This window comes from Gigantopelta aegis, unplaced genomic scaffold, assembly GCF_016097555.1.
Source record: "Gigantopelta aegis isolate Gae_Host unplaced genomic scaffold, Gae_host_genome ctg3536_pilon_pilon:::debris, whole genome shotgun sequence".
NCBI lineage: Eukaryota > Metazoa > Mollusca > Gastropoda > Neomphalida > Peltospiridae > Gigantopelta > Gigantopelta aegis.
Window position 1 is genome coordinate 222 of NW_024533391.1, and position 72,089 is coordinate 72,310.

At 32.6% G+C, this 72,089-nt stretch overlaps 2 protein-coding genes, 1 non-coding gene and 3 pseudogenes across 3 annotated transcripts; 3 read left to right on the plus strand and 3 right to left on the minus strand.

Moving 5' to 3' along the window:
* Positions 1 to 5,838: 5,838 nt before the first annotated feature.
* Positions 5,839 to 6,443, minus strand: LOC121392221 (bis(5'-adenosyl)-triphosphatase-like). The gene is given in 5 exon segments (XM_041523546.1): positions 5,839 to 5,940; positions 5,983 to 6,081; positions 6,130 to 6,275; positions 6,342 to 6,410; positions 6,413 to 6,443. Coding segments are annotated over 5 exon segments (447 nt in total).
* Positions 6,444 to 6,555: 112 nt separating this feature from the next.
* On the minus strand, positions 6,556 to 13,093 carry LOC121392217 (annotated as a pseudogene).
* Positions 13,094 to 29,061: 15,968 nt separating this feature from the next.
* Positions 29,062 to 31,201, plus strand: LOC121392218 (putative cystathionine gamma-lyase 2). Its single transcript, XM_041523545.1, is given in 15 exon segments — positions 29,062 to 29,170; positions 29,173 to 29,198; positions 29,250 to 29,334; positions 29,384 to 29,592; positions 29,642 to 29,722; positions 29,769 to 29,816; positions 29,869 to 29,926; positions 29,968 to 29,990; positions 29,993 to 30,047; positions 30,095 to 30,247; positions 30,303 to 30,424; positions 30,469 to 30,521; positions 30,568 to 30,634; positions 30,698 to 30,763; positions 31,085 to 31,201. Coding segments are annotated over 15 exon segments (1,272 nt in total).
* Positions 31,202 to 38,980: 7,779 nt separating this feature from the next.
* On the minus strand, positions 38,981 to 39,065 carry Trnastop-uca. The gene has a single exon. It is a non-coding gene; the product is annotated as a tRNA-Sec (tRNA).
* A 2,267-nt stretch (positions 39,066 to 41,332) lies between these two features.
* LOC121392219 lies at positions 41,333 to 42,496 on the plus strand (annotated as a pseudogene).
* Positions 42,497 to 50,229: 7,733 nt separating this feature from the next.
* LOC121392220 lies at positions 50,230 to 57,372 on the plus strand (annotated as a pseudogene).
* Positions 57,373 to 72,089: the final 14,717 nt, after the last annotated feature.

Genomic DNA, 72,089 nt, shown 5'->3' on the forward strand with positions numbered 1-72,089 from the left:
ACAGAGCCATCTTCTGTATGCAATACGACATACCTGTGAATTATCCTGGAGATTTTTTATGGGGATTTGCTAACAACACAGATGTGGGGGGTGGGTACACTGCAGTGATCAGTAAATACGTTATCAATGGGTTATGATGGCTATTATCGCACTGGTCTTAATACTCTCATTTGTAATAGTAATGGAAAATGGCGTAGTAACGGTCCTCCCGTATGTTATACCATTAAAATGTAGTTGACCCTGGGTAACCAGAAATGGTCAACGTTTTTCATACTAACTTTTTATTTGGATCTATAGTCAAATATTCTTGTAATGTCCGTTACAACATGAGTGGGTAATGATACTATCATATGTTCAGAAAATGGTCAATGGAACATGTACAATACCAATATGTTTATCAGATGAGAGTACTTTGGAGACATCCACTTCAACAGCAAAACTGTTATCAAAACAATGTAACCAGTTAATACCCGACCACCAAACTAAGACCAAGTAATTCAATATTCATCTTCAAAACATATCAACTACAATATGAACCACTTGGATCTCCCTAACAAACAAGATTAACAGACTTTGAATCTAATTTACTCTCTACTTCACCTGTTGATAAATAGAGCGTACCCATATAGCAGCATTATTACAACAGTTACTATACTACTAACACTATTACTAATTTTGTAAGTCTCTTTATATTATTATGTGCTTTTATTAGAAAAAAAAGAAAAAAGAATACAAAATGCTACAAGTAAGGATATTAATTTCAGAAATATTTAATGATGGTTGTCTTTATTTAGCTTATGATGTTGTTAGTTAGTAATCTTGATAATAAATCCTACTAAATAGTCCATAATTAATATTAAACTTATGCCACAACAGTAAGTATGGCCACCTCATGACTTTATCATTAATTATTATAATAATTATAGGGTCTAACTAACTCAACACAACAATATGATAAGGTAGTTGATATAGTTAATATATGTTTTAACATTATATTATCAATAGGTTGCTCCTTATGAAATACCTGCTAAAAGAAGGACAAGACTATATGTACAACTTAATCTATTCAAGTTAAATTTATTTCATTAGGAGAACTAAAGTAACTTTTATAACTAACATATTAAAACTATTACTACTTATAATTACAGGGGGTCTTGGTTTATTTGGGAGCTGGTAATTTTGGCAATTTCATCAAGCTTACTAAATGAAGATCTGTCGCTATTAAAACATTACAATCACGAAGCAACTGAGAAATGGGAAAAAATCAGGTTCTTACAGAGGCAGCCATTATGGGTCAATTTCTTCATCCCTAATGTCATACAACTGTATGGTGTAGTCAGTGGGAGATAACTAGTAGGTAATTGTCACATGGACTGTCACATGACTTATTAATAGATGTTAGTAGTGGAACTAGATGCCCACCAGGGCGGTAATCTTCAACATTTTCTGTTACACATTAAGACCAAAGTAAGACCTATTCTATAATAATATTTTATATCTCATAATAGTTTACGGCAGACATAACATCTTTGTCAATATGCCAAAATACATTGCTAACATTGTCAACAAATTTGCGAAGGAAATGATTTATTTATCTCAACGAGGATTGTGTCATCGAGATCTTGGCTGCTGAGAAATATTTATTAACAGAAAACTACCAATGCACAGTACTGTCAATATAATTATAAATCTACCCTCAATTAAATTTATTAGATTGCGACTTTGGTATGTCAAAGAATCTTGAGATGAAGATTATTTACGTTGCTAAAAAGGGCAGTATATTCCAGTCAAATGGACGCTCCAGAGGCTCTGAAATATCGTTAATATTCCACTGCTAGTGATGTATGGGAGCTTTGGATGTGTCCTTTATGAGATATGGGAGTCTAGGACATAAACCCATTTGAAAGCTACTGCTAATAAAGAGTTAAGTATTTATTACAACTAATGTTATGTTATTAAGTTTAATTATACAAGGTGATAAGTAAAAGTAGAAAAAGGATATCGTCCTTCCACCACTCCAGGTTGTTCTAAAACACTCTATCATATAATCCTTCAGTGTTGGTATGTTTATATTGACATAATACTCGATAGAATATTTGGTATAGGAATTCAGATCCCAAAGAACGACCTGGATTTAATGACATCATGTCAGTATTACTACAAAATGATCAGAGTCTTCTTGAATATACCAGAGGAAGATCTCTTAATCTCATCACAAGCTGGAATACTTGGAGCTAGTCTAGAAGCGGAGAGAACATGTATAAAACACTACAAAACATGACATGTATTATTTTATATTGTCACAATAACTAACCACTTTGTTTATCCATTGAGCCACAATTAGTTGGCACATACTTTTGCAGGCTACTTGCCAATAATGTTTGTATGGTACACATACTTCATCAAAAAATGTCATTGTTATACAATTTTAAAATTTATTAAGTGACAACTATGATATCATATAAAATATGAACACTACGTCATTATTTCACTCCCACTATTAACACTGTGTTTGATGTACAAGTTGTCATAACAACCACATGATTATGTATATAAGCGACTAAGCTGCTAAATGAAGAGAGAGACTTATGATGATATTCTTGCTAATAAGTAATAAATGATATTTATAGATTGTTATTTTATTATCTTCTGTTGTAGAGTGTGCTCAATGTTTACTGTTGGTGTTCCTGAAGAAAACAACTTCACATAATTGAATATATATGATCAAGGAGTCCTACTTGGGCCTTGAAAAGTCTGCCATTTGGGGATGGTATCTGAGAAACTTCACTTACTGTTACTTGAGTACACGAAGGAATGCTACTGTATAGCCAACACTTGGTAGATTATCACTATGGCAACCAACTGATCATTCTAACCGATATGAGAAGGTATTATAGTTGATTTGAAATTATTGTTAGAATAAAGTTTCTAGATAAAACAGTCAGAAAATATCAATTGATGTTACCCCTCTACCACCCAGTAAGTCTTCTATATAATAATGTTTTTACACTATATATCAATAGATAACTGTGATGCAAGTCATCAAGTTCCATTTACTCAAACTATTAGTGAGCAACAGGCAGTAATCCAGCAAGACGACTTTTCATGTCGTTGGTATTGTTTTAACACATCCATTCTTATATTGCCTGGTAGTGTAATGGGAATTATCTATCCAAGTATAAAATAATGTAGAGATCAAATGTTAGCTCAAAACACACTACAAACTAATGGAATATGTCTTGGTCAAATATTTCAATAGTTTAAAGGAATTCCTAATGAAGTAACATGTTCTCCAATAAATAATAATAATTCAATAACATTATTAGCTGGAGCTAGTATTGGTAAGTCGATAATTAAATAATAAAATTATTTAATTTATATTCAGAACCATTAAATTGTGGGCAACCTCTTGTACCAAAGAATGGCCAGTCGATCAAACTCATCTGATCAGTTATGGAAACACTGTTCGTTATTCTTGTCAAAATGGGTTTCTTATTAAGTGGGATTGCTTACCAACTTGTGAAAGTATGGTCAATGGAGTGGCAACATACCGTATTGTATGTACTGAACTGCACAGATCCTGGTATTCCACTTAATGGATATCGCATTGGAACATCTTTTCTTAATGGATCTATTATCCATTTTACATGTACTGAAGGCTATGAATTAAATGGAGAAAAGTCTATACAATTGTTTTAGAGGGGAAACTGGTCTTTTCCAACACCAATTTGTGAGCAAGATGCTTTTCTGTATTGTTAGAATCATAGAGAATGGTTTTATAGTTGATGATGATGAGTCACTCATTATATAATGTTGGAGATGTAATATGTTATCAATGTCTAGACAATTCTACAATAGTAGGAAATAAATGCCTTCAATTTATGGCTACAGGACAATGGAACAGTACAGTACCACAATGTACTGATACATCTACTAGTGATAAGTTGATTACACACAGTTCTATCATTACTGACAGCAATATTAGTAGTAGCTATTATATAATACTTTTCATAGTAACATGTATACTGCTGATACTGCTAGCTTATAGGAAATCTCGTCAGCAGCCCCCAGTGGAACAATCAATTGTATATTCATCTTGTAAGTGAATTAAATGTAATTTATATTATATGTATATTAATATGTTAATAGTGAAGAGACCTCTATTAGATGAAGATTTGAATGGCCAGCTGCAGAGTATGAAAAGTGAAATCAGTCCTTATTCAGTTATTCATATGAGACAGGTAATCATGTGACAATACTATATTTTATTATTATTACTTTATAGGCAAGACCCAATACTGAAGTTATTGATATTAATGCCTCATCAGTTCACTATGGACATCATCGCTATATGATGTTAGTGTTGGTAATACAAAACTTTTATATCTAACATTGCTTAGGAAACTTTGGAAGAGTCTGAAAGATTTACAGATGGACCATATTGGCAACCTGCGGAAATTGAAGAAGAACTTTATTTGCAGTTAGATAGTATTCGAGTGAAAAGAATTCCAAGAACAGATCTTGAGTAAAAAAATTTATTTGTGACATTATTTTTAACATAATTTTTAATAGGTTTGTAGAGCAGTTAGGAGCTGGTCAATTTGCATTAGTAAAAAAAGCAAGATGGCATAAACTGGAAGGACCTCAAACTGTTGCTGTTAAAATATTACATCATGAAAGCAAACGAGACAGAAAAAGTTAAGTTCTTACAAGAGGCAGCCATTATGGGTCAATTCTGTCATACCAATGTCATACAATTGTATGGTGTGGTTACTGATGATCCTACCACCGTAAGTTAACAAGTTTGAACAAGTTTAACACTATATTGAGCACAATATAATAGCTAATGTTAGTGGTTGAATTGATGGAAATTGATCTTCATAATTGGCTAATAAACAAGAGACAACAGTTAGTCAATGCATTATATGTTTCTCTGTTTGAAAAGTTGTAATTTTAGATCAACAGATTCTAATGTATCTGATACTTTATTGAACTGTAGTCGACAATCTCTCTTGGTATGACCTACCTTTCTTCTAAAGGTTTTATACATCGAGACTTAGCTGCTAGAAATTTCTCATCACCAGTGATGCCATATGCAAGGTCAACATCATCATCATCGTCATCATACTACTTTTATTATTATTATTATTATTATTTTTTATTATTATATCATTATCATTTTATTTACAGCAGTTTTTAATTGCTTTCCTTTCATAATAGATTGCTGACTTTGGCATGTCTCATAATCTGTTTGATGATACTTATTACTTAGCACAAGAAGGAGGATTAGTTCCAGTCAAATGGACAGCTCCAGAGGCTCTCAAATATCGTAGATATTCCACTGCTAGTGATGTATGGAGCTTTGGATGTGTCCTTTATGAGATATGGAGTTTAGGACATAAACCATTTGAAGGAACAACTAATAATGAGGTATATTATTGTTATAGATATTGTAACATTGTTGGTTAGGCTATTAGAGTAGTTTCTTCTGGAAAACGGCTATCATCTCCTGCAGGATGTCCTAAACTAATTTATGAGTTAATGATGAATGCTGGTAAGAATATGACACTTTGTATTATGATGTTTGGTAGGCATCCAGATCCTAAGAAACGACCTGGATTTAATGATATCATGTTAACGTTACTACAAAATGATCAGTGTCTTCTTGATATACCAGAGGAAGATCGCTCATCTCATCCACAAGCTGGAATACTTGGAGCTAGTCTAGAAGCTGGAGAGAACATGTATAGAACACTACAAAACATGTACAATATGTAGACCACAAACAAAAATGCAATATAATTGTAATGTATAAAAACAACATTGTATACTATGTATCTATTCTGTCTTGTTAATAAATAGTTTTTCTAATAAACTTGCTTCTTTAGCCATTTCCTCTTCAGTTCGAAACTTATCTTCAACTTTATCATGTGTCTCAAGCTAAAGAAATCAATATTATATACTAAATGACAAATCTATTACTTTTTCATAAATTTCATCATTGCGTTGAAAGTCTCCAGGTTTTCTTGGAAGTACATGTACATGTACATGTTCTACAGTCTGTCCAGCATCTTTACCATCCTATTAGATGATATATTAGTCAATATTGATATAATGTATATTGGTGACCTGAATAGCAATAGTCAGACTAGTAGCATTATATTGCTGCTGTAATAAAGGGGCAATACAATGAACACAATTAAATAAATCAGACACTTCTTCAGATGACAGTTCATGAAAACGAGACACAATTCGATATGAAGTAACAAGAATATCTGAATATAATTAAAGATTATAACAGGGCTATACTCTCAGTAACCATGGCAATCAGTACAGGATACGACCTGGTACAACAGGTTTTCTATTAACAAATGCAAAACTCAGAGAACTCTTATAAAATACAACATTTGAGAGAGAAAATATCTGCCAAATTTGAAAGCCATTATTTGTTGTCTCCGCCTACAAAATTATTAATTAAGTTCAAAAATTATATTCCTTTTTGATGTTTATGTTTGCGTTTGTGTTTGTGTTTTTTTCTTTAATTTATGTTCCACTTTATGTTTTTTTGGTCTTGGAGAAAACATCATCTCCAGAATTGGGTGTGACATCACGACTAACTGACGGTGAGTGTAGTTTGAGTTTGACTGGCATTAGTTTAGAGATGACTGCTGAAGAGGAGGTGATGGAACTGTAGTCTCTCCAGATGTAGTTAAAGTAATACGCAAGGGATGTGGAAATGGTTGCCTAGCAACAAACAATGCATCTTCTGTTGCACAATATACAATATTACATACTGGTTGTATGTTGATATTGTTTCCATCTCAACAATAGGATCTTCTGGTTGAGGACTCTATATCACATGATCATCACATGATCATCATATGATCACTTTTATACTTACTACAACAGGTATACTTGATCGAGCAACTCGTCCTTTTAGGTCAATGACCACACCCAACTAAGAAAATTTAATAACTAGTAATTAACTTTTTATACACAACCCCTTGAGATAGACAGGTTGGTGTTAATCATTTTTGTTTCCATAAAGAGCTTCATATAAATCAATAGCTGATTGACGTAACCGAACATCAGATGAGAACTTTGAACTATTAAGAAATATAATAGTGGTGGAGTTGACCACACCTACCTAATTAAAGTCCATAGTCTTTCAACTAATGATGTTGTATTAATTGCTGACTCAGATTTTCTAGTAAATGGCGGTTTACTTGCAAGACTTTGTAAAACACTCAATCTATTAACATACTAATTATAACAACATATTATAAGGGTCTTACTTAATATGAGGTAGTTCATTTGTATCTTCAACAATGTCTAATAAATAATTTAATTCAGAGTCATTTTGATCAGCTAATAATAGGGGTTAACTCATTATGACATCATTATAATGTACCTTGTACAATATCTGCAATAATTTGTATTGCTTCAATTCTAACATCAATATATATATCAGACCTATTATATACAAGTAATAAATATTAATAGTTATTATTAAATTATACTTGTTATATTCTTTAAATAATGCACTATTGCTTGGAATGTGTCCCATACGTTGAAGGACTCGTATAGCTTCAAACAACTATTAATGACAAAAATAGGAACAGATCTATGACCACACCCACTCACTTTATTGTTACAAAACTTGTAAGATGATAGAACTTTTTCAATATTTAAACATTTGACAATTTCTTGTAGAACAGACTAAATAAATAGAAATTTATATATTTACTGTATCACATTATCAATCCATTTGTGACGTTTTGCTATTTACTATACAATTTTTATTTAAAAGTACTAATATTTTATTGATGTGCTAGATGTGATCACAACAGATTCAAGTGATACAAAATGTAATAATATTACATTTAATTCTAACAACTACATTCTGATTATAACAGTAACTATTAATACCTTAAAACAAATACCTTTATATCTTGTTGTAATAACAATAGAGAGAATTCTGATCTATAATATTTATAATTATAATAATAACTAAAATAGTACAAACTTACTCTGTAGATTGTAGTACAGCGACAGGAGGTGTTACATAAGTTGATAAAGCTGTTATTAGACTTGCACGATAATAGCTATCTGAATACTAACAAGTTTTATAAACCTGTTTAAAAACCAGTTTTATTACCTCATTTGTTTGGTTGTCACTGTATTTTATAATATCCAATAAAAAGAGTTAATATCTCACGTGGACAGTGGGCATGGCTATTTCTAACACTAGCGATATGAACCAGAAGAGACTACAAAGAATTGGTCAAACTAGTATCTAAAACTAGTTTTACCTGATGTAATAAATAGTTGGCAATATCACTGAAGTCATGTGATTTTAACTAGTGTCATTTGTGGATATTGTGACACACAATAGAGTTGACGATATAATCGTATCAATACATCTGGGGAAGGGAGATCACCTGATGAGATCAACTCACTAACCACCTATAAAAGTGGGTGTGGTCAACATCTATACACAAAATACATACTCACATGAGCTAAATATTCAGAAGCTTTTATTCTAACACGATAATAATAGCCAGTATTCAGAACAGCATCTTTTAAAGCATTTAATGAGGACTGAGATGGAAACTGTTTTTAATGCTTCAACAGCCTACCATTATAAACAATATTAATATTAATAACATTGTCTTACTTGTAATTGTCCTATAGCATCTCGTTCAAATTGTAATAAATTAATCCATGTTGTATCTGATTGTATTGGATTTAGTTGACGTAACCATTGCATTTCAGGATCAACACGTACCCACATAACTGGGGACTTCAGCACTATATTAAATATGACATAATCATTACATCATAATAGATAACTCACTCTAAACTAGAGACATTAATTTCTATCTCTTCTCCGTGTGATAATGTCATTTTTTTTCTTTTTTTAGCTCTAGTATCAAATTCAATAAAACATATAGAAAGTAAAGACTATTTACTTGCGTATTTTAGAATGACAAGGTAGTTCATAACATAGTTATTGTCTCTTCAACTTGTATGGCATGTGTGAAACAACCATCAAATTCTTGTACTACAACATTCATTGGACCCTATATAATATAATATAATTATATATTAATTAATTATTTCACTTACCACAAATTTATTCAAACCTCGAGGTGGATCTTGAGATAAACGAAGTTTCTAACATGTTCTTTTTACGAACATAATTTGTGATACATTAAAAACAGCAATACCACTGTGTCCAACCCATTGCTCCAAGAAATGTGTCAAATCTTTACCAGATACTGTTAAAACTAACTTTAAAAACTATACAAATTATAATTAATGTTAATAATATAGGGAACATACTCCTGCAGTTGAGAGCAATAAATTATGCCATTGACTATAGTCTGTACTAGTACTACAACTGATGCTAATGTTAAGAGTTTATTAAATACCTAAAAGAGTTATGAAAGGGTTAAATATAAGATAATACATACCTGTACTAGTAAATCATGTCCAATTTTTAATTGCAACATTCTATAACAAGGTGTCCTTTTGATGCCAATATTGAAAGTACTTCTTCACTACAAAGATGTGGATTAAATGATGTCATTGGACTTTCTATAAATAAAATCATTACTACATATTATATAACATTATAGTAACCTTGGTCACTCTCTGTTAAGACTTCACATAGTGGAGGAAGAGAATTATTGCACTCGTATTTACATACTCTCTTTGTTCCTAATACAACAATGATTTTGTTTAAAGACCACACCCACTTACTGTCATAATCCAATATTGATATTCCGTACTACCAAACATTTTACGACCAAACAATCCGAAATAAAATGAGATATCCCAACAGGTAACCACCAGTCACTCCTAAACATAATTAGATATGGAGACACTCCTATTAATTAATTTAATTATTACCATGATTGAGGTAGAAGATAACATTGAAAATATTGTTGAGCAATAGAGAGTGCTATTATTTTTCTTGTAATAGGAACTTGATCAATAATACGATGAGAATGAAGTAATGTTGTATTATATATGTAAGACCAGCATAATTCTGACTGTCTTGATAAGTATCACTAACAAACACTAACTTATAACTGGAATGTGGAAATCCAGTACTTAATAATTCTTCATAGAAACCAAATACCTAATAATAAGTCACATGACACATCACATGATACACCACACATACCTCTGGAACAAATTGGACAGTATTTTTTAATATTGGTAGTAATTGTGGCAGACAAAAATAAGTCACTTCAGGCATAACAGGATCAGATAGATATCAAAATGTCTACAATACATTATTATAATAATTAGTTATTATTAGTTATAACATACCCAATAGCAAATCCAATTAAAGGAGCAGATGTAGGGACTTTGACATTATAATGAAATATCTTTTTACGACCATCAGCTGAAATGATCTTTAATTTGATAAAATTAATTTTAATATATTATGTTCTTACTTGATCACTGAGGTCACCACAACTTATAGCTATCATAGATACTGGTATTGTATAGCTAAGACTCAATGACATAACTCATTATAGGAGTCAACACAGGGAAACCATAACCTGTTACCATGGAAACAAGAATCAGAAAAATGATGATTAAACTGACCTAGCGGAATTGATCCAACCGTAAGAATAGACATGAGTATGAGGCTATAGGAATAAAAATGAAAACATGAGGTTAAACACAAAACTATAGAATGTATATAATTAACCGAATTGTCTGGTGTGGTCTGAACAAACTGGACTCCGCCCACAGGTTGTTCCAAGGAGAATTCAATTAATACTTTAATAGGAGTAGGATCTATTTTACACGACATTTGTAACATAATAGTGGGAGGAGTTACATAATATAATAGTGGAGGAGTTACTTACCAAAACTAGCTATTGCATCATATGCATCACGAGGTACTTTAATAACTAGTTCTCCGCCATTGTGGTCATAGTCACATGACTTGACAGCATCTGATAAAACAACTACTATAGTACTCCAAATTACGTCTAAAATATGGTCACACCCACAATGACGTTACAATGATGTCATAGACTTACTTTTTAGTGTCTGGAGGACATACACAAAGTGTAGGATCAACATAATTGAAATTAGCTGGTTTACGTGATCCATTAATTGTAACTTTGTAATATTCCTGTCATTAATTAAGGAGCTCTAATAAATTATCCTCATAACAAATTAAAACTATGATAAAAGGATACGACATTGTTTGCAATTTAGTGGGATCTTCCACAATTTATTAGTAGGTGTGGTTGGCAATATTGTTAGCTCAGTATTACCCTATGTGCTAAGATGAATTACTAGTCAAACCAGTTTAACTTACTCGTATAACCTTTTTTTGAAGTTGATGTCAGTAATAACCAAAGATTGATGTAACGTGCTAGATGATAAACTACATAATTACACATATAAAATAAAATTATAACTTATAATTTAAAATTTCTGCCGTTATTTGAAAGCCTCTTGATCTTAGCACTCATCTCTTCATATATCAAGTTATCAACACAGTGGGCAATAATTAGAATAGACCCACATGTTTATTATAGATTCATTTAGTAGATTATTGACATTAGCATATCCTAGTCCTACACATGACAATAAAACAGTTTCTCTAACAATATCATTGTCTTTCTCTTCATCTTTAGATTCAAGTTTATATACCACATTAAAGAAATCAGCCATATGACGAAGAAATTGAATACTATATAAAATACATATGATATTATTACATCATTATATAATAAAATATTTACGTGTATGGAGTGAGTGATCCACATTTTATTTTCGATACATCACGATGTGTAAGAGCCATATATAATAGTGGTATACATTGTGCACCACTGTCTATTACTCCACCCTATTATTAAGTTATTAATTAATGCTTTAATTAATGAGTTGTTTACTTTGACAATTTCTTCTATTAACTTTAATGCTGTATCTCGCCCATATCTTCAGGAAGACAAGGCTGGGAACCAGTCTCTGAATGAGATCCAGTCTGACACCCTTCCACAGCATGAGTTATACCATTTAAACTTTCAGATACCAACACGAGTCCATATCCTGAAGAACTAAAACACAGTTATAATATATAATTAGACCACACCCACCAATTAGCACCTTTAGAACTGCAGTCAGTATAAATGTAAACATCTGGTAAGTATTTATTTAATACAATTCGAGCAGAATCCACCATCCTATTAGCCATTCCAGGATTAACTTTAACACAATATCTATTACCTTGTATTAAGGACATTAATATAATACATTACATATTACATGTAGTAAGGATACGCTAAACCTCTAATTCTCTTGACTTTACTCTCTTCATCCATCCAGAGAGGAGGAATCCTACGAACAATTGGACAACTAAAAATACACTTCACCTCGTCCTTCAGGCCACACCCCTCGTTGGTGAACCTACCAGTATAGCAATATCATAATAATACATACTAGATGTAAATACCTTTAAATCTAAACTCATCTCCTGGTAATATCTTCTTTAATAAAGGTAGAAACACATAATCTATAATAATCAGCCTATGACAAATATACATCCATTAATGTTTTATTTGTCCATTTTATAAGACCTTACGATGGATCATCTGGTCCACTAGTAACACCTTTTAATGTTATTTTTAAAGGATATTTAGCAAATGGTGCTAACATAATAATAGATTCTAAATAATACCCAATACTACGTTGTTGACTACAATCATGATCAATAGTACCACCTTCTAACAATCCTGGTTTATAATATATACTAGTACCTACATTATTAATAGATAGAGTTATATATTGTCTTATACTGACTGACCAGTAACATTTACTTGTATCTTTGATCCATTAGTTAACTTGTCCAATAATCGTATAAAACTTGCTTCAAACTCTAAAACAAATATAATATATTACAATTTATTATTTTATTACCTCTGAGGCCTGGCTCTTCTTCATCTTCTCTGATCTTTAATATTTCAATAGATCTGTTACTAAGTGTTGCTAATACTAGTCGTTGTCGTAAGAAATTACATCCTTCATATCGCAGAAGGCTTGAGTGTGAAGAAGACATCCTAAATCACCACGTGGGTTATAAATATACGAACGTATACGGAAACGTTTAGATATTTCTGCCACAAATGAAACGTAGGATAAATATAATATCTCCGTATACTACAAAGGTGCCACGCCTTCCCACGTGTAGCATTTACAAGAGAATGATCAGGTTTGGAGTAAGATTACTTACTCAGGTACTCTGTTATGACAATATATTACGTATAAATGAGATATTTGTGTTGTAGAATAAGTCAAGAAGGTGTTCTGTTAGTCAAGGATGGATTCTTGTCCGTACATTTCTGGGCGGAGCTGATGATGATGATTTAGATGATTGGAGTAGACAAAGAACAAGAAAGTTTAACAAAAAATTAAATGGATTAATTAGGTGAGTGGGCGACCTATAACTCATCATAATTTGTTCTTTTAGTACTGCACAATATAATAAAGCAGTTCTGATATGGAAAGAATATCGAGCCAATCTTAACCACACCCTTTCAGTGCTAGTACATATCATCTTCTGTTACGTCTCAGTCACTTATTGGGCAGTTGGGAGGCTGTAGAAGCTGTCCGTCAAGACATGTCGACAGTGGGTGTGGTCATGGACACGAAGGACTGGACTTGCGTATGTCAAGGTATTGCTAGAGTTGGAAAAATTAGAAACAATTCTTGAATTTATTGAGCAAGATCTTCTATTGAGAGTAAGTTATATATTTTTATATTTATCATATGATATTATTATAGGCTAATGGATCATTTATAAGTAATACTGTAGACTTACTAACTAATGCTGGATATGCTGCATATGGACTTAAAGTATATGAGCTATATAATAGTGAGGGAGATAGTGAAGATGTAATATGTGCTCGACTACGAGCACTAACTTGTAAAGGTCAAGATGATTTAGCTATGAATTGTTATCAGAGGTATGTCCTAATTAATGGGTGTGGCCTTTACTATTCGTAGATCTACCCAGATATATCTTGTGCGCCATTAACAATTATAGCTGATATATTTAGTTTAACAAACAAACCAGAAAAAGCATATGATGTTTTATCATGTAGTGATCAGTCTATAACATTACAAAGTATGGAACTATTAATGGAAGCTACTTTAAAGAAGAAAGATGTAAAAAAATGGCTGCTCTAGTGTTTAATAAATTTTGGGAGTTAGTTTCTATCTCAAGCAGTAGATCATACTGATATTAGTATTGATGCTGATATCAGCAGAAATCATTTAGTAAATGTAATAAATTCAGTTATAAATTTACAAAGTATTGGACGGTTGCTAAAGTAAGTGTTAATTAATTGTGGGTGTGGTCATATTTTCCATCAGAATGCAGTCTGAAGATACACGCCTTTTTTTATCATATAATTTCTACAATGATTTTAGAAAATTCAGTTTACTACCTAACCAATCAACTATGAAGTAAGTGGAGATGACCATATATGGACATTGTAAATGATATAAATTTTAGGCTCTTATGTCACTAGCATGTACTCAACCAATAGCTACAAAGTGGGCGGGGACTATTTTAAAAATTATGCTCAAAAAAAGATTGCCATTTTCATCAAGTGCCTGCACTTCCTGGACTTCAAACTGTACAAATTATGTCCAACATTAAGTTTAAATGTAAGTTATTAATACAAGTTAATATGTGGTTTATTTTAATATTATTAATAGTTATTAGTTACAATGAGACAACATGTAGATATGGCTGAGATTAGACTGAATCTATCACAATATCGTCAATTACTAGACTTCAATTTGAAGGCACTAACACAAAGGATGCTATCAGATGTATTAAACTAATTGAAAAGGTATATTATATAATTGACCTGTAATTATTTCTTATAATTAATAGATGATGAAAAAAGCTGGTTTATTAACTAGTACAGATACTATTAACTATGTCCTTTCAGCTTATAGTGATATTGATGATATGGGACCAATGTTTACTTATTTTCTCTGATCTAAGACAGTCTCAGTTACCAGTCCACTTATCAACATATAATATACTAATAGACACTGCTTTACGTCACCCTACACATCGTAATACTCGTGATATTATCTACAGAACATGGAGATTATTTCTACGAGAGACCCCTGCAATTACTCCTGATATATTACTAATTAATAAATTAATTCAATGTTGTCGTCATTGTGGAGATACTGATCGAGCATTCTATTTTATGAATGTCATTGAACATTATAATCTACACAACCTAATTTGGAAACTTTTAAAGAACTTCGTACAGTAAGGGACTGTTGCCATGGTTACAGTGAACTATTGTATATTGTCTAGGTTTGTTTTGGAGTCAGGACAATATGACAGATTATCTCAAATTAATACCAATACTGGGGCAACTTGTTAACATTAACACAATCATTACGTGACAGCCTTCATTAAGAATAATATAATATAAATTAAAACACATAACGATATAATGGACAAGTACTCTTTGCACTGGTATTGAACCATTTGTACTAGAAATAATATTAATAAATAAATGAAGTGTGTATCTAGTTAGAGTTGAGACTGGATTATTTCATTGTTAATTTCATATTCAATTATGATGTTCCTTGCATGCTACCTAGGACACTTTATAAATATTACATTTGTCCTAGATTCACTAGCTCAGACATTTTATTACTTTTTTAGCAAAAAAAGTGTAGCTGTGTTGCTCATATAGGATTACCATCTCTATTGTAATCACTTCCTAAATTTTTCTTACTAAGTATTCCTTAATTAATACTTTCAAAACAGATTTATAAAAGATAATTAAATACAGTTTATTTATAATAATTAAATAGAATTATTTTTAAAAGACATGTTGTGTTGCCCATACGAGGGTTACTGACTGACCAGGATTCACAACCCTGCTAGCTAGCACTACCATTAGGCATAGTAATGACATTTGTATTGGTCTGAAGGCAAGTTAATATTAACTATGGATAATGAAAGTCATTTGTCAGTAGAACCAAGTGACTTCAAGTTGACACCAAACTCCATTGTATTTTTAAAATCGTGTCTTAATTTTTAAAATTAGATTCTCAATATCAGACTGACCAGTTTTACTGACAATCCTTCCAGTAAGATTTATAAAATTAAAAAACAAAAACAAAAAAACCCTTGTGTTGCCCAAACGATTCCTACTCGCTCACCCACTCAGGCTTCCACTTAGGCTCCAGGATTCCCTGCTATTGCTAGCTGGGACCCGCCACCTGGCTTGGTAACCCTCGTCTTCGCGAGGTAATCCTGGCTGGAGCGTCGCCCTAACTTAAAACCAGCCGTACGGGATTCCAGCTCTTAGGGAATGTCGCATTCAGGAACCGGGAACCACAAATACACCAGCCTCTTCTCGTTTAAAGGGAGACTACCAGCCCTATCCTAGTCGGCCTTTCGGATACTCCGTAGAGTATGCTGGTAACCATCTCAGAGGTCTGATGCATTGCAGAACGCTGGCCCACAACACACTGGCACTCATGACTGTTCAAGTTCCTTTTTATATGTACTGCTGATTTTGTCTTCATGCTCTTGTGGGGCGCGGACCATGTCGCTTATGAATATCATTACCGACACAGCCTCGGTGAGCTACATTGAACGATTGCCAAAGTTGTGGCTGTGGTCATATTTCCTATCCTCCGAACGCAGTCTGAAGATACACACCTTTTTTATCATATAATTTCTACGATGATTTAGAAAATTCAGTTTACTACCTAACCAATCAACTTGTGAAGTAAGCGGAGATGACCATATATGGACATTGTAATGTTTCAGGCTCTTATGTCAGTAGCATGTACTCAACCGATAGCTACTACTAATTAATAAATTAATTCAATGTTGTCGTTATTGTGGAGAGCATTCTATTTATGAATGTCATTGAACATCATAATCTACAACTGAATTTTGAGACTTTTAAAGAACTTCATACAGTAAGGGACTGTTGCCATGGTTACAGTGAACTATTGTATATTGTCTAGGTTTGTTTGGAGTCAGGACAATATGACAGATTATCTCAAATTAATACCAATACTGGGGACAACTTGTTAACATTAACACAATCATTACGTGACAGCCTTCATTAAGAATAATATAATATAAATTAAAACACATTACGACATAATGGACAAGTACTCTTTGCACTGGTATTGAACCATTTGTACTAGAAAATAATATTATTAATAAATATAATTATTATAATATAATATATTATAATATTATTAATAAATTATTATAGTTATTTGACTTACTAAATTAACGATGAGTGACTTACTAAACAGGATGAGTGAAATCTCTTCTTGCAAGTTCTACAAGTTATTTTAGGCAAAGAATAATTTGATCCATGAATAATACTGAAACAGATCATACAATCTTCTAAACCAGAAAAATGTTTGTCTAAGTTACTCTTCCATAATAAGAGACCTTCTAAAATAGATCCATTCTATAATCAACAATAATTTTAATATAATTTATGACAACATGATACCTGGTTAGCAACAAAGGCACTTAATTGTAATAGCCACTTTCTCCACAATGATAAATCTACTTTAGCTCGACGACCTTCTTTAATAGTTGGTGCTAATAATGGATAATTATCAGGGACACAGATTGTTAATTCAATACTGAATTCATCAAGTTTATAAACAACAATTATTTCACTCACTCCAGCACATATTCTAACCTATTGACAAAATACATTAATATATCAGCTAATAATAGTACCTCCATGTTCCCAAACTTCATATTAACATTATCCATTCGTTGTATCTCTTGTTGCCATAGTTTTGTACTAATACATTTTGATGTAAAACTATAATATATACTATACTTGGTGTTTGGTTAATAGAAAAGAACTAACCTGCTTACAAGAGAAGATGTCTGTCTGTCTAATGTCACATACCATTGTCTCAGCAATGGAGGTAAGTGTTGTGCTATATCATAGTATAGAGAGCCAGCTAGTTGTCTCAATGTAGGAGATAATGTTACTATATTAGAGAGATCAGATCAGAGAGATATGTATTATTATAGTACCTTGTAGAGCATCAGAATAGTCTTGATGTGTTGACATAGTACAATACTTAAATATATTCTGTAAAAGATGATGTAATTGACCACGCCCCTTTAACCAATCAATCATTATCACTCGAACCTACAAAATAGAAATTATTTCTAAATATATAACCAGCTATACATCTATTAGAGCTAAGAATGCATCCATTTACCTCTAACTGACACTTCCCAATACATTTTGTGATCAGTAACCATAGCAACATATACCCAACAGTGTGACAATCACTAACAACAGCTACTCTCTCCTTTCCTTGATCAACAAAGACAGAGTCCAGATCCAATTGGTCTGAGGCTGAGTCCAGACATGCCTGAACTGATGTCACACTACAATAGATAGATTGTTATCAGTTAATAATTACATAATCTTTATATACCTCATTTGAACAGAAGGGTCTTTGAAATCTTCATCTGTGACAATAGTCACTGTTGATATAATCCTATAATAATTAATATGGGTGGAGTACTAATTATAAAAAGTTTCTTTAATTTATGTATGCACTTAACAAGGACCTATAATCCTAAACCTCAGAAAAAAAATTTTGAATGACTATGAATCAAAAAAGAGCTCATATCTTCCCTAAAAACTTTGAAAAATCATATTAAACTTTATAATCAAACTATTAAATTAAATTGATCGATTTAAAAATCATTAGATAATCTGATATTAATTTTTAATTCTAATCAATTACAAATAAATACAACAAATCTAATATTATTACTGCACTATATCTAATATTAATTACTACACTATATCTAATATTAATTACTGCACTATATCTAATATTAATTACTACACTATATCTAATATTAATTACTGCACTATATCTAATATTATTACTGCACTATATCTAATATTAATTACTACATTATATCTAATATTAATTACTGCACTATATCTAATATTAATTACTGCACTATATCTATATTAATTACTGCACTATATCTAATATAATTACTGCACTATATCTAATATTAATTACTGCACTATATCTAATATTAATTACTGCACTATATCTAATATTAATTACTGCACTATATCTAATATTAATTACTACACTATATCTAATATTAATTACTGCACATATCTAATATTAATTACTACATTATATCTGCTCACCTTGTTGCTAATTGTAGGCAGTTAATTGTTCTGGTACAGGCTACATCCTGTTACCATAGCAACAAGTCCCTCCCATTGTGATATGGGTAGGTTTGTAACTAGTTGATCAACTAGACAGCAGATATGATATCGGAGTATAGCTGTGCTATAATTAATGGGCGTGGTCTGTGGGTTATAGCTCCTCAAAAATACTGGCATAATTAAGTCAATTATTGTATGAACAAAAAAACTCCTCCCACTCTGTACGCTCATTGGATAAGTGGGCAGGAGACATTGTTAAGGAAGTGTGAAGTAAGTTTGCAGTGGAGAGACCTCGACACAATAAAACAATAGCATTTACAGTGAGAGGTTCCATTGAATCAGCCAACATCTAATAAAAACATAATTATACTAGTGGTGTGGCCAATGTACCTGTATTATAGTGACGAGGGTACAGGAGACAAAGTCCCAATTTTCTGATGACAATCTTTCTGATTTTATTAAATGTGTGAAATAATTTAATACACAGAATGTCAATGAATTTTCACTTGAACTCTCCAAACTATAATAGAAAAACTTTTAATAATTATTATTATATTTATTACATACTTATCAAATAAATTGATCTCCCTATTACTATGTTGTTGAATGACTCCTGTCATTAAAGTACTAATTGCATCATTAATACATCGTCTTCAGGTAATAGCCATGCTAAACTGACTAATGTACTGTGATCTATATAAACCAATAGTATCAACTCTATGTAGTACAATATCTCTATAGACCTTGTAATCTATTAGTAGGTACTGCAATATTGTTAACATTTTGTAATGCAATTTGTATACATGGACCACTTCCAGTATCCAGTATAACTTGAGATATCATTGGTAGTAAACTTGACTGACTAGTTTGACAGGATAATAACAATTGACGCAAACACAATGACCAGAACATATGACTTGATCTGTAAAATAATAAACAATAATTAATAATTAAATAATTAATTTAATTAAAATTCACTAATTAATAATTAAATAACTATAATACCTTGAAAGGAAAATAATGGACGATATTAATGATCCATTTATTAGATACATTTTGTAATAACTGATGTACTGAAGATTGAGCAATTAAAAATAAAGTCTGCTCCTAAAGATGATGTTATAATGATGTCATAATAATGACATCATCAACTAACCAGATCATTTTTCATTTTCAATTCACTATGTTATGTGTACTTGTATACACACATACAACAATACTAATGACCACACCCATCTGCCAAAGCTCCTCATCACCCTCAATAAGTATAGTAGCACTTTCCTTTGGTAACCATGGCAACACATTCTCCAAGACAGGGAGATTGCTATTATGTAATACTGAACAAATCACATGACAAGAGGACACAGAAAAGAGAACGAAAATAATGAGTGTGAAGAGAAGGAGTTATCTTTAGTGATGAAGGAGAATATAACAATACTCCAGAAGCACAATCTCGTAAAACATCAGGTGTGATACTATAAAACTGAAGAGTGTTATATATATGTATATGTGGGGAGATAAATTCACCTCGTCTTTTAGTGCCTCAATTAAAACAGATTTGAAAGGGTTAATAAAAGATGTCATTGCAATGTGAGAATGTAGGCAACGAAAATAAACACACTTTTAACAATAACACTATAAATTAAGGAAAGTAAGAAATGAAGAACAGTTAGTGACATACTCTGATAATAAAATTGGAGATGATTCAGAGAACAAGTTTATAACAAGAGCAGCTGCAGTCATCATGTAATTGTCAGGATCAGGAAGACATTGGACAAGATGAAGATAACATTGAACAATATCTTCCATATTTACAAGAGCACCTATCATTAATACATTATTATAATAAATACATTATATTGAAGTATATACTAGTAGTCATAATCCATGATAGAATATCACATAGCAATGTCATCCAGTGTTCAGTTGAGACCTGTACTAATATAATGTATTATATAATGAACGTTATACTAACCATTATAATACCAATTTTAATTTGTGATAATAATTGAAGAATTTTCAATTTTTCATTGCTCTCTCCAGTCAATAATTTAGGAAGTGAGGAACATAATATTTCAATTATTTCACAACTCAAACTTGTTTCATGAAGTAATGACTTTTGGAAATGACATTTTAACAGAGCTTCTAAAAACTTCCAGTAATACAAATTATTGTATTGTAGTGTAGATGGTAACAGCATATGTTAAGATGCTTTGCCAAATAAAGTAATACTTGATGATGATCATGTTGTGATAACTAGAGTTGAGAGAAGACATTTATGTAAACAGTATCATGTGATGAGGAAGTGACTGAGTTATAAGTGAGAGATAGCATTGAAGATAAAAATCAAGATATGAAATCTACTTGTTTTCAAAACTGCCATTTTCCAGTAATTCGTGGTGTTGTACAATCAAAGAAAGCTACTTTAGTTCTATTGTGGAGTACAACAGTCCATTTTTATTATATTCTCTCATTTGTGAATCCATTAGATATACCTTATGTTTATATCTATTCTAGTGTTATATTTGGCATACTTCTTCTACTTTATCCATTCTCAGGATGGTTGGCTGATGTCTATTTAACTCGATATCGAGCTATGTTTATTGGACTATGTTTTGTAATAACTGGTTCATTCATATCTACAATAGTGAGGTTTCCATATCATCAAATTGAGTTACTAGGATTTATAATAGCAGCAATAGGACAAGCTTTCTTTGAAGTTAATGCTATTCAGTTTGGACTAGACCAGTTAGAAACTTATTCAACTGAAAATCACAAAGCATTTATATATTGGTTTTATTGGACAATTGAAATTGGCCATTTTCTCTATGGACTAACTGTCTGTAGCACTAGACAATATTACAGTCATGAACTAGGGATCAAAATATCAACAACAATATTTTCTATTATACAAATTATAGGTCTTATTGCTATTGGAATACAAGTATGCTTGTGGAGAAATAAATTTAATCAACACCAAACTGGATTTCATCCATTTAAAACTGATAATTCAAATACTCAATTATACTCGTAAAAAAAGAGTCTCCAAACATTACAGTGCTTTTCAATATACTGATAATGAAGTAGCTTCGTGTCTTGATCGAGCTAAATTTAAATATGGAGGTCCTTTCTCAACAGAACAAGTCGAAGATGTTAAAGTTTTCTTTTATTTGCTGTTTATTTTACTGCCACTATCAGTATTATATATTATACTGATGAGTTATATACTGTGTCCAAGCAATTTGAGTCACTATCGTTAAATGATACTGTAAGTTATGGTAAGTGTTTATTAACTGAAGTTCCTAACTGGATCAGAAGTACATTAGCAGTTGATGTCATTACCAATTTATATCTTGTTTATTAGTCCAGCTCTCAATAAAATCACGCATCACTCTTGGTTGCTATGGCGACTTGGTATTGGCCTATCATTTACTTTTGTTGCAATTATTGCCTTATTTGGTATTCAACTTTACATCACATTAGAATCAATATCAAATAACACTTACATTACAAGCTATGATGGCAGTAGCTGTTATGTAGGAGATAAAGTCGACTTTAATTGGCTTATTATTCCTGAATTTTTCAACAGTCTTAGTTATGTTATAGTATTCAGTACAACATTAGAATTTATATGTGCACAGTCTCCTTACAGTGTTAAAGGATTTCTCATTGGAATCTGGTTTGCTTTTCAAGGCTTTGATATAATATTACTTAGTATTCAAGAAACATTTTATTTAGACTGTTATTTTGGTTATTATATTGGCAAAGGACTTATTACGACTGGATTTATTATACTATATATATATGCTGCTAAACAATATCGTTATAGACAGAGACAAGATAGAGATGTGCGTGCAATACTTGAAGATTATTACACTATTAAAGATGAAAGATCTCCGTCTCTGAAGTCAATAATACTAATAATATTACTGATGATGAAATGACTTATAATACAATACAAAATTATGAAATATTAAATTATTAATTTAAATATTGTGTGTTAATACTAACCTTGAGAATTATTAATGGAAGTAATTGTTCATTGTTCTGTAAAGAGTTATATATAATTATTTTATTAATATAACTTACATTATATACCTTAGCTATCTCAGTTAATATATGAAGTACTTTATCATCAGAGAGTATTCCAGTATATAATATATTAATATAGCAATCCATTAAAAGTTCAATATCATCCAATGACCCTCCTTTCATCTTTAATGAGTGCAACTATCTGATTTGAAAGAGCAACACACTTTTCTTCCACATTATCAGTAGACAATGTCACTGATAATTTTGGTAGTAGATCACATGTCATAGTGATCCATTTTGGACTGTATTTACTAGCACTGAGTACTAGTTTCTGTAACACTGGTAACTGAAGATTGCTGCCATGTGACTGGTACTCTAGTACACAGTGAGATATGATTCCACATACTACAGGTAGTATGTAGTCAATACAAGAACTAATAACAGGATGCTTGTATTGAAGATGACTCGATAACTTTGGTGCGTAAATATAAATGCTATTAATAGATCAGAGACACGACAAGAAATCTAAAAAATATTAGAAATATATAACTCATTTATATATTATTAGTAACTCACTTTACTATCTTGTTTTCCTGTTAATTTATCCACTAATAATTGTTGTAACCTATTTCTCAATTGTTCAATACATTGAGAGTAATCATTGGTATGAGACCAGTGGACAATGATCTCCACAGTTCTAGCGATACAATAACATATCCCATCACATTGTACTTCAGGAGATGAGAACACATCGTCCACTAAACTCAATATCTAATAACATAATAGTATTAATAATATATCAAGTACTACTGACTAGCTCTAATAGCTGAGGTAAATAAGGTTCTTCATCTTTCATTAGTCCCACACTATAATTCACACATTCTAATAAAAGCTGTGACAATATTGTTTGTTTCAACAAAAGAACTCGCAGCATGATCATCATGAATCCTATAAATGCAATAATTTAACAAATATTTCTCAATTTACTTACCATTCTTCATTCTTCCAATAAAATTAAGGGCCATACCCACATCATTTGAATGAACTTTTAACAATTGACTTAGCAATGGCAGCAAACATGGATACACACTTTTGTATTACCATATCCTCCATTACCCAATAGTGTCCATATACCAGGTAACATTGCTTTCTGAATATTAATATGATCATACCACATCTGTGTATGAAAATATAGTGATCATTCAAATATGTATTTATTTATGCATCCATTTAAATAGCTATGTATCTATTTAAAAGGCATATCACATACTGGTATGTTTGATAGTAAACAATAAAGCCGAGTCCCATAATGGTTGAACTACTAATGGATCACTCTCTCCTAAGTTACTCAACACAAGAGGACAGAATTGTTGAGGATGATCAGTAATATAACTTGTTTGTTTAATAAGAGTTATAATTACTGAATAAATACTGCCACGAATCTATTAAAATTAATGACATTATTATTACAAAATATTAGTCACTTACTAAAGGATTACTGTGTTTTAGTAATTTCCAGACCCTGTTTTCTTTTAAAAAAGGTTGCCAAATATCAGATATCTCTACTTCGCTGAGATACTCTTTGTCTAATTGTTGAAGGGTATGGCCGAATCCTAATGTTGCCATGACAACTGCTCTTTCGTATCGTTGGATACGTTCATCTTCTGGTACAACTCTAAAGGTAAGATAATACAGTATATAAAGGGTTAAAATATATGTACTTTGGATCTGAAAAAGTATCGGGAGTTTCTTTGAGAACTATATCTCTAGTATACTAAAGAAATATATAATATAATATAATGTATTATATAACTCTTACAGTTATAATAGATTTTAATCCAAATTTATACGCCTCTGTTTGTTTATTTGAAGGAAATGCAACAAAAAATGCATTTTGAGCAGCCAGTGCACTTGATCGATAAGGATCACACATTCCAGCTACCCAAGGACCAATTAAACTTCGAACATGAGGACCAAGATTTTTTCTTGACTTTCTCAGCACAAGTTTTAAGAGCTTGATGACTACCTTCACGTACTCTGTGATCATTATCCTATAAAATATTAGAGATATACTATACCAGTAGTTAACATACACACTGACCATGCTAAGTTTTGAGTACATTAATGGCCATAACTGTAAACTTGATGTCACTATTTCCACTGGTTCCTGTTCACATAATGTAATATATTCCTGTAGGGCCTAGAACAGACAAAATATAATTAAAATTAATAATTATTATTGCAAAATACTTTTAATTTTGTAGTAGTGTCTCGTTTCCCTAATTGCTTTAAAACAACTTGAAAACTGGTATCAACTCGTAACAAAAATATCATCAGACACATTGCTAGCACCTCCTACCAATCATCAAATTAATATCATTTACATTATAACATTACCTTCAGAACTAACTCCTGATACAGCATCAAATCCAATAAAACCAATGGCTTCACTACCTAACAGCTCACTCATACGACCACTGCTAGCAGCCTATACAGTATTATGATATTAACTATAAAAATACTATTGAAATTACTTTAACATTTCCTTTGATTCTCTGATCAGTTCCTTTCTTTCCTTTCTTAGGCATTTTCAGGTGCTTATTAGGTTGTGGGTGGAGCTAGCGTGATAGGTGTGTTGGTTAATAATGGCAGCTAAGTTTGGTACTCTTGCAATACATGCTGGACAGAGTGCAGATCAATGGAAATGCAAGGCTGTTATACCCCCTATTATAACTTCAACTACTTATAAAACAAATAGAGCCAGGACAACCAGTAAGTGTAGCTGTCATGGAGTGTCATATCTTCATTATATGTGCAGGTTCAGTATGCGTATATTGGTGATGGCAATTCTACTAGAAACGTTTTGGAGAACAAATTAACTGCACTTCGAAGGAGCAGATTATGGTAATTCAAAATATTTCTATTTTATTTAATTGTCTTTATAGCATTTGTCAGTAATTCTGGTTCTACTGCAACTACACTGATCTTTCAAGCCATATTGCGGCCAGGAGATGAGCTTTTAACATCTGATGATGTTTATTATGGTAATTACAATAATTATAATATATCATAACATATTATTGTTGGTAGGGTCTTATACTTTGTTCAAGAAAGTAGCCAGTAATTTTGGAGTGACTACATCATTTGTTAATGTACTTGATATTAATAGTTTGGAAACTGCTATTAAAGATAATACTAAGGTCTGTTAATAATATTAATAATTATTATAGTTTGATGTCACTTTAGATGGTCTGGTTAGACTGCCCTAGTAATCCACTATTAAATATAATAGATATTAAGAAAACAGCTGATATAGTACACTCAAAAGTTAGTACAAAATACAATATATAAAAAAATTATTATATTAATATTAATGTAGAATTGTTTCCTAATAGTTGATAGTACATTTAGTACACCGTATTTTCAGGTATATTTTATTGTTAATATAATCAGTTTTATAACTAGTAGCGTCCACTGTTATTTGGAGCTGATATTGTAATTCACTCAGCAACAAAGTTCATTAATGGTGGGACCTGTCTATTGGAATATATCATTGTATTTTGTACAGGACATGATGACGTCTTGATGGGTATAATATGTACTAGTAATACTGGTATTGCCAACAAGATTAAACCAGTTACAAACCAGTCAGTCAACTAATTACACATATGTCAATTCTATTATCTCATCCTGTTAGCTGTTGGTGCTGTCCCTAGTCCTTTTGATTGTTATCTTGCTAATAGAGGTATCAGAACACTTCATGTTAGAATGAAACAACATGCCCATAATGCTATGACAATAGCTCAATATTTAGAGTCTTCACCACTAGTAGAACAGACAATATATCCTGGTATTATAACTTATGTATTATATATAGATTATATATACTATACTATATATATATAGGACTACCATCTCATCCACAATATGATATTGTTAAAAAACAATGCACTGGTTTTGGAGGAATGGTTTCATTTAAAATATTAGGAACAATTGAAAATGCAAAGAAATTTATAAATAGTCTGAAAGTACATCATTTAATTAGTATTAATTAATATAATTATTACTAATTGTTAGATATATTTCAACCTGCAGTAAGTCTAGGAGGTTTAGAAAGTTTAGCAGAAATCTGGTATGTTCTATCATGATATCATTATGACATCATAGCTACATTATTAGTACGATAATGACTCGTAAAGACATGTCTCCTGAAGGCAAAGCAAAAATTGGTATTACAGAAAATTTAGTAAGTGAATTAAATTATAATTATTTATTTATTAGTTATTTAATAGATAAGATTATCTGTTGGATTAGAAGATGAGGGGAGACTTAATAAATGATTTGTCTCAAGCTTTAAAAGTAATTTTATAATAACTTCATTATTTAACTAATCTTTTCTGCTATAGGCTTCACAGGAACTATAGTCCTTTGATAAACAATAAAATAATTATTATAATAAATAATTTCATTAGTAAAATCACCACAATTTGTCACAGTGTCTCCAGTCTTAGTTAATTTCAGTAGTAGAGTCATGATACTTATCATTTGTGATTTAAAGATCACAAAACATCCATAAATGTTAGATGATATTTAGAATGTTCTTTTTGAAACCATTATAAGTGATAGCATATCATGTGAACTAATATAAACATCCAATTAACTATGTGTGGCTTAAAAGAATTCAACTTACTGTTTACAAGATTGTTTATATTATTAGTAGTATTATTTTAGTTTGCTTAAACGGGACTAGTTCTATTCTTGGTCCTTAAAATACAGCTTTTAAGTTACAGACAATAGCCTTTTTAGCTCACCGAGGCTTTGTCGGTAATGATATTCATAAGTGACATGTCCGCGCCCCACAAGAGCATGAAGACAAAATCAGCAGTACATATAAAAAGAAACTTGAACAGTCCTGAGTGCCAGTGTGTTGTGGGCCAGCGTTCTGCAATGCATCAGACCTCTGAGATGGTTACCAGCATACTCTACGGAGTATCCGAAAGGCCGACTAGGATAGGGCTGGTAGTCCTCCCTTTAAACGAGATGAGGCTGGTGTATTTGTGGTTCCCGGTTCCTGAATGCGACATTCCCTAAGAGCTGGAATCCCGTACGGCTGGTTTTAAGTTAGGGCGACGCTCCAGCCAGGATTACCTCGCGAAGACGAGGGTTACCAAGCCAGGTGGCGGTCCCAGCTAGCAATAGCAGGGAATCCTGGAGCCTAAGTGGAAGCCTGAGTGGGTGAGCGAGTAGGAATCGTTTGGGCAACACACAAGGGTTTTTTTAATTTTATAAATTTACTGGAAGGATTGTCATAAAACTGGTCAGTATGATATTGAGAATCTAATTTTAAAAATTAATTAATATAAAGTGTCTACAAGGAACACCATAATTGAACATGAAATTAACAATGATAACCAGTCTCAACTCTAGAATAGAAATACACTTCATTTTGTATAGAATACATACAGATTCAATAATAACTATATTATATTAATTATTAATTTTATAACAATAATCTGACAAAATAGGGAATACAAATGTCATATTATATTCTGATGACCTAGTATATAAAAACTATAGGCTATAGGCTCCAAGATCATTTGATGGTTGTGAATTCTTTTTTAAAATCTGTCTCCCAATCATCAACCCTCCAATAATGAGCTCACTAATAGCACAAAATCAATTTACACAAACTAATAAATTCATTAATAAGATTACCACACCCGCTTACTTATTATTTAAGACAATGGCAGTAGCACCCTTCCCTCATTTTGGTACTAAAGCTATCCACACTGGACAGGAACCAGAACAGTGGGAATGTAAAGCATTAGTACCACCTATTTTCACTGCTACCACTTAAAACAAGATGAGCCAGGAAAGCCAGTAAGTTCCTAAGCAGTCATGTGATGATCATATGATCTCAACATATTACAGGTTATGCATGATTACATTCGAGATGGTAATCCTACACGAACTTCACTTGAGAAAGCACTAGCAGCTTGTGAAGATGCTAAATATGGTAGATGTCATTCATTATAAAATAGTATATTATATCTCTCTTTTTTTAGCATATGTGTATAGCTCTGGTATGGCAGCAGTGTCTACTGTAATTCAGTGTTTGTTAAAGTCAGGGGATCACATTGTGTCAGTTAATGATGTCTATGGTGGAGTGAATCGTTATTTTCGTAAAGTTGCCTCTAATTTTGGCATCACAGCCACTCTAGTTGATGCTACTGTTGCTAGTAATGTTGAGAATGCTATAAAAGAAAACACTAAAGTGCATAAACTACTTCAATGAATTAAACCATACATTAATCTCTCTTTAGATATTGTGGATGGAGTCACCAACTAACCCAACATTGACAGTCATAGATCTCCAACTAATGGCAGATATTGCTCATAAAAAGGTTTTTATATTAAATATATATATAAACAATAACTTCGTAATTATAGGGATGTACTCTTGTTGTTGATAATACATTTTTCTCACCTTATTTTCAAGTAAATAAATATCTTAGTTTCTCTATATGCACATATTCACTTGTTGCCATAGCGACCATTATCCCTAGGTGCTGATATTGTTCTGCATTCCTTAACAAAATATCTAAACGGTAACTAAAATCCCTTAAAGTTTGTGTTTCATACATGTTAGGTCACTGTGATGTCCTAATGGGTGCTTGTGTGTACTAATAATGATGATTTCTCTGAAAAAAATGAAGTTCCAACAACTTGGTATGTAACAATGATATCTCATCAATTCTATTATCTCATCCTGTTAGCTGTTGGTGCTGTCCCTAGTCCTTTTGATTGTTATCTTGCTAATAGAGGTATCAGAACACTTCATGTTAGAATGAAACAACATGCTCATAATGCTATGACAATAGCTCAATATTTAGAGTCTTCACCACTAGTAGAACAGACAATATATCCTGGTATTATAACTTATATATTATATATAGATTATATATACTATCTATATATATATAGGACTACCATCTCATCCACAATATGATATTGTTAAAAAACAATGTACTGGTTTTGGAGGAATGGTCTCATTTCGTTTGAAAGGAAACAGTGATACTGCCAAAAAATTTATTAAAAATATCAAAGTAGGCAACCTAGTCATGTGATAGTCATGTGATTATAATTGAAGATATTTACATTGGCTGAGAGTCTTGGAGGAGTAGAGAGTTTAGCAGAAATACCGTTAGTATGTATATAATTAGTATATCAAATTTTATTTTAATTATAGGAGTTTAATGACTCATACCTCTGTACCAGAGGATGAACGAGCTAAACTTGGTATCACTGATACATTGGTTAGTAGATATTATATATATATAGTCTTTATTAATTAGTTACCCACCCACTCACATGATTAGATCCGTTTATCAGTGGGTCTTGAAGATGTAGAGGATCTTGTACAGGACTTAGATCAAGCCTTGAAAGTATAATATATTATTATAAGTAAAATTTAATAATAATGATTTCCTTCTTACAGGCTGCTCAGTAATGTTGAAAATTAGGGACTAAGTCTATACTATTATAACTTATTCCATTATTGATTCTAATTAATATTGGGTGTGGTTGATATGTTATGAATAATTATTATTAAGATAATGTCGTGGTGGAGACAAATTCTAAGAAGTTTTATTAGAGGGAGTGATGTTCTCAAAGGAACTGATATGAATGGCAACCAATACTTTGAAAAAATTACAAGAAGTTAGTTTTATAAAACCTGTTTTGACTGGTTTTATAATTTTGTACAGCTGGTCAGTGAGACGCAGTGTAAAAATAAGGAGAAAGGTGATCAACCTGTGCATTATTCTCAACATTTAGTGCCTCCAGAATGGGACAGTAAGACTTTATTAATAAAGTGGGCGTGACTAATTACTGTATTTTAGGATGGTTACGTAAAACTACAACAAGATCCACCCACGCTCAAAGTGAGCTAATAATGATGTTAATAATGACATCTTAATGACATCATTAGGAACAACAAAGGCGCGTCATAGGAAAATGAAATAACTAAAGAGAAAAGTGAACGAGTTGGTGAAAGTAATCAGGTAGTGTGGTCTTTGTTCATCAGTTATTGTAATTATTGATTTCAGGAACCAATAATTAAGCAAGGTAATTATTTTAATTAATGGATATTATATTAAAAGCTGTTTCTATAGCACAGACCATGCCTCTGCTCCTTCATTTAAGGGAGAACACGAGCCATCTGATAATCCAACCAGTACTGGCAATACCTTCCAACCAGGATCATGGAAACCACCGATTAACCAATAAAGTCAGTCACAGACTACAATACATATAACCACATGACTAGATAATAACAGTTTTATATAAAATGATTCAAGTCACATGACTATAATATAGTCACATGATATGCAAGTGATACATATAACATTATTTTGCAACAGCTTTATTTTCTTTAATTAAAGTTTTGTACAAATATTTTTTTGTTGGGATCAAGTAACTTGACAAGACTCCGCCCACTTGGAGCCACACCACAGAAGAAACAAAAGAAACCTTTTTCTAAAACTAACTCTTGAAAATGTGCACAAGTTGATTCATCCCAATCAACCCCACCCACAGGAGAGACCCCTATAATTAAAATTCCTAAATGTAAATTTAATCCCTTGTTAACTCACCATCCAGGATTACTAAATTGGCTTGCCCAGGCAGTATGTAATGGTTGGGTTGTAACTGTCTCACATTGGCCACACCCACTATTTCTGTGTTCCCATAGTCCAAAAATAACAGACACTTCCTATTACATATTATAATGTAATAATGACATCATTGACATCACCTACCTCGTGTATGACATCATTCTCTTTCCTTAGAGTTACTGTATCCAATAGTCGTCCACGATACCAATTACCATCACTTGATAACGCAAGACATGGTAATCCAGGTTGATATAACTCTATGGTAGGGGCGTGGTCTCCGTATGACTGTAATTCTTCATATAATTCATTATATTGTTCTAAATTATCACATGTTTGAACCTGTATATTAATGAGGAGATAACCCTTTAATATCGCTAGTTAATTAACTTACTGCAAAGTCCGTATGGAGAGACAGCATGAGATACTATGACATACTGAGGCTCTGTTTTAATAACAATGCTATGAAGTAAATAATTATCTGCCACTAATTGAGGAGATATCCTGCCTGATGATATACTAGATGGGGGTGTGGCTAAAGAAAAGAGGTCTGCCTCATTGAGCATTTTTATCATTCAAGCATTCTTCTCATAATACAACAGACAATGTGTTTCTGATACCATCTATAATAATGACTTATTACAACACTAATTAGTATGGATTACCTCTAATTTCAACTCTGTATCCACTAATTACATAACCAAGATGTCGCTGCCTCATTCCAGAACACTGCAAAATACATTGGTCATTTTATACAATACATATCTCATTACTTGTGGGGGTGGTATTCTATCTAGCCGACAAGAAATAGCTTGCGGTGGAATAATTGGAATAATTATGAGGAACAGGACATCGTAAACTACTTGTATGAACATCTTCAATATTACCATAATCAATGAATCGTATTACAGCCTGTTACCATGGTAACACATGTAATAGGGTGTGGTTTAGATACCTTGTCATCCTTAATAGCCTCTATTTGTACACGATACCATTCATTATCATATTCTCCACAACATTTAACACCTTCCTTTACTATGAACTCATTATTAGATGACGTCTAAATAGCATCTGACCACACCCACTTATATTAATAATTAATTACCTCTTTGTTGTGGTATTCATTAATTAAAACCACTTAGTTCATTTAATTTCTTTTGTTCCTACTCCTTGAACATGAACAGTAATTACCCCTGGAGCCTCAATGCTAAATCTCGTAAGACCACACTTACTGCTTCGCTACCAGGCTAGGAATATTGTTAGCTCACCCATTAATTAAAGGTCTTACCTGAGGTAGTGTTGGCTTCAAAGTTTCTATTGGGTTTAAGATATTCTCAATTTTACTTCATTAACATTTTCATTATCTGATAATAACTCGATATTATAACATCATCTGATCTATCATGTGATAGGAAGTTAGTCATGTGATATTATAATTGAGGTTGTCAATAAAAACTATCAGTAAGTTTCATGTGAACCACACTATGAGGTCATGTGACACTATAGTATATCTGTGATAATGTACCTTTCTTTAACAAAAGCAGCACAAGGTTTTTCAAATGCTATTTCTTCAAATTTATCAGTAGCATCTTCTGTTGTACTATAATGTTAAACAAACTACATCGAACAGCCTACATTATTATATTAATAATAACAATAATAAGAATATAATAATAATGGGAGCATTACCTGAAATGGAACGTTTATAAAAATTGGATGAGCAATAGTCGCAATTGAGATTTTTCAATATATTCCTGGTTACCATAATCAGGATGAGATTACTAATAGCTTTTTCTGCAGAATCATTCAAGATCTTTGTGCGACACCAAGTATACCATCTTCCCAACTACTGCATTACAATCTATCAGGCTTCTATATTAGGGTGGAAGCTAGGGTGTGGTTTAAAGATGAACATTTCTAAGATGTAACTTACAAATTGGTTTTTGTCTAAAGTATGTTTCCATATTATCACATAATTCTTGTATTGGTTGTGTTGATAATTCATCTGATAAATGTTGTACATAAAAAGGATAAGGTGAATATATCATGGATACAACTAAAACGTCAATCCATTTTAACTCTGGAAGTTGTATTGTAGCTAAATTAGTGGGTTGGATTCAACAATAATATCATTCTAGTTACCTGGTAGTGGTAAAATATCGTTCTCTTTATTGTCCTTCTTTAAATATAATATTGGATTTCCATCTGCAATTCTCTAATGACACAACTTTATTATTAATAGCATCATGGTACTATTGGTAGTAACAAAGATGATGTCATACTTATACTCCTCTGATTTAATAAACGGAAATTCCCTGATAGTTGTCAAGAAGTCCTTGGGTTCACTGTTAATGTGTCCTTGATACATTTTTAAGGCTACACCGAGCCAGAGTCCGTTTTCTTTGCCTTTACGGATATCTTTTAGCCACACCCCTAAATCAGGACACATTGAATCTATACAATTGATAATAAGTCACATGAAGTCCCATGACATAACTACCCAGATTTAGGGTGATGATTGTGGAAGACTGTGATGTTGGTGGCTATTGTAGATAGTAAAATTCCTAATAATTAGGAATATTATTGTCTTACTGATACTTCTGCTACTTCTCTGGAACCTTTAAATGCTATATGATGTCATTATGACATCATATACATGTTTATACAGTAATACCTGTTATTTTAAGCGAAGACATAGGGGGTGTGGTCTCTCTAATCTCTTATAATAAAGTGCTCTCATTGAATGACAATATTCTCCTTTACTCTTCCAATAACGATATTCTACTGTACCCCCAAATCTTTACCTAATTCACCTTGAGAAAGTAACGGTTTTAGGATCTGGATATTTCTACAAATACAGAAAGGTAAAGTATATGATAATATGATCTACTGATACATACCCATTCTCTGTCTGTAAAGAAACCATTAAGTATTGGATCATTGATACGTCGTTTTTTCTCTAATTGTAGCTATCATATAACCAATATACGAAACTCATTGGGATATTGTGTGATTCGGTCATGTGATCCTATGATATCCTGTGACAACTACTAAGATATTAATAGCTCAATATAATATTGATTCTTGCAATATTTTACTTCTCTCTCTCACACACACACACACAACAATATATTTACTATTTTAAGGATCATGTTCTTTCCCACTCTCAAGAAGTTTGATACTGAAGTAAATACAGCTGATGGTTTTGTTATACTCTGGTTTCATGGGGAATTCCTGAAATTATAAGCAATTAAAACAACTTTAACTTAGTTTGACGTGTACTTGAGTGAGCCCTATCAGTAAGAAAACTATCTTATTTAAGGAGTGTGGTTTATATTCCCCACCAGCTTCCAAAAATCTAAAGACAGAGTTTACTAAACAGTTATAATTTAATTACTGACCTTGAATGTGTGGCAGTTGTGATAACTTGCGTATAGGACGTGTTATACGTCGCATGGGACGTCCAGTCAATGATGTCATATGCGTGATACTGTGATACAGGACGCGATGAAGCGTTTCGTAACTTTTGTAAGCTTGGTTTTTTTTCTGTCTTGAGACTAAACTAGCTACATGTTGAGTTTCTGCTTCCCCTGCTACAACAAAAAATGTTTGGCTCTCCAGTTGCAACCAATGCCTTCTTTGACAACATCAGGAATTATCTTGTACAAATTGGTCGATATTGGTGTATCCTAACTGTTTTAATGGAAGCTCTGAGCCTATGAGACTCATGTATTCTTGACGAAATCACCTCTTGAGGACACCACGTGGTGCAGATATCAACACTGAAACGTGTGTCAACTTTTGAATCGCTTAGTAACTTATCTTTTTCTTCCAGCTGAAGCATTTTTTCAATATTGATAAGAGATTCAGTGCACTAGTTGGGCGGAGTTAATGGATATTATCATCACGTAGGAGGTTAGTTTTTTTTGTGAGCATGGTATAACCTTGCGCGGTGTGGCGTTTAGTGACTGCAAAACAGTACAATATATTAAATATATTACCGATGTATTTTTAACATTTTTAAATGTTTTCAATAGCTTCAAGCATAGTCATTTAAACTACAGTTTCCCTCTTTTGAAACGCTCAAAGAGGTTTGTATCCTCTTTTTTTTTCTTTAATTTTTCTTCTTGGTGGCAGTTGTAGCTCCACTCTCAAAAAAAGCATCTTCATTAGCTTCTTCCTTCATCAGTTCATATATGTTTAGGGTGTGGCTTTCCCAACTAATCTAGAATGCTACTACAACAGTGACCCTAGTTCTACTAGCCACGCTTGCATCCCAGAAGTATTTCCTTGCAATCCTTATTTTTGTATAACTGTAGCCTTCACAATGAAGGGCTTTCCCACTCTATATGTTTCAACAAATTTGGCCATACTAACTTATAATGGAACTGTGCTTGTAATGGAGAGCTTTTATACTTGTGAAGCTATGACCAGACTTGATATATATTGAAGATAAGTGTGATAATTGTTAAGAGAGTATGGCACTATTTACTAAATGTTCAAGGGAGTTGATCTCATGGGATTGATCAAAAAGAGTTTGGAGTTGATCTCGTGGGAAGTGATCTCATGGGATGAACCCACCTAAAGTATGACATAAACTGCTTGTAGGTTTCATGATGTTACTATATGACTAATGATATCTATTTGTTATTGCTATCTTGCAGAGTGTAATTGCCCCCCCTGTGTCATCACGTATTTTGCTATATAAATAGATTTCTTTGTTCACTTTCTCAGTGTACATAACCTTTAGAGTTGTTCAAGTTTGTATTATTATTATAGTATTATTATATATTAGCCACACCCCAATACTACTACATCACTATTATTTTAACCCTTTTCATAACTCTAGGTATGGCTAAAAGAAGTTCTTCAAACGAGAAATATATACAGAGAAAGGTACTAATGTTATTTGAATCACGTGATACAGTATCAGATAATTACAGATGAACGAAGAGGATTTGCCTAGTTCCAAACGCTATGTATGTTAACCATAGCAAACTCATTCTGTTTATTACATAGTTGTACCATTATTATAGGATGATATATCAAGTGAGTAGGAGTCTAGTCTTAACGGGTATGAGATTGAGCTATTGGGTAGATGACATTCCTAGTTCTGCCTCAGCAAAACATTAGTATTGCTGAAGTGACATTTTGTAAGTTATAAGTCATGTGATCTTACATGCCAATCATGTGACTATTAGGATGAATACGGTGCTAAACGATTATAGTAAAAGTTTTAACCCTTAAAACAGATCACAGTACACGCCCAATTTGGGTGGTAAGACTTAGTGGAGTATGTTACGTAATTATCATTATAATTATAGGCACCAGATGGTCATATATTTCTAGAGGCCTTCTCTCCTGTATATCGTCATGCCAGAGACTTTTTAGTGGCATTGCTGAGGTAGGGGTGGTACTAGATTATAATTACATTACATGTCAGGTTGATAGCGTCTCTCGCACGAACATGTACATGAATTTTCATGTAAGACCCTCCTCATTAATACTGTTAAAATAATTACTTAATAGATTAACACCATACTCATTATATGCTGCCGTATCTGTTGGTTTACCAGGTACAAACCGCCCTCTATTATAATATGTATTATTATTATAGTTAATATAGACAAACAAATATTATTCATTATTTTGACTGGTCTTAAAGTAAGACCTTCACATACAAGTGGTATAGGAGTTTATAAAGGTAGTTTAGTATTAAATAAAAGTTATATCTCTTCTGTTGTAAGATGTGTACATTAAGTTATGGTAAAGTCAAGTGGTCTTGAAACACCAATAGATATTTTTGTTGAGTGTAGTAGTTTCCCGGTATTTAAGCAGTTTATATTATATAATTTGATGTTTAATACAGATATTATGCAATCTTTGTTAAAAGATAGCGTCATCCAGTCAACAAGGTAACAGTTAATGTGTATGTGGGTGTGGGTTTATGATATCATCATCATCACAGACTAAATCAGATCAGAGGATGAAGAAGATCTGATTATTGAACAAAGTACATCACACAAAGCACCTATACAAGTAAGTCACCAACTTCGAATCCACCACACCTCTAATTAAAACATTCCAGTTTGGTGGGAAGTAAACAATAAGTAGGAGGGTCTTCCCTCATCACAAGATGTTAGAGCCTATGAATATTATTGTAGACTATAATACATTCTTAATATTAGGACTCAACTACGAAGAGTATGTCAAGTGGGGACAGTCCCATCCGATTCTTTATGATTATATTGAACAAATGGACAGAGAAGATGAGGAGACAAGAGGAAATGTTAGTAAATCTCAGTGTATCTCAGTATATTCATCAATTTATCTATTAGAAACAGGTTTTAATCTTTTGAATTAAGCAAGAAGCTTTAGAAATCCTCAGAAAGAGGTTAGATATACTCATTTCGTAAGATCACATGATTGTCATATGACTTTAAGATGTAAGAACTGGAATATCCACTGTTGGCAGCGGTAGATGAATTTTCGCATGATTCAGTTAAATCCAGATATCAAGTAAGTCTGTTGTCATGACAACTGTATTACTATATTAATGTATTGATCTCAAACCACTACCATATTAAGACCATATCAGGTACAATGCCCCTGCTTATTAAATAATAACTATTTGAATTATTAGGAAAAAGATTTTCCGCAAAATGTTTGGTAATGGTAAGCTCTTTCTGGTGTTATTGTATTAACTTGTGGTGAGGAATTAGTGGGTGGAGCCTCTTAAACTTGTATTACAGGAGCAGGCAAAACACTAGTGGGTGGACTGCGGCTTGTACTATCAGAAAAAGATGTCTGGTACTATGTACATCAGGTATGCAGTAATTAATGTACATTTTGTTATTATAATAACTTGTAATAGTTATATAGGGAGGTGACAATGTTAAATGTACATGTTTATAAAGAAAGGACCATTGCAAAAAAAATATTATAGTTTCAAAAATAAATATTGTGGAAAAAATAATTGTTAAAAGTGTTCGCTCGAAAGGTGGAATCGAACCACTGTGACGCTAATCACCTACAGGTCTGAAGCCTGCACCCAACCAGTGAGATCATTTCGAGCAATTATGGCTCTATTAGTAGCATTTTTATAACCAATGATAAGTAACACCACTCTAGCAATTACTTTATTTTAGTTAACTAATTTATAGGAGCTAGTAGATAATGCAACTAATTTCATTACTGTAGCTGTTGCTGTGGAACAAATGGTGGTCCCAATTCAAACTGTGGTCTACAATTGATATGGCTGGAGGTATGTCGATTACTTCTGATGCTAAAGATAAACAATTACGTTAGTCGTGTTATGTCATATGATGTCATTTATGATGTCATTTTACATAGCTAACACCGTTATTGCGATCAGTACCTATTCCATCGGGATCTTATACACAAAACGAGCTTGGACTCACAACAAGTAAGTTCACATGGATAGTCCCATGTGATTATCAGGTGATGATCATATGTTTGTTATTAGGTCTGGACTTTTTACAAGTCGAGAATGGGACTTATGATATTAGACGGTAAGTTATTGAAATAATTAATTTAATAATTATGATATTATTAGAGGTTCAGACTATCCTGCTGATAAATTCGAAAGGTTCTCTCAGGTAATGTAGCCCCACACCCTCTATATGTTAAGCTCCACCCTTTTAGCTGTTCAAGCTCATTGTAAACTTGGATTAAACTGCTACTTTAGTACGAGAAGATGACAAGATACAAGATTTGAAATTTTCGCATTGGCCCTAAATTATATGAAGCTAATGGAGGAATTACAAAACTTGGCTTGCTATTGCAAGAGTACAATGCGCAGAGGTAGTGTGGTGTGGGTGTGGTAGGTGTGTGTGTGGGTGTGCAGTGTGAACATTTATTGATAGGTATGGTGTCCCTATGACACCAGAGTGTTTATGGAGTAATATCTTCGCTATAAACAACCGAAGACGAAAGGGAACTGACATCATTATCACATCATTATGACATCATTCATTCAGTAGCTCTTGTATGTTATGAATCCTATAACAAGTTCAGAATTTGTCAGTTTTTTAATGCGATATCATGAAAGGTTAGGCCCACCCATATTATTAAAAGGACACTTATGACCACGCCTTTTACGTAGACGCAATGATCAAAATCATTTATTTTTTCTGATGTTGTATTTTGCACTGAGAACATATGCTAAAAAATTAGATAGACCATTATTGACGGACAGAAGCTCAAAAGGAACGCATGAAAATATTAAAAAATTTTAGTCATAATCCTCAGTTTATACCATTTTTAGATCAAAAGTAAAGTTTGTTAATTATGATTTAATTAAAGGGCTGGTTGCTAATTAGGTAGGAGATAACTCCTTTGATTTACAGATGCAAACGTATAATTCAAGTAAAGTTAATTATAATGAAATAGTTATTAACTTTTAATTACTATAGATATCAGCACATGGTGGGATCAAGACGTCAGTATTAATTATTAATTATTATTAAATTAATTACTAATTACAGGAAGCTCAAAGACTGGGTGTATTTTACGAGCAAAAAGAGGTGTGTCTTATGATAATTAACTAATGATCATCATTATGAGTCAGATACTGTTGGGAAGAGTTTAATGCTATTCTTTTATTCATTGGTCCTCACAAGATACAGAAGAAAATGCATTTCTCTACAAAACGTCAACGATTTCTAGTCAATCAAGGATACAGCTTTAAAGTTATCACTAAGTTAGCTGGAATGGATGATGAAAAAGATTTAGCTTTCAACAGTAAGAAGAAAAGGCTGATCTTCTACATCAGTGAATGCCCCTAATTATTAATGTACTAATTATATTAAATTATGCAGGTACTAGCTGCCTCTGATAGTGACTGCGATGAAGAAGTTATGCCAATAAATCGAACTGGTCTTTGATCATCCTCTCGTGGGACAGTTGAGAGACGGACGGATCGATAGCGGCTATGTCTGGTGCTAATGATGTAATTTACATGGGAAAATTCTACACCTCGTGGACAAAGGGGTTCAGACCCCCAACATTCCTCTGTTTAAATTAAGGCATTAGTTATATTGTATCGTATTTCTGCATTGTCTATTAATCAGCCATACCTTTCAAATTGACCAATCAGATTTTCCACGCCACGTGTAGCGCGCTTTGCGCATGCGTATTATTAGACCTCGTGCGTCAGTTTCAGAATCAAGAAAAGCTGGCAGTTGGGGGACTGTTCTGTTTTAGTCTGTAATCGAATTGTTCTGTATTTATCGCAGCAATGAAAGTTGCTCTGTTAGTTTTTGGTTGACTGTTTCTGTATTTGCAGGACCCTACGACTTATTTTAAAGGAGACTTTTGAAGATGGAGGTATGTTTAATAATTCCATTGTTTTTTGTTAATATGTTTATATAGAGCTTGGAGTGATGTTGGTTACATCTAAACACAATCTGATTATGGAGAGTTTAAATTGACAGCTGGCAACTTTTATGGCGAATTCTGAAAAAGGACAAAGGTTAGTACTCCTATTAATAAGGGTTGCATATGAACCAATTCTTATATTTTACAGGATTACAGACCGCCAGAATGCAAAATTTTAGTGCACTTCAGCTAATTTGACAAGTTTTTCCAACAGGGATAAGACTTTAGTAGTTCAATTACTGTGAAGCATGAACAGAAAATAGATTGTGGAGGTGGATATGTTAAGGTGTAGGGGTCATGGGTGGTCCACTCAACACCTGCTATTGTATATCATAACAATAGTCATATTGAAACAATATTCACTATATTCTGATATTAGTTGACCTTAATATTTTATCTACTATTAGCTGTTTCCTAGTCCATTAACTCCAGCTGATATGCATGGAGACTCTGTATACAACATCATGGTTTGGTAAGTTGGATCACATGAATTGTTCATGGATTATCACATGGGTCATTATGTCCTGATATCTGTGGACCTGGTACTAAGAAAGTTCTGTTATTTTCAACTACAAGGAAAGAATCTTCTTATTAAAAAGGAAATTCGTTGTAAAGATGCGAATTACTCATCTTTACACACTGATGTACGACTGATAATACTTACGAAGTTAAGATGACAACGAAAAAGCCGAGAGTGGAAACTGGAGGATGACTGGGACTTTCTGCCCCCTAAAAACTATCCCTGACCCAGAAACGCTAAAAAACCAGGGATTGGGACGGATCGTGCCAAAATTGATGACCCTGATACAAGAAACCAGAAGTATATAAATGATCCGTATTAACAATGTACTTCCATTTTTATCTAGGATTGGGATAAACCTGAACACATTTCCAGATCCTGATGCCCAAAAACCTGAAGACTGGATGATGATACTGATGGAGAATGGGAGCTCCTATGATTCCAACCCTGATTACAAGGTACAAGTGGGGGAGTATTGACATTATGATGTCATTATCTTCACTAAATTATTTAGGGTGAGTGGAAACCAAAGGCAAATTGATAATCCTAATTATAAAGGAGAGTGGGGTTCATCCTCAAATACATAACCTGAATACCACGGGATAAAGGATTGTATGCCTATGATGATTTGGTGCTATTGGGGGGACTTGATTGGTGCAGGTTTGTAAATATTAATAAGGATATTACTCTATTGTGTGGGTGTGGTCCTAGGTTAAATATGGTTACCATTTTTGATAACTTCGTGAATCCCCCCCCACAGATGATGAGGAGTATGCTGTAAAGTTTGGCAAGGGAGACGTGGGGTGCTATTAAGGACCATGAAAGGAAAATGAAGGAAGCGGTTAAGATACCACCCCCCTTTATAAAGAAAGATTATGATTATCCCAATAGCAAGATGAAAGCGGAACGTTTTAAAAAGAGAGACAGCTGAAGAGGAGGAGCAAAAGAAAAAAAGAGGCAGAAAAAGAGGTTAATGATAACGCTAATTATGGTATAATGAATTGGAATTACAGGAGAGGAAGAGGAAGAGCGAAGAAGAGGGAGGAGAAAAAGGACGAGGAGGGAAGGTGGTGATGACGAGGGTTGGAAATAAGACACAACAAAAGATGAACTTGAGAACAATTTTTTAGGGGATAGGTTTTGATGGTTTGTCACTTTGTATAGTTGATGTAAAAAATGTTAATGCCAAATATTGAAATTGTAAGTAATAAAAATTAATCTTGAGATGAATCGGAAAGTGACTGTGTCACCAATTGAAACAATTTTCATCAATGTAGTATTTATGACCATTATGACAAATTGTGGGTAAATAGAACCTTGTCCATTGCTACTCATTTGACTCAAATATAGGCATGACAGTAATGTTAGCACGGTTTACCATAAAATACATACTAACCTTGTTATATAAAATGACAGAGAGAGGGCAATAGTCATACCACCGACATTACTTCTGTAACAGGATTTTTTCACAGCACAAAGACAACAGAATGACCACAATCTTTTAGTAGCACTCGCCACGGAATAAGCTGACCGGAGACACAACAGAGAGCATTGAGAAAGCCATAATACTATGTAGAAACACTGAATCACACCTCCAAGCGGTTAGAATTAACAATAACCAGTTAAGGTTACTGTATCTATGGAGAAAGAGCATAATCCAGTCAAGTATAGAGTCCATATATACTTTGTAGATCTTAGTAATAATTGTTCCATCATCTAGTATACATCCAGATGGAAAATAATTATGAAGAGTAGAAATTTGAGTTACTACTACAATAGTCTCAAAATGATGTACTTGAACTTCTCGAATGCTCTATAATGTACAATGGACAAATAGACATAAAGAATAGACACCTGGACATATTAAATGGACATACTATCAGATGATGGGATACCTTTTTCGAATTATATTTTTGTCGAGAAAAAAAATATGTTGCAAGTGTCAAAATCATACCAAAGTAAAATAAAATTTAACTCTGTAACAGTTTCATTAAAACTACCACATATGGGCGTCAGGACTCAAATAAAACTTTTAAAGATAAGAGAGTTGTACAAAGTAACTAACACTTACTTCCAGGAATATGATTCTTTTAAAATAAAGTGGACACTATAACAGTAAAAATGGCATAAGGCTGCTAGCATAGTAATAACATTGGAATACACACTTAGTTCAGCCTACCTTACCTAATTAACAAGAATATATAATACTTAATTGTGAAATAAAAGGGTTTCTCTACTGTATGCGCATATGATATTGGTATCTCCAAAGACTAAAAGGACTCATAAGTCCACCTAGGCAATTTATCCCTAGCTAATGGAATAAGACGTTGATATAAAAACTTCCTGAGAAAAATGAGGAGTGGCGGAACCTCCGAAACAAATTTAACATTATTCCCAATAAACATTGAGGATTAAAGTATGTATCATAGTAAGTAAACAAAACAATTAGTAAATAGTAAAGTATTGTTTATATGATGAGGTTTAGTAACTACTGTCATTTGGATATGGTTAAAACTTCTAATATTTGTTTAGCAGTGACATTATTACAGTACTACTGGCTACCATAACGTACCAAAAAACATGACCTCAGAATAGGCGATAATCATACGCCATTATTTCTGTGGTTCTATCAGGAAGAAGAAGATATGTATCATATAGCTTAACTACCAATAAATGTAAGATTCGGAAATATACAGAAAACGGTCCTGAAATTCGTATGGAAAATAAAACCATAGGAAATATCTAATATCCGTTACGTCAAACGTATACTATGCAAAGTATTGCAGCAATTTTAAAGTGGAGCTGTGAGAATTGCTACAAACCCCAAGCAACAAAGAAGGAGGAAAGTAAGTATTAGTTCAGTAGAATCCTTTTCTAATATATATATTCTTAGTCAGGGCGAGCAGATTGAGGATTAGGCAATACCAATGTTTCCTTTGACAAGGTAATCAGTTATAAGTTACCTACCCATATATATATGGATATAACTTATTGGATGTGTTGTTCTAGACCGTCCCTAAATCAGTGGACCTTATTCTAATGTCAAATCAAAATTGCCAACTGAGGACAATTCATCACATACCAGGTGAACATACACTATAAGATGTAAGTATATTAATCATATTGTTAATAGGAGGAGGCTGATACCAAGATTACTGCTCCTAGTGAAAAGTTTACATGCTAGTATTAACCACGCATAGATAGTAAATCTAACATCCACCAACAAGCCACTAGTATCATCAATGAACCTGTACCAAATGTACATCACCAGATTTAAAACATGTTAACTGCTAAAGTGACCCCATTGTGACCCTTGCTTGGGAATCATCAGTATCCTCGGCATACACTGTGATGATCCCTGAAAAAAACTAGATGATTCCTGTTAAATCCTCGATTTGATGGTGTGGTCAAGTCTCTAATAGTTGCGATTCATATTGGAAATTGTTGGGTATTTAGGGAAGAAGAAGTGGCCCTACCCACTCCTCTATCTGATAAAGACTGCCCCTACATTATTAGTTCATGTAACGAGAGATCACTTGTATTCCTACCACTAACTGTATCTGATGGGCAGGACATTCCCCTTAAACTAGGATTATATAATATAATAATTACTATTGTTATTGCAGGCAATATGAGCCACCCCTTATAATGATATTCATTATTTAGCCGAAATCACGAGATGAGGTTTATTAGAGAGCATATTTTGTAAACTATAATATTGCTCTGGCCAAAGAGCTAACTTTCGAGCGATCTCTATCTATTGTGATGGTATGCTGATAAACGAGGTAAGATTTAATCACTCACTCCTTCTCTATAACTAATAACGCCTTAATAAGCGTCTTTTGCTGATTGTTGTTAATAATAAACGATAATGAATATGTGATGAATATTGTCGTGATGTTAGTTGTTAGTTTTTCCATTTTGTGTTATAGATTCACTTGTCTATTAGTTTATACAGAATAAACAAACGAATTTATCTTAAATAGACAATATAATATTATTTACTATTGATAATCAATATCATTATGTTATCAATTACTATTAAAAAATCTCTTTTAACTTAATATTATAATAAAATTATAATAATACGTTAATATGCTAATAATGAGTATGTCATTGTAACACTAGTAGGTCAACACTCAACATAAACCACACATATGAGAATAGATTTATGCCAATTAACTCTATGTTTGTAAACCACACTTGCCATATCAAGTGAGATACAATCCCACTCCTAACATGGAATTGACTATAATCTCCATTGGCTAACACCTGTTCCCACTAGCATTGCGTTACATGAATCATACCATATTTGGTAAAAAACATTCATTAATCAAATATCCTATTCTAATTATTAAATTATATTATTGCACTTTAAACCAGGTTATTTTGTCTGCTATATTAGTGTATCTACTTAAGGTTGTGCCTTTGGATAGGAACATGACAAGTTACAAGATCAAGTCCAGCTCCGTACAGTCGAAGTCAGCAGGTCCGTCCAACGGTTGCAAATCCTGCTTCAGAACGGAGTTATCGTCGTGACAAATAACAGTCATTGATGGAGCATGTCCAAAGTCAAACTGATTTAGATCGTTCGTCAAACTTCTCCTCCTATAATTAAAACCTCGTTGGTGCTCCTCCTACTCTAGAACCCCTATAGTCCCAGTAGATGTACTCAAAATCGAGCAGGACCGCCCCTCCTCTTGGTATCCTAGATTGTCAGTAGGATTTTGACCGCAGTAGCAGAGCATCTAATGGCTGCTATTCTCTCACACAACTAGACTCTCTGGGACTTTCGTCCTACCTCTCCGTCACTAAGTTGGAGAAGGCAGTTAGGTGTCCTTAGCTGATACTGCTGTCTCTTCTCTCATTTGTCCTCCTTCCTCCAGACAAGTACCATTTTACCAAAGACAATAAAAATCAAATGGTTCAACCAGTTTCGACATGCAAGCACACTTTACAAAAATGAAATCCATCACATACCTAAGAGCTAAAATTTGATGTTAATATTTAAATAAAGAAAGAGAGAAACTCTAATGAATTACTCGAACAACGTGATTTAGTTGTACAACTCAAACAACGTGTTACACAACTTCATGAAACAAAACAACAGTTGGCCAAATTACTTCAATCAGATTCTGCTGGAAGTGAAACCTTGCTAACGTGTTAGCGATAGGAACACTTTAGTAGGCCACGTTAGCTCAACTCAAACAAATGGAAGACAATTCAACCATACCATCACTAAAATCACGACATTAGAGAACTTGAAGAACAAAAGAGACACTTCAAGAACACCAAACAACTGTTGCTATACCATCTGCTTTATTTACCTGAAGGTAAGTAATCGGGCTGATCAATACAAGCTCTTGTAGCATAGGAATGCAACAAGTTAAAAGGTGGCTACTGGAAAGTTATTGGATGAGCTGGGAGTAGTCAGTAAACATTTAAGATGCTGTATCAGGAAGTTGTGAGGGTCTTCAATCTCGTATGGAGATATTTCAAAACAACAAGACTATTACTCGCTCTTCAAGAAACGTCATCAAGAAACTGGAGGGTTGAGAAGGATGCCTCTATCAGGAACTTTGTGATAGCCAAGTATGTCCTCCGTGGCTCCATTGATGGGACACGGCTCATTTAACGAAACAGACAAAATTCATAAAGAAAGCAACAGCCGTTCTCTTAAAAAAAAGATTGAACAATGGAAAATTGAAGTCCGTCAGCCAAAAAGAGCAGTTGTTCTTGAAGTTGTTTGAAACGCGAGTCTTTGAATGTCAAAAAAGTTCAAAATATGAGATTGAGAAAAGGTCCTGTGAAATGGGACGCCTACAAGTTCAATCTGATCTAAATTGTCCCTCTCTCCTCGGCAGCAGGTGAGTGACAGTAACCTCAGAGATTGAGGCAAGAGGGTGTCCCCCCCAGGATGTATCGTGCACTTGTTATGTTAAAGTATTCAACAACTTGAAGTTCACAGTTACCAAAAACACAGACTATTCTTCCAAGACTTTTAGTTTCTGAGAGGCACAGAAATGGAGGCTCGAATTGCTGAGTTTAAAGTTCGAGTGAGTCCGTCAGGGATCCTCGAAACTCGAAAGAAAAGTGGGAAGAATCATAAAAGTAAGTTAGAACTAGCGTCGTGAAGAGGATTAAAATTAGAAAAAGTGTCGAGCTAGGTCGGATGTTTTTTCGTAAAGAGTAGTCCTAACAATAAAGTGGTTGAAAGTAACGAAGAATCATTAAACGCCAGCTATTAGAAATGGAAAAAGAGTTCATAGTTGTCACGTAGAGCGCCAGTCTATAATAAATGAGAGTCAAAATTCACGAATAGAGAAATTAAAATCTGAGAAACAAAAAATTGGGAAGGAAATCACTGGAAGGGTCGTAATCGTTTGAATTGCATTAGCGAGTGAAGTACAAAGTTTTCTGCTGATTTGATCAAAAGTTATCAATCAAAATGTTATGAAATGGAAGAAGAGATTAAACAAACTAAACTTGCAAACTAACAAACCAACTTCAAAGGAACCATGCGTGATATTAAAGCTCAACTTGAAGGTCAAAGATGTAATTTACAATCATTAATGCAAGCAGGTTGAATGTGCATCTGTACCACACAGCGCAGTGAAAATTACAAGAAAGTCGAAATCGTCCGTTCAGAGTTTTCTCATCTCTATTGAGCAACACCAGGAAAAGGTATTTTTTTTTTTTTTATTTTTTTTTTTTTTTTTTTTTTTTTTTTTTTTTTTTTTTTTTTTTTTTTTTTTTTTTGTTTTTTTTTTTTTTTTTTTTTTTTTTTTTTTTTTTTTTTTTTTTTTTTTTTTTTTTTTTTTTTTTTTTTTTTTTTTTTTTTTTTTTTTTTTTTTTTTTTTTTTTTTTTTTTTTTTTTTTTTTTTTTTTTTTTTTTTTTTTTTTTTTTTTTTTTTTTTTTTTTTTTTTTTTTTTTTTTTTTTTGTTTTTTTTTTTTTTTTTTTTTTTTTTTTTTTTTTTTTTTTTTTTTTTTTACCCTTTTTTTTTTATTTTTTTTTTTTTTTTTTTTTTTTTTTTTTTTTTTTTTTTTTTTTTTTTTTTTTTTTTTTTTTTTGGGGGTTTGTTTTTTTTTTTTTTTTTTTTTTTTTTTTTTTTTTTTTTTTTTTTTTTTTTTTGGTTTTTTTTTTTTTTTTTTTTTCCCTTTTTTTTTTTTTTTTTTTTTTTTTTTTTTTTTTTTTTTTTTTTGTTTTTTTTTTTTTTTTTTTTTTTTTTTTTTTTTTTTTTTTTTTTTTTTTTTTTTTTTTTTTTTTTTTTTTTTTTTTTTTTTTTTTTTTTTTTTTTTTTGTTTTGTAAACACTAACAAACATGTCTAGACAGAGTCAAAACTTGCAAGAGCAGTTATCGTCAGGTGAAACAAAATGAAGAGATGACAAAAAGTCCTCAACGTACAACTTAAAAAGACTCAAAGACACACTTGAATCATCTTGTAAAGTGAAGCATGAGAAGCACAAAGACAGTTTAGACAAAATTTCACAGTTACTTTCCTGACAAGACCAAAACAGGTAACGAGTTGCAAATTTAACATTCAGAGGCTCCAGTCCACACATCGATGTATTACAACAGAAAAACAAACTTCACTATCGAGAAAAAGATACAAGTTCTTACGTCTCAAGTGACAAGTTTTAACTCAGACAACGAGTCTTTGCAACAAAAGTAGATATTTCTTATCTCATGAAACACCACCCTCGTACAACAGTCCAGAACTGCGAGTTGCGTTGTGATGAGGCAGAGAGAAAACTTCAGATGTTGCATGCAAACACGAGATACAGTGACCCAAGTATCTGGTCTTGAAGATAACTGCATCATTCTGAGCCTTTGTAAAGAATTGAAGAGTAAGTTTACGATTGTTACAATCAGATCTTGAATGAAGCTGAGACAGACTTAGATCAAACAAGAAGCTCTTTCAATGAAGGTGAAATCTGAAAATCAACAATCAGGGAAGAAGTGCACTCTTTTACATCAAACTTTGTCACATAAAGATAGTGAACTTCACGACATTTCTCAGCAAAGAGATGAAGAAAACAAAATGTTAAAGAAATGGAGGATCGATTTGAAGCTGTTTCAAACAACACGAAGATGGAGAAAAGCTCACAGTAATCATTAAAAGTTGATTTAACTCACTTCGTACAATTGAGATACCTAAGTTTGCATTCAGAATTAGCAAAGACTGTATCAGAGATGGTCACCTTACAAACAGATTATAACATCACGTGTCAATCGGTATACAAGAACGGAAAACTCTTATCAACGAGCGCATCAGAGAAGCAGGAGATTTCAGAAAATTATCTACTGTTAGAAAAAGATGGAAATGGAAGCTGAGAAATCCGTCTCCATAAAAGACACTCTTCAAAGACTCAGAAGAGTTAAAAGATTTGCAATCACTCACATGTTAGCTGTTGGACATAATCAGAAATTAAGTGAAGAAGTCCGAAAATTGAAAGATGATGCTAAAAAATTACATGAGGTCCAGGAGAAAAAAAGTATCAGAGAGAGCAAGTCTTTGAAAGAAGAATGTGTTAATTTAAAGGAAAACTCAAGGCAAGTCACTCAAAGTCTCAAGTTTAGAGGCGGAATTAAAGCATCCTAAAGATCAGAGCCACAAATCCCAAGTAGCAACCAAACTCATGAAATACAAACTTTGAAGACACGTGTGCAAGAACTGGAGAACCAGTGTGAAATGTTAACAGCAACAAGATAACTTGCTACATCGACTTGATAAAATGGAGAAACTAGAAAAGGACTATGAACTATTAAAACAACGTATTCACGATGTTCTAGGACAATCAAGTCAGGTTAAAAAATGACAACAAGCATTGCTACAACTATTAGAAGAGTTGAAGTAAGTCTCTTGACTCTCCTCTCTCACTATATCTGATTGGGCATATATTATCGATGGAGATGCCAGCACTTGAAAAGAAGTGACTCGTAATTTACAAAGGAGAATTTGGAGCTCCAACAACAAGTGTCTCTTTTGAGGTCAATGAATGATAAACATCATAAAAATATTGCAAATTTGGAGTCACACAAAAGTTTTTTTTTGAAGCTATGGAAGAGGAAAAGAAAAACATTTTAGTTGAATTAATGCAAGCACAGAACTACGAACAAGTTATTTCTTTATTATTCTTTTCTCTTTATTTAGTGATCAATTTATTTACCAGAAAATAGGCAACTCAAAAAGAACTTGGTGAGGTAGAAATTGAAGTCATCGCATCAAAAGACAAGCTCACGCTGAACTTGAAGAAGAAATGAAAGTGAAAGTTGAACACTCAAGCTCAACTTTTATCCATATTTAATGAACATAATAAAGCACTTCAAATACAAGTTAGTTAAACCTGTTTGACCACCACTTATGACTTGTCTTATAACAGGTTGGGTCAACTCCAGAAACAAGTCAAAGAACTAGGGGGTAGTTGGCGAGGAGACACCCATCTCCCCTCCTCCAATGCCAGAAGTAATCAGAGAATCTCCAAGTAACATTATAATTACTACTACCTCTAAATAGTTTTATCATCACATATTTTGTAGTTTATATCATCTGATTCTCGACCGTTGTTCTGAACTTGAAGTCCAAAATGCTTCATTACAACAACAATTAGCTAAATTACAAGCTGAATTAATTGTAGCACAAGAAATAGCGCCAGTTATCAGACGTCGGTAGCTCTACTTTGTTAGCTTTTGACTAGTGTACCTTTTGTTCCTTCAAATGAAGATTCAATTTTTAGGTCAGTCACACATCAGGTCACATAAATATAAATGTATTGTATCGTTTATATATAGCGTTCCTGAAGAAAATGTTACTTGCCTTGTTCAATATTAGCTGATGCCTTTATTAACAAGACAGAGTTATCTGGCAGAAGTTATGGTAAAAGCCACGACAACATTATAATTATATTTTGTAGCAATCTTATCTTCAGACTATTGAGATGGATGGTTTAATGCTGTAGCTCAAAAAGTCTATCACCAGTTCTTGTCTCCAGTGTTATGTCACTACATTTAATAGACTCTCTCCTAAATTACTAGTATATTATGTTAACATGCAAGACATCAGGGGTATGTTTAAATTTATTTTAAATATATTTAAATATATAGTATATAATTTTCCCATAGGGAAACTCTGCATTACATCATACATTAGCTAATGCTAATTTTCCTGCGGTATCGATCTTACTAGATCTGAAGTGTTGCAATACTAACATTACTAATAAAGTAATTACAAGATTATACAATATATCATTTTATATGATATCCTTAGGCTGGATATACTCCATTGATGTTAGCTGCAGCTCATAATATTGAATGTTGAGAGAACAAACCTGTATTACAGAAATTGCTCAGTAAAACTGATATTAATATACGCTCTAAAGTGTAGGTCTTCTTTCTGTTAGTTTAAAAAATTCAAATGTGATAATGTTGTTTTGATAGGAATTGCAAAACTGCTTTGATGTTAGCTGTATCTAGTGGTATTTAGAATTAATATCATTGTTTTTTAGAATATGAGCAGATATTAATGCTCAAGATAAGGTAAGTTATGAATATCATACAATAATATAAATGTTATAGATATGTTTTATAGGATGGTTCAACTTCTTAATGTTTGCTTGGAGAAAGGTCATACTGAAATTGTTCAGAAACTGCTTTCTAATCCATCATGTAATGTTTTATTGAAAGATAATGTAAGTTTATTTATTATTTATATATTTTTATATATCTTTGGCCTATAGGATGGACAAACAGCATACAACATTGCATCTGGTATTGGTCACAATGAAATATGTACTTTACTCAAGAAATATCACAAACATCAATCAAATAAAGATGACAGTTTTTTTTATTTAGTTATTTTTTATTCAATCAAAGAGCAATATTTTTGTGTGTATTTCATAATAATATTCATTGTTGTTACAGGAACCATTATTGTGGTCAAAATTATAGTAGAGAATGTCAATTAGGTAACAAAATCAGCCGATTTGTCATAACGTTATGAGCACAAAGGAGAAAATTTCTCTCATTGAAGAGAGCCCAAGTGATTATGGAGCTACTGGAATGTCTAGTGGACCTCAATCTGCTAGTGTCTCGTTTTCATGGTATTAGTATCTGATACAAGAAGGTCTCTTTAAGAAAACCACAAAGACAATTTTAAACAATGCCTCGTATGTTATAGTTTGTAAAACGCAACTTTTGTTATCAATTACTTCATTTACAGTGGAATCATGTTACCAGGTCTTAATGCTATTATGGGACCTACTGGTAGTGGAAAAACAACGTCAGTATATTATAATAATATTAATATTATTAGTTTTTTTATTTAATAGCTTGTTAGATATTCTTGCTGATCGTAAAATCCTAAAGGACTTCGTGGTATTGTACTAATTAATGGAGAGCGGCAACCTAAAAATTTTAAATGTATGAGTGGATATGTTGTTCAGGTAAGTCTTGTGACTGTCACGTGACTTAATCATATATATTCAGGACGATGTTGTCATGGGGACATTGACAGTGAGGAGAACTTCTATTTTTTCAGCAGCACTCGCCGACTTCCACTGAGTATTTCATGAATGATAAAAAAGCGTGTAGAAAAAACTATTGCTGACTTAGGGTTAACTGACTGTGCTGATACTAAAGTCAGTGTTAACTGTAGAAATATTCTATTATTAATGTATACAGATTGGTACAGAGTTCTTCAGAGGTATTAGTGGAGGTGAACGAAAGAGAACTAACATTGGTATGGAGTTGATTATTGAACCACAAGTTTTATTTCTTGATGACCAACTACTGGTCTGGATGCATTCACTGCTGTTACTGTAGTCCAGTTACTGAGAAAGTAAGAGTATGATCCTGTAATTAATAGTGTTTTATTATTATAATATAACAGTTTAGCTCAAAGTGGTAATCGTATTATTATTATGTCAATACATCAACCTCGCTACTCCATATATAACAATGTGATTCACTAACTTTACTTTCACATGGAGAAATAGTCTACCAAGGAGAGACTATAAAAACATTGGATTATTTCTCTGGCCTTGGTATGTCGTGTGCATGTCACATGATGGTCATGTGATCTTTTATAGGCTATGTTTGTGAGGAACATGATAACCCAGCTGACTTCCTTCTGGATGTTATTAACAAATGTGAAGGACAGACTTCAGCTACAGCTGGTGAGTAAATCCCTGAAATTAAGTCATTATTAATGAAGCATTTAGTATTAAGGATGTTTACTATAATAGAATTTTTAGATCTTCTAGCTATTGAACAAAATGATGCTACAAATACTACAGTTTGATTTAGCTATGCCTATGTTAATTCTAATGAATATAATGCTACAACGAGCTAAATGTAAAGAATTGCTTGACACATTGGAATCAAAGGAAAATGGAAGTAAAAAAATCACAGACTTTCTCATGCTAAATATGCTACTACTTTCTTATTGCAGTACATAATATTATAATATATATAATATTAAATATGCCCCTTTATTTAGCTTTTAATTGTTACACATATAATATAATATTAAATATGCCCTTTATTTAGCTTTTAATTGTTATGATAAGATCAACAATCAACTTAGCTCGTAATCCAATGACATCTGTTATACAAGTATGTGTTAATTATATAAAATTATAATATATATTGGACAATTAATATTATTATAGTTTGTGATTGTTATCATTTTTGGTGCTGTCGTTGGAGGAATTTACTTCCAAAATTGATAATGGTGATAATGGCTATCAAAACAGGTTTATTTCTTTTTATATCATTGTTATTATTTGAATATTTTCTCTAGAATTGGAGCCATTTTCTTTATTATTATGAACCAAATATTTGGTAACTTATCAGCTATTATTGATCTCTTCATAGTTGAGAAACCTATTTTTTATGTAAGACACGCCTTCTTTTACATTATATTACTATCTTCTTTCAGTCATGAGAATGCTAGCGGATTCTATCGAGTTTTCTGCTTATTTTTTAGCTAAAGTTATCTGTGACATTATTCCTATGAGGCTCCTCCCACTTTGTTTTATTCTCTGTTATTGTCTATTTTATGATGGGTACTCTAATAATTGATTTTTTAAAAATATTTATTTGTGTCTTTAGGTTTCCAGTTTGAATAATCAAGTTCTTTATTTTTTTCCCTGACTCTATTTTTAACAGCAGTAGCTGCGACAACATCAGCTTTTTGGGTCAGTGCTGGAGTAAAGGTAGCTGGTATTGCAAATTTGCTTGTTGCATTAATTTATGTAGTACAAATGGTAAGTTAGTTTTTATAAAGTGTTATAATTTATCATTGTAATAGCTTTTTGGAGGATTTTTGCTAACTCTTGACTCTCTCTACCGATCTGGATACGATGGTTACAATATGGCTCTTTATTTCGATATTCTGTTGAAGCATTAGCAGTTAATGAAATAGAAGGACTAGTATTTAACCAAACTATGTAAGAACAAAATATATTCATTTATAATAACATTAATATTTATATGTTTTTTAGAAATGATTCTGTATTGTTAGTACCTGGAGATGTTTATCTCACTCGTCAGGGTTTTAAAAACCAACTGGCTCTGGTATGACGAAATTGGACTTGGAATTATGTGTCTACTTTTTCTGACACTAACTTATTTGACTCTGCGAATTATCAAGAAAGAGAAATAACTTAATATTTATCAATATCGTGGTTATTATAACAATTATTGTCTAATTTACGGACGTGAACGGGAAACATTCTGAATTTGTACTGAAATATAATTGGCAAAAATAATTAAGAACTATTACTTACTCCGTATACTATACTTCTCCATGAGAGAGTATGTCGTCTAAACATAATGATCGGGGCAAAGATAGCAATTACTATTCTAATATATGCAGCCATTTTTGAAGCAAATAAAGAAGCAAAGAATACGTGGCTCATCAAGCAAAGGTAAGAATAAGTTTTTCTTTACCACGTGGTAGATCACGTGATATTTGTAAGGTACACTCTGTTGCTTGGAGCTGTGATGGCAGTCGATTAGCAAGTGGATCGTTTGATAAGACAGTTACAATATGGACACTAGAGTCCGATAGACTTGGACGAGAAGGAAATTATAAAGTAAGAAATAATTTCTTTGTATAATTTGAGAATTTATGGTATTGACTATAGGTCCATACAGGTAGTGTTGATCAGTTAAGATGGCATCCTAGCAAACCAGAAGTATTAGTAACTGCATCTGGTGACAAGACAATAAGAGTCTGGGACACTAGAGGTAACAATGGATACATATTAGAATGATACGAATACATAATAGGGATAAAATGGATGTACAGTAATTGAAATGGATGTATTTTTTTCACATTAGCTGGTAAACCTACTGGTACTGTTAGTACTAAAGGAGAGAATATTAATATATGTTGGTCTCCTGACGGTCAGACTATAGCTGTAGGCAATAAGGTATGTTACTATTAATAGAATATTATGCATTACTAAACTGTTAGTTCTATAAATAGTTTGTGTTTTTAGGAAGACTTGTTGACATTTATAGATACTAGAACATTGAAAGTTAAACATGAAGAATTATTTAAATATGAGGTAATAGTGACATCATTGATTATAGTGATAATAGTTAACGTTAGGTAAATGAAATCTCTTGGAACAAATCTGGCGACCAGTTCTATTTAACTAATGGCAATGGCTGTGTTGTTATTTTTAGGTATTACCATATTTATAATGTATTGAATATTATATTGTATAGTTGGCCTGACTTGAAACATCTTCACACAGTTAATGCTCATCCTGCACAACTGTATATGTATTGAGTTTTGACAGATCTGGAAAGTAAGACATATTGTAATACATATGCATTGTTAAGTTCTCTCTCTCTCTCTCTCTCTCTCTCTCATCACTCTCTCTCTCTCTCTCCTCTCTCTCTCTCTCTCTCTCTCTCTCTTTCTCTTTCATTGTTAGATATTTTGCTACAGGTAGTGCTGATGCATTAACAAGTCTTTGGGATGTATCAGAATTAGTTTGTCTTCGCACATTCTCTCGTTTAGAGTAAGCCCCTACTAATCATTAACTTATAATTACTGATATTATAGTTGGCCAGTAAGAACACTAAGTTTTAGTCATGATAGTCAACTCATTGCCTCAGCTTCCGAAGATCTATTTCTAGATATTGTGAGTAGTCATCCATTATATTGAACCATGCATCTATTGATTAAATATATCTATCTATCACTATGTAGGCATATATCCATTCTGGTGAGAAAGTACATCAAGTTTCAACTCAAGCACCAACATTTACTGTTGCTTGGCATCCGAGGAAACATCTTTTAGTATATGCTTGCGATGATAAGGTAGTCAGTTTTATGACTTATCTCCGTATATTGTGAATTATCTCCGTATATTGTGTTACTACAGGATAAATACGAACGAGATACGGGAGAATTTGGCTGTTTGGATTACCAAACTCCGTTTAATTAATAATATAAATTTTTTTAATAATTATTATATTATAAACTACGCCGCGGGTTAAAATTAGAAGTACGTCTGCGAAGAATGGGTGAAAGATCGTGGCTCCGTTTTATAGCAATTCACTTCTTGTTAGTAGCTGCTCTCCTAGTAAATATCCAGGCTATAGATATAGGTAATATTATAAGCTAATGATGTACTATTTAACTGTTAAACCTTATTCTAATAGTTGCATATATATATATATATATTATATATTCCAGTACATTATATATATCAGTCATATAGTATTTATATAATAATAATAGTATATTTCTTTAAATAGAATAAATTTGTGTAGGTGGTTAAACTAACGTTTATAATCCAGCATTGTACTTAGTATAAAACTAACAAATTAAGTTTATTTTTTAATACTTATTAATGAAATACACAATATAGTGTCTATTGTATTCCCTTGAGATGAATTAATGTGTACATCATCTTCACAACAAACATTAGATACAGTCCTGAGAATTACTATCAATGATGTAAATGATACAAGTTTCTGCAAAAAGGTTATGGTAAGAACACAGTTGTTTTTGTAATGGTGATTGTTGATGGTTTCATTATGCACTATAGAATAACACAACATCTATTAATGTCAAGATATACTGATGATGTTATGTCCTACATGTGGTAGTTATGAAGTGACACTTAACAATACAAATTGTACAACAAGTATCAATGATGATGTCACTGTTACCCTCTTAATAACATTACATCATAATGACTCAGAGCTAACTCTATGTCCATTACTGCAAGACAATTCTCCTTATAATATAACTATATTTGAATATAATATTACTGGGGTGGCTGTTCAATTTGACAATGGTCCAATGTGTAGTCCGTCTCCTACATTATCTTATTCTATTAGTCATAATCTTTTAATAGTAGGAGGTGTATCATTCGCTGGAGCTTGTCTTGTGATAACTGTTTGTTCCATTGTTTTATTAATGATGAGATACAAGATTAAGTCTTTACGTAAAAAAGAAACAGCTAATATGAAAAATGGTATAGTGGTTTATTATTATATGAATAATTATTATGTTACTATTAGGAAAGATGATGATATTGTCTTGAAAGAATATCAAACTTCTACAACAGGAATGTGTGACAATCCATACCAAGAGTCACCTCTTCCACCTCTCCTGATGGAACTCAATTTCCTCCTCCCCCTCTCCCTGGTGGAACTCAATTCCTCCTCCTCCCCTCTCCTTGATGGAACTCAATTTCCTCCTCCTCTTCCCCCTCTCCCTGGTGGAGCTCAAGTTCCTCCTCCCCTCTCCCTGGAGGAACTCAATTCCTCCTCCTCCCCCTCTCCCTGGTGGAACTCAAATTCCTCCCCCTCTCCCTGGAGGAACTCGAGTTCCTCGTCCTCCCCCACTCCCTGTTTCCAGTACTGTATTATCAAAATCATGTACTCTTCCTCAAACAAGATTCAAGAAAGAGTCAGTAGAGCCACTTTAAAGAAAGTTCATTTTGCTTCAGATCTTCACATAGATAAGTCACCTAGCCCTCCGTTCATAGAAGATTTTTACGATGATTTTTCATCTCATACTCCACCTGCTCATCTCCTTATACCACAATTAGCAATTGACCAGAAGATGTTGAAGAAAATTTATGACATAAGATTCCCACAGTTTGACTATGATATCGATGAAGATGAGATGCGAGACTATGTCAATTATAATCCTAAGAGTGAAGCACAGGATTATGTAAACATGAACCCTAGTGGTGCCTCTCTTCGTGAAAAATTCAATGAAATTGATAACAATAGCGATGACGATGATGGCCATAATGAGTATGTTAATATGAGTAAAGGTTCCTTTCGTCCTCATGTTGAAATACAACTAACTAACTATAATGATTTATATGTTTAACAAAAAACACTGAACAATAATATGTAAATAATAAATTAGTGTAAAGTTTTTTGTAGTTGTTTATACTCATTTCCCATCAGCAGTTGAGGGAGCAGTGTTGAATAGTGAATTAAAACCTGTTGTAGGATATTGGAAATATTGTTGAGAATTATTACCATAAGGACTTATATAGTTTGGTGTGGGATAATAGGTCTGGAAAGAGGACAATGATAAGTCATAACCAGTTGTAGATGCTGGAGATGTATTTGATGTAATGGTTTGTGACGATGAGGAGAGGGTTTGTTGAATGGGTTAATTACAGGGTAAGGGGAAGTCACACATAGAGATTGTAATTTTTCAAGTCTCTTTTTGACGATATCTACTTCTAAAACTAACACTTCCTGTTCTCTCTTGTTTACGGAAACGAGCACGACGATTTTGAAACCAAACCTAATGTAAACAATATAAATACAATCTGATATGTAGTAACTCACCTGTATTCTATCTTCACGGATACCCAGCTTCGATGCGAGCTCCTCACGTGTAAATACATCAGGATAGTGAGTAGAAGAGAAAACAAATTCTAATTGATCTAATTGATAGTTACTGTAAGCTGTTCTTGTCCGTTTAGGTTTTTTTTAGGTTGATTATCTTTGTCATTGTCTGTAGTAGAGTGGGAGTCGCTATCGTCATCTGACCCTGATTCTTCGTCCCCAATATCTGCTACTTCCTCTTCATTTTTATCATGAATATTTTTATGTTCTTTATCTGTTTTAATAATAGTTTTTACTTCAGGAGAATTATCAGTAGTTTCTAGTAAGATAATGTGAAATGAAGATTTAATATAGGGGGCATACCTCTTATGTTACAGGAAGGATATGATGTTGAAGGTGATGTTATTAAAGTATCCACAGGAGGTAACCTTGTTTTAGTACCGCTATTTTGACTCCATTCATGAGAGAATGGTAGACTCGTATAATCTGGAGTATGATGAAGTGGAGGAGCACCTCCAACATGACTGCCATCAGATCCTGGAACATTTGTAGAGTAAATATTTGGATCATCAGTTTTTATGTATTGATGGCATGTACCTAAAGATATATTAGGTGCTGGTTCTGACGTGTAATGTCCGGAAGCTTGTAAACGACGAACTGTTCCCATGTCAGAAGGTAACATATATTGCCATCCTCTAGGGGGAGGCGGAGGTAAACCAATATTGTTATAAACTCCAGGATAAGGTGGTGGTAAGTAAGGTGTATTACTTGCAGCTGTTAGTAATCGTGTTGATACACTGAAGTCAGAGCCATAATTACCTGCATATAATTGTATACTTTGTAATACAGTGGTTAATATTTCAATCACTTACTTAAGGATTCTTTGCTAACAGTCACAATTGAGTTTTCATCACTTGTAGATAACTCTGTAGTAGGAATACTTTGATCCATAATTGAAGAGGCCTTTGTGCTATAACAGATGACAAACCAAGAAAAACTTGAAAGAAGAAAGCTAACAGTGTAAAAGGTTTAGGTTTCTCTTTGTACTAAGGTGTGAAGGAATCCTTTGAAATGATTTATCAGTTTTGTCTAAGGAGACATTCCTCACCTAAAGTGGCAAAATATTGCACACACTTTTATCAACAGTATGCTATAAGTGAATACGTGAAGATTTGAGCTATGTTGAATTGGAAAGGTGATAGATATTGGTATGACATTAATACATTTATTGAGTACAATTGTATATATGAATTTATTTATATTTATTAACTATTAATTGTTTGTTTATTAGTAAATTCCAGTTTATTTATTAGTTTATTAGTAAATTCCAGATAATATTTATAGTAATTTTGAATAGAAATGTTATCAAAGTTTAATACACTTAATGTAATGTATAATATGCTGATAACATTATATATAATACTTTTATTTATTTATCGAATCTGGTCTAGAATAAATACTGGACTAAAATAGACACTTATAATAAATTGTATAACCAAATTACTTGTTATCTTTACATATATCATTGTATTTATAAGAACTCTAAATTCATTTCTATTATTATTATTATTATATTAATTTATTAATATCCATTATAATTACATTAATACAATAGCTACTAACAACCTTATCAATACAACAATCTTAACTCAATAACAATTAAAACATTGTCCCTATTAATAAACATACACTATTTAAATAAAACTATAACTACATACCTTAACTCTTCATCAATCTCTCTCCTTCCATTTGAATTTAACTATAACTACTAATACTACTATTCTACCTTACACTTGATGAAACCTTTTTGTCAAGATAACTTTGTCATTGTATAATAATAATAGACTATATTGACAATAATGCTTTTATAATACATTGTGTGACATAATATAAATGGGAACATAAGATTATAGGAGGTCATCTTTCTTCAATAAACAATGTCTCTTGAGGAAACAGCCTCGCTGATTCTAATGTCATATAAACATCTTCTATTTGTGTGATCTAAAAAGGAAAAACACATCTTCATAATGGAAATTAATATAGAGGTGTCCTCAATATAGAGGTTTTATAATACACTAAAGTATTAGTATGGGACTAGAACAGGTGTCCTCAATATAGAGGTTGTATAATACACTAAAGTATTAGTATGGGACTAGAACAAGTGTCCTCAATATAGAGGTTTTATAATACACTAAAGTATTAGTATGGGACTAGAACAGTGTCCTCAATATAGAGGTTGTATAATACACTAAAGTATTAGTATGGGACTAGAACAAGTGTCCTCAATATAGAGGTTTTATAATACACTAAAGTATTAGTATGGGACTAGAACAGGTGTCCTCAATATAGAGGTTTATAATACACTAAAGTATTAGTATGGGACTAGAACAAGTGTCCTCAATATAGAGGTTATATAATACACTAAAGTATTAGTATGGGACTAGAACAGGTGTCCTCAATATAGAGGTTATATAATACACTAAAGTACTACTAAGGAGACTAGAACAAGTGTCCTCAATATAGAGGTTGTATAATACACTAAAGTATTAGTATGGGACTAGAACAGGTGTCCTCAATATAGAGGTTATATAATACACTAAAGTACTACTAAGGAGACTAGAACAAGTGTCCTCAATATAGAGGTTGTATAATACACTAAAGTATTAGTATGGGACTAGAACAGGTGTCCTCAATATAGAGGTTGTATAATACACTAAAGTACTACTAAGGAGACTAGAACAAGTGTCCTCAATATAGAGGTTGTATAATACACTAAAGTATTAGTATGGGACTAGAACAAGTGTCCTCAATATAGAGGTTATATAATACACTAAAGTATTAGTATGGGACTAGAACAGGTGTCCTCAATATAGAGGTTGTATAATACACTAAAGTATTACTAAGGAGACTACTATAGAACATGGTCTTACATCTTTCTTTGGAAAGGAAGTTAACAGTTTAAACTCTTCAGGATGATAACCCTTTGATCCAATATAGTTTAGTAACATTTGAATAGTATGTGTTGCTAAGAATCTTCGTTGATCAGTAGAACCATCTGGAAATCTTAGTCTCAATATTGCAACTTTATCAGTACAATCACTGCTAGGCTCTGGAGGTATACTGTCCTCCATTCTTTGTCGTTCTTCCTATAGAGAGATCATTATTTAATATAACTACTAATGATTATTAAGTAGTTATTAAGTAGTTATTAAGTGGTTATTAAGTAGCTATTAAGTAGTTATTAAGTAGTTATTAAGTAGCTATTAGTAGTTATTAAGTAGCTATTAACTGGTGCTGATAGCATACTTCTTTTCGTTCTTGTTCCTGCAATTGTTCCATTTCAATTTTTTTCCTCAATTCTTCTTCAACTTGTTTTTGTCTCTCCTGTTTTAAATCAAGAGGTATTTATTAGCTAGTCCATCCATTTAGCAACATCTGTCCATATCTACCCGTCCATTCATTCATACCTTTTCCTGATCAGCTAACAGTGACTCTCTGAATGCAGCTTCTTGTTGTGATTTGACTTGTTCTCTAGCTAACCTCTCATTCTAATAATACAACTATTTATTACACAACAATGATGTTATATAATACCTCCTCCATACGGTCTAGTTCAACACATCCTTGATGTTGTTCATTAGCTAATATTAAACTACTTAATAATGTATCAGGATCAGTGTGACCTGTTCATAAAGGGTTAATAATACTACAAGTAATGGGTGTGGCTAGCCTTGAATGATATTCCTAACATCAGTCTGTCCTTTTGCTTTAAAGACTATTAAAATAACTGGTAAATGTTCTGGTTTAATATCATCAACATTAGCAGCTACAGCTTGTCCAAAACATTCTCCTACCATATCTAATAGCCTAAATCACATGACAAGTCACATGACACATCATATGATGTAGAACTGACTTTCTTTTCAAGTTCTCATGTGTCAGGTCCCATGCCCATACTAGGTAATGAAGACTAAGGTAATTGACTATTGAATCACAGCATAAAAGTTGACTATAAAGTCAAAGAAGGAGTATATAATATTATATTACTGATATATCATATTAACTTACCTACAAAAAATGTTTGATAGAATACTTTTATCATGATGTAGATAAATGAACATTGGTTTACGCTGAGAGAGAGAGAAAGAGAGGGAGAAAGAGAGAGAAAAGACAGAGAGAGAGAGAGAGAGACAGAGAGAGAGAGAGAGACAGAGAACTTAACAATGCATATGTATTACAATATGTCTTGTAATACAACCATTAATATCTTCTTACTTTAGACACAGATCCTCCTGTGGCTTCCTTAACAGCATCAGATAAAGATCCCAAATAAAACAATGGATGTACATCTCCATATCGTAAAGTAAATCGGCTACTAAAATAATTAAGAGCTTCCACTGAGTCGTCACAGTTAATAGGAACTAATTAGGAGTGGGTGTGGTCAAATATAGATTGACTAATACTTACTTAGAGGATCTTGGGAACCAGTTATTGTTAGATCATCTTCAAACATGTCGTCTGTAATAACTTCTTCACTAAGTGTTTCTCGTGCATCATCATATTCACTTTCAGTATCCTCTTCATCATTGTCTTGTGACTCAACGCTAATCTGTGGGTGCGGCTCAGGTGGTGGGGGTTCCAAAGGATTAATGACTCCATTAATATCGGTTGTATTTTTATCTTGAGTGAGATCAATATGTACAGTAGGTTCAGTCAAATCAACAATTTCTCTAAAAATTTAAATAATAATGAACATGCCCCTGTGATTACATCATAATTAACACACCCTCTATCTCTGCCAGATTCTTGTATTGGTGTTATAACTTCTTGTGAAGTAAAGTCTTGTGGTATGATGCTATTGACGGCACTCTACATTACAAAATGACATCATCATGACATCATCTATTGTACTCACAAAGTAAATCCCAGCTGTGTTGTTCCAGTATATTGATGCATGTTCCAATGTCTTCAAGACCAGTAAATGCCTTATAAATTAAATTATACAATAATTTTATTGCATTTTTTTTTTAAGTTTATAACTCACTTGAAAATTAGCTAATATTTCATCTCTTGAAGACATGATTGCTGTGTCATCTGATGCTATGCACTGCTTACCAGTAGGTGTGTTTTTTGAATTTTACTTTTAGTTTTACTTTTATTATTAAAACATACGGTATAGTAGGATGTTGTATTGCGCATGCTCCAACCCACGTGGTTGCTTGTAGCGATGCATTGGTCTGTTTTTCTCTTATCCAGGATTCGTTGGTACAGTACTCTTCAGAGAAGATCACTACTTCTCTCTCAGTATCGTAATATTAAGGTGCAATATCCTAACCACATCTTGTTATTTCAAGTGGGAGATTTTTACGAGATATTAGACAGTGATGCTGGTAATTAAGTGCATTAATTACAGGAGGTTGAGAACATTTTTGTAGAACTCGTTGCTAGCAAGACCACCCTTCGTACGTCCTTTAGAAATAACACATTATTAGCAGGTTTTCCAGTCAAATCATTAATAGAATGGCAACGTACTTTAATTGAAGCTGGTTTTCAGTTAGCTATTTGTAACCAAACATTAGAAAGGTTATCATATCTAATGTCTACAATATCTGTATTAAAACTGGTTTATTATAGAACTGAGAATAGTGGACGACTGTTTGGAAGAGAGGTAGTTCAGTTAGTAACACCTGGTACATTGTTAGAACCTCAAGGACAATATGCTAACTATTTACTTGCTATAAAACCTGGTCCCGATGAATGTTCTGGACTAGCTTGGCTTGAGTTATCAACCTCAGAGTTTAAAGTGTGTCTGTTAATAAAAGTAATGTTGTTTGTAACAAATGTATTTCACAGGTTACTACTGCTGTTTATGATAAAATTGATGAACACATTGAAAGACTAACTCCATCAGAGGTTTAAATCAACATTAATAACTATTTTATTATTTAAGCTTCATTAGGTTATAATATCGGAGGAGCTTGCTCAGTTAGTTCAGGCTCCACCCACTTCAAGACATGCTTCTTTATCATCGTCAGTGTTATCTTTATATAAATCCTCTGTACTTCGTGAATGTCATGTGACTCCTGTTCCTAACAATTGGTTTCATGAGAAACATACTTTTAAAACATCAAAGGACCTCCAGTAAATTATAAAATATATGTTTCATTATGACTCTAACTACAGGGACCTCCTCTCTACTTTTGAAAATAAATGTTTTTCTGCATTAGAGGTAATTTAAGGAAATTATGCCTATGTTACCCTTGTTGCCTAGCAACAAGCGGCCATCGCTATATTAACTACACTGGCCACACCCATCGTAAACAATGCCCTATATTCAACCACCCATACAATTCTCACATGATAGTCACATGACCATTGATACAAACACAAGACGCTCTTTAGAAATAACGATGTGAGTTTATATTTCAGATAACATCATAATGACATCATCAATTTAGACCTCAATATAATAACACAAAAACATCAACTCTACTAGGATGTATTGATAGCACTGTCACATCGGGAGGAGCTCGATTAATTAAGAACAGATTAACGTAATAATACAAAGGGACATCCTTACTATGTAATTATACTTTAATATTAGGGCTCCCTTGACTAAAGTAGAAGATATCAAAAGGTAATAATATTAGTATTAATAATAAGTAATAAATTTAGGGGCTGTACTATTATTAGACGATTTGATGTTGTCGAGTTTTTTACATGAGACCTTGGGACACAGAACAATTACGTAATATGTTAAGATCTTGCTCAGATCTTGAGAGATTACTTCAAAAGGTATAAACCACACTTCTAGTAATAAATACACTACACTTCCTAATAAATAAACCACACTTCCTAATTAGGTTGCAATGGGGATGCCACATTGACAGACTTAATGTCTATTAATACAACACTCACAATGACGAATAGTATATTTGATTTTTTAAAAGAAGCCCAATTATCATATGAGACACTGAAAATGGAACTTGGCATTGGTATAAAATCACACATGATTATAACAACATGTTACTTACCATATAAGGTATACAGAAATATCCTGAATTGGTTCAAGAACTTACTTCAGCAATTTGTAAAGGAGATTATGGAAATTACATTCAAGATGGTAATGTTACTATATTTAGCTGTTACTATTTATAGTAATATGACTCTAGGCTATTCTGTTGAAGTAGATGCATTACGAGGAAAAATGAGAAAAAATGAAAAAATGGTTAAAAATTTGGCAGACAAAATTATGTATTTAAATATATTTATAAAATCATTTAACATTATCTATTATATTAGAACTGACTATCAGTTAACTAAAGTCACTGTTTCATCACATAAAGTATATTTTAGAGTGTTTGAAACAACTAGAACGCAAGCAAAAATCATTGATGCCAACCCCTCCAATTTTAAAAAGGTTAATATAATCATGATGATGATGATGTAAGAGTGATGTCATTGATATAGAGTGGACCAGACTCAAGCAGCAGTTAGATACACGTAAGTTCTATATATAATTCAAGTATATTATTAACTATTATATAGTACTTTAAAATTACAAGAACTTAACTATGAATATCAAGAATTAACTGAACAATATAACAAACTAAAGAAAGATACCCTTTGTCATTTGTGTAATAAAGTATGTCGATTCCCTAAACATTTATCCATTTTTGTTCCATTATTCATCCATTTTAGGTATCACAGCAAATCAATGATTACTAACAACAGCCAATAGCCTGTCTAGACTTGATGTAGCAACAACATTAGCTCACATTGCCTTGTTAAAGGTCCAGACATACATATATTGACACATATAACATGTACATGGAGCTATATGGTCATATGTTGGTTATTTAACAGGGGTATACTAGACCTAATATTGTTGACAACGAGTCCGTTTTTAGAATCGAAGGAGGATATCATCCAGTACTTGCCGACTTACAAGAGATGACCTTTATAAACAATGATTGTGTAATGGACAGTCATTGTGTATGGATTATAACAGGACCTAATATGGGAGGTGGGCGGAGCTACATGTATTGTATTTTTAACAGTATTACAGGAAAGAGTACGTTCTTAAGACAAAATGCATTGATAGTTATCTTATCACAAGTAAGTTATAGTGATATTACTCACATCTATTTATGACATAGATGGGGAGTTTTGTACCTGCAAATTCAGCTACAATAAGTATGGGATATGAATTATAATTTACTAATAATATTGTCTCTACTATTGTATATTGTCAGGTATTGTTGATAAATTATTTGCACGTATTGGTGCTAATGATAATGTTGTCAAACATATGTCAACATTTTATAAGGAAAATGAAGGAAACTGCTCATATTATATCGAGTGCTACTTCTAAATCTTTTGTCATATTAGATGAGATTGGTACTGTCTAAAATTTTTAATGATTATCAGATTAAAATTTGACACTAGGTCGTGGAACTGCTACTTGTGAAGGACTAGCAATAGCACAATCTGTACTAGAATATATTCATAATAATATTGGTAATAAAAGAAATATATTATAATAGCATCTATTAATATATATATAATTATATAGGGTGTCGGACTTTATTAGCGACTCATTTTCATGAATTAACAGAACTTACAGTTCAATTTTCTAATATAGGTTGTTATCAAATTGTGGCTTATAAAAATAACAATGATGACCTCATAATGACTCATAAAGTTGAAGTAATAACCAGGCATATATCTATTAATAATCATACATCCATTTATAATAGCAAATACATTCAATATTGTAATTTTATTCATCCATTTCCATTACTATAGTAACTATGCATCCATTTTTAATCCCATGTGTTCATTTATGCATCCATTTATCAATATCATTCGTCCATTTAGCCTGGACATACCAAATCATCACTTGGTATAGAAATTGCTGAACTAGCAGGAATTCCTAATGTTGTTATTTCAAGATCAAAAGTATGAATAAACAAAGTCATTTTATTGATAAATTTTAGTATATTTATATTAGCATTTACTTGGGAAGGGCTACTCATAGACTAGACAGCATTATCTTTAAATAAAATAATATCTAAATTGAACATGTGTGGTGATTTATTTTCATGTGATGTTTAAATAAAGTCATGTGATATGTACTGACTGATCATGTGATAGTTGCTCTATGATCATGTGACAAATATTCTATTGTCATGTGATCTACTAGTCATGTTGACATGTACTAACTTATCATGTCAGTCCAACATCAGTGTTGACATATTTATGATGTGGATTGTTCAATTTCTTATTGAAGTCTGACCTGTTCAATAAATAAATTTGGAGAGCTATTATTAAAAAAAACTTACACTGTATCCAATTTTTGGTGAAAAACAGGCAATCTAGGTCTAAAAATAATTCATTAAATTAACTTCATAAAATGGGGGACTTACTCAGCCTTCCTTGAGCCTATGTTCATGTATAAATGAGATGGTTTAGGAATTTCTGCAGTGTAGTAATGTTCTGATTCAGGAGAATTGGCTCTATATCGCTTTTCAGAATTTTCAAGTCGATCTTCGTTTGGTAGACCAAACGTTTTTAATTCATTCAATGAGAAACTTCTTCGTACATTAGAATTTCCTGGTTGTACTTGATTTAATATACCTACACTAACTAGTCCACGTTGTAAACTCTTTGCTTTAGGAATAGGGAGATCATATTCACTGATATCATCAGATGAGTCAGATTCCTGATGTAATACAGGTGCTTTGATGGCTTGACGCTAACAGGTGGTGGAAGTGGTTTTCTGGGTGCAGGGACATCTAAGTCTACTGCAAAGCTTGAAGAAACGTCAAGACTATCATCATTTTTATTAGATCCATTGTTGTTTCTCACATAACGAATAACTGTTGAAACTGGACTTGAGTGAACACTGTTATCAACTGTCATTGTTGCATTTTCAGGATCATGTTGAAGACTAAGTTGGACTTTATGTCCAACACCAACACTTCTACAAACACAGCATGCTATACACATACCAGAGATACAACCCAGGAACAGACCAAATACAAAGCTACCTATAAACCAATGCTAGTAATCTCATATATTTCGAAGTGTTTACCATGACTGTCACCATCACCATCACCGTCACCATCACGCTGTGACAGTAAGCAAAAGAGATTTGTAGTATAAAAACTAATAAAAATATAACATTTTTAACTGCAAACTTCAATAGAAAGTCTGCAAATATTACACGAGACACTACTATATATTTAGACTGTAATAGTTTGTTTTCAACCACACTTCCATAAAAGGTACACAACTTAGATGGTTTCATAAACACTCTAGTCAATTACCATTATCTCTTAAATCAACAAAATGCAAATTAATAAGTTTAATGTATAAACTATCACTCCATATTGCTGTGTTGTAGTTTGTTATTGATATAAGTTAACATCCAATGATATAGTTTCATTTTTTCATCTTTAAGTAGTTATTTCTATACAATAAATATTATTGTTACGACATCCAACAATTACATAATTATGTATAACTACTGGTGATGAAAAGATATTACTAGGGAGTTCCCCTTGGACTAGGATATACCCGCTTGTAGCATGTATCAGATAGATGGTGCCTTTTGAAGTACATACGCATAATACATCATCAGTGGTCACATGACCAAGTGATGGTATACTATAGACTTCACTATTTAGTTGAGTCTTCCATTTCAGGGTGTAGTCCCTTTTTATTACATTCCAAGAGTACATGTGATTATCATGTGACCCACAGAACAAAACAAACTCATTAGATGTGGGCGTTGTTACAGCAACAACACATGATGTAAAAATGGGTCCGTTTGTTTGTAAAGTAGTAACCTAGCAACAATATTAATTAATTGAATGAAACACAGGGTCACTTACTAATTCCCCCTTGTCTGATAAAATATACAAAGATCCATTAACACAGCCACAGGCTATAGTATTATCTGGTAGAACACAGGGAGATGAAAAGATAGGTTTCTGACAAAGATAACTCCAAGCCTCTTCTTTGCCATTGTCCTAAACATTTGTATCATTTTATTACCAATATTTTATTCCAATACTTACTACAGATACTGCTACTATCCTTCCTTTCAAAGTGGCTGTAACAGCAATGGAGCCATCTTGGGAAAAAGAAGTGGAACTAAAACAAGGCCCACTTCCTAAATGAATCTGGTAGACAGTCTGTTTCAACTATGACATCATAATGATATCATCACAATATCACCAGTATAAGAAACTCACAGAAATATTAACAGCATACAAATGTCCATCATGTGAGCCAAACCAAATATCCCCAGTATTATAATGAGCAATAGGAGTTGATTTGATAGGATCCTTAATACTGTACCCACTAGTTGTATAGCACCAATGAAGACTTCCTGAAATGGTCTTTAACACATATAGACAACCATCATAACATCCTGAAACATCTGTTAGTGTATTGTAACACTTCTTTATTAGACAAACCTATTGCAACATATTGTCCGCAGTTTGATAAACAAGGTGAACTCTCTATTCTATCTTGTAGCTGTGTTCTCCATTTAATTGTTCCATTTGATGTTTCTATTGCTATTACTTGCCCTGAATGAGATCCTATATAAATACAGTGACTGGAATTGTCCTTAACAACTAAAGGGGAGGAGTCTACACAGCCTCCTATGGGGACAACCCATTTCTCCTTGAGTCCCAGTACTGATATATCATCTCCTATGTTGGATGGGTTAAGTATAAAAGGGTGGAGTCTAGATAATCATAGATAACAATAATAAATTAAATTTATTATTTACCTTCCGTATATAGATGTTAATCCTCTTTGACACCAAATAATATCATTTTCTGAAGTAATCAATTCTTAGATTGAGGGATATCCTCATCTTCTAGTGCTCTTTTAACTCCAACCACATTACCATAGCAACCGATGACATCACCACTCTTCAATATATCATAACTTTTATAAATGGCGTCAAAAAGAAATTCAGTTAGGAATAATTCAAAGATAGCAGTTACCATAGAGTCCTCTAATATGGCCTGCTTCTCTTGTAATAAATTCATCATACGCACAATATCAAATGAAGTAAGACCTTGATCCAGTAACTTTATATCATTCCTCACAATATTGTCTCCATTGATGACAGATATACACTGGATTACAAGGTCTTGCCAATCTCTAACATCTTTAATTTTATCTTTTAATGGAGAATGTCTCTTTGTTAATAGAGATTGTACAGCTCTGACATTTAGTTTACCTAGAGGTCAAAGGGATACATCCTAACTGCTATCTAATTTAGGATGTTATTATAGGATAATTGCTACT